The 72089-nt window shown below is 40.7% G+C and overlaps 1 protein-coding gene across 1 annotated transcript; it reads right to left on the bottom strand.

The window, feature by feature from the left end:
• Positions 1–39384: 39384 nt before the first annotated feature.
• On the bottom strand, positions 39385–46788 carry LOC125379203 (trichohyalin-like). Its single transcript, XM_048395429.1, has 4 exons — positions 46688–46788; positions 46377–46511; positions 45555–46047; positions 39385–40530 (listed from the first exon to the last, which is right to left on the bottom strand). The coding sequence occupies exons 1-4, from the start codon at positions 46786–46788 to the stop codon at positions 39385–39387; spliced, it is 1875 nt and encodes a 624-aa protein (XP_048251386.1).
• Between the last annotated feature and the right edge of the window lie 25301 nt (positions 46789–72089).

Below are 72089 nucleotides of genomic sequence, written 5' to 3'. Positions count from 1 at the left end.
TGCTTGTATTCATTAGAAGTGCCACCCATGTATCATTTTATCTACCCTGGGTCCATACAGGGGACTAGTCATATGATACTAGTACACTGGGGACGTTATATACTAACATGATACTCGTGACACTGGTCATTTGGTACTCCCTACACAGGTTATTTGATACTCCCGACACTGGTCAATTGATCCTCCTTACACTGGTCATTTGATACTCCCTACATTGGTCATTTGATACTCACGACACTGGTCAATTGATACTCCCAACACTGGTCATGTGATACTCCCTACACTGGTCATTTGATAATCCCTACATTGGTCATTTGATACTCACGACACTGGTTATTTGATAATCCCTACATTGGTCATGTGATACTCCCTACACTGGTTATTTGATACTCCCGACACTGGTCAATTGATCCTCCTTACACTGGTCATTTGATACTCCCTACATTGGTCATTTGATACTCACGACACTGGTCAATTGAAACTCCCAACACTGGTCATGTGATACTCCCTACACTGGTCATTTGATTATCCCTACATTGGTCATTTGATACTCACGACACTGGTCAATTGATACTCCCAACACTGGTCATGTGATACTTCCTACACCTGTCATTTGATAATCCCTACACTGGTCATTTGATAATCACAACACTAATCATTTGATACTCCCAACACTTGTCATTTTATTCTCCCAACACTGGTCATTTGATACTCCCAACACTGGTCCTTTAATAATCACAACACTCATCATTTGATACTCCTGGTCATTTGATACTCCCAACACTGGTCATTTGATACTCCCGACACTGGTCATTTTATACTCCCGACACTGGTCATTTGATACTCCCTAAACTGGTCATTTGATACTCCCGATACTGATCACATGATACTCCCTGCATACGACATGAGTTTTCGTGGAAGTAGTCACCTGAACGCCGAAGAGTTGTTCAAAAACTTAAACACATTACATTTCTCTTTGGCAAACACTCAACTTGTCCATCTATTCTTGGCGCAGTTCTTTCTCACAAATCAATTTAATGACATTAGCTTTGACATGAAAACGGTTCAAGTGTATATGGCTTCACAGAAATAACTCTCTTGTTTTTTTTAATGACATGGAAATTCCAGCTGTTGTTACACAACAGAACTTTTCTTGTCCTTTTCGCGAACACCTGGTGCCAACACTGATTTTCGGTGATCCATTCATACAGTTTCCCCGCTATTTTGCCGTTAAGGCCAGGGAATCTGATTCGGCGGATAATCAGACATCCTCTGGCTTTGATGTTACAAATCTAGAAGTCCATCCAGATCTGAATCACTCATTCTAGTGATAGTTTAAAAGCCCAAATCTGCACTAGGTTTATGTGAACCAACTGATTCATTGCCAACCGTTTAAGTGCTAAGTGTATAGTACAAACCTTGCATAATCATGCTGGATTCGAATTGATAAATCCCACCAATGTGCCTGTCATAATGTGAGCAAGGCAGCTAGTGGCCAGGTTTGACCCATCAAGTCCCACCATGTCTCGTGGCCCTTACAGGACAATCAAGGTGACAACAATGTGGCAGACACAAGACAATCCAACAGGATTTCTTCTCGTGAAAGCATTGACATTGCTTCAAGAAATTGACATCAGGTCACAATATACAGCCCCTTAAATTCCTACATTGGAATAGAGGTTTTTGCAACACATTTGATTGAGTTAAGGCTCAAACTTTAAACTTACCATCTATACCAGTGACTCCAAGTCATTTGGGGCGGTCAGGTAGCCTAGTGGTTAAAGCGTTCACTCATAACGCTGAAGACCTGGGTTCAATTCCCGACATGGGTACAACATGTGAAGCAAATTTTCGGTGTCCTCCGCCCCCATATTGCTGGAATATTGCTAACACCATACTCACTCACTCATCAAATCATTTCAAGGTGAGATGAAATTTAACGTCGCGTCCCCAAGTATTGCACCTTTATAGCGACGTGCATGCACGTGTATGTATGTGCGGCTGCTTGTACTAGTCGGGACTTTTGCCGATTTATATTGCTAGCTAACTGAGATACCATGCCGCAGTTTAACATAAATACCCCACTCAGACAGAGTATACTGACTCCGAGCCGACCAGTCCTTGTTTTAGCCCCTTTGTGCCGGGCGCCGGAAACGGTAACAAAAAGTACCATCTTTAAACGTCTTTTGAGATAACGAGGCCAGGGATCGAATTCTTGACCTTCCGCTCTTCGTGCGGACGCTCCACCACTAGACCACGGAGGCGGTCATTTCGTCAAGGCATGCGTCATTTGGATGAAGAATCTACAAAATGTCTGTTTGAGCTTTTTTACCAGAATTTCAGAAGACGTCACTCGTGTAACATTGAGAAACAAGTTTTAAATGTTCTAACGTGACAATGTTGGGAGGGCGATATAGACGAGATACTCATATTCAGTAACATGCTTTTTGATCTTTTGATCCAAACACTAAGAAAGGCCAATCAAACTCAAACTTTCACAGCCTAAATTTGCATCACATATGACATCAGTTGACAGGATGGAAGAAACATTTTACTTTACTCCAAAATAAAAATCAATAGCTATGATTACGTTCATATTATAGGAAATCCATTAAATATTTCGCCCATGTCCAGGCACCTATAACTGTATATTTCATCTAGGGAGTGTGACAACTGCTTTAATTTACTAAATTTCCTCATCCCATTCCAAGGTATCCTAAAAAATCTTTCATTTTGTCTTCTGGTGCCAGTGGCCTGGAAACAGATTCCATTGGGTGTAAATGGGAAATAAGCGGAGAAAGTTTTATACGAATGGACCACTGAAACCCAGTGATGAAAACTAAGTGTTTATGAAAAATGTAAACCTTTCCTGTCCAATCAGAACACGTCACTCAATATTTCAATAAAAAAGTAAGTGGTTAGTGCCTGACGTTGCACAGCAGTGTATCATGCTTGAAGATGTAAACTATATCACCTCAATTCAGCGACAATTCATTCATTCTCATTATAATTCACAGTGGTCTCAATTAATTTTTTTCAACAAACCACCAGTGATGCATAGACACACTCGGGACACTATAAAAATACTATACAAATACTACAGTATTTTATACAGTGCTCATTATTTTCATAAATAATTATTTTACATTTAAAGCAAACGAATGCTGGGTGTACGGTTGTGTTGCATAAACAAACACAGTGGGGATTATCCAGGACCAGCTGTTGGAAGTCACCGATTATGGAACACAAACAGGATGTTAGTCATAAAACGTTCGTTACAGACATCAATATTTATATTATTCACAATGTAAAGATCAAAGACCGTTTCAAACATTCAGCAATGTATGCACTGTTATTTTTGTAAGATTAATAAAAATAGCACCACTTTTAGATTGACCGCTTCCTGGTGTAAGCGTATTGTTACCATTCATCACAAGTCAGCCAACTTATCAGTCATTGACACCATTTGCCACGCATCATTGTGCTGGTACCTTTAGGCCACCACCCCTAAATAGTTTTGTTTTGGAATCCAATTACGGAGCATTTCTACGAATATCATCCATTTTTGTCTCTCGGAAATTGACTTAAGATAACTTTGCAATTCTTATTTGCAACAAAATCGCAATCATTTTGTTTCTTTACTTGCCCTTTAAATATATCTGGACAACGTATATGTATATTATTCAGTTTCCTTTGGTAATTAATAACCGAAAATATTGCCTTGGTTGCTTGGGATAGAAGACAATTCTGTGGTTTTCACCAGATGAATAAAGAAGGGAATTCAAGTTTTTGTTTGTTTGTTTATTTGTCCAGACCACTGGACTAGCTGGAATAAGTGTGGCGCATAACCACAAACAAACCTTAAAGTACTACCAATTTCTGAACACAATTGTGAAGTTCTTTAGATTTACTTGTTTTACAAAAACTTATTAGTACCCTCGTCTTCCTTTGCATTTGTTAACATGTGTCAGTCATTGGTGAGACATCATCAGCCATCATAAATCTTCAATAGAAGATGGAACAGGAATACCTTCCATTATGGCACATAGCTCGTATATAATTGTCACACGTACTTGTGAAATTTACCAACATCCTTGATTGATCCCGGTGCTTCAGGTAAGACACTCGTATGTACCTTTAGAGGTTCTAACACAAGCAGATAATGATTATATATTGTTTTGATCATATAAAACCATCTTAACACAGTGAATGCAGAAGAACATCATGAAAAAGACGTCTCTTTCCATACCAGTTTATTTATGTACTATTGTCTGTAATGAAAATATTCTTAATAGAGAAATAATAAGCCCTAGAACTGGCTTGTTGTTCATTAGTAAAATCATTCATCTTCCCGAGTCAAGAGCGTTAACTGTCTTTCAAAGTCCAGTTCCCACCCTTGCCCAACTAGGCTTGAATTCCTTGGCTCGATCGAAGCGCCACCAGCGGTTATTACGAGTTATGTCCTTTCTAAACCCCTCCTGTGGACCAATCAGATTCCAATTCTCGTATCACTTGCATTTGATTCAAACAAAATGGCGGCGCCGAGACAAGACGTTCTGATCGATAATCAAGATTTATATTGTGATAAAACTGGTCATACATCGCAAAGTGCATCAAATCTCGTGAGTACCTTGAATAAAATCATCAAGAGATTTGGAAAATATCTGTTGACGAGTTGACAGTGCACACATCACTCATGGTATCCATCGCTTCTGTGATCCATCACCGATCTGCTTGAAGAAGTAAGTGTTGCCGAAAGACGCCTAATTTGAAACAAACACACCGAAGAAAGAATTTTCTGATGAAATTAAAACATCCCAACTGTTAATTGCAATCTGGTGATATAATGGTTCTATGGGAGGAAAACACAAGTGAGAACATAGAATCTTTTTTCAGGGATTTATTTTGCTGAATATTTAATGTCTCATTCGCAAAGATTGCAGTATGTGTAAGTTAAACACATTCCCTGGAATATTGCTGAGATCAGCGTTAAACAACGAACAAACAAATAGAAAGTGTGGATATGATGGTGATTAAAGAATATAAAGAACTTGATTGCATCATGCCCCAACGGCTTGGGACGTTGCTCATAAATGGATTGAACATTCAGAGTGCAATGATACAACTGGCATAGTTCTGACTGAAGGAGTTTCCGAAATCCACAATGTTACAAATAATACGAATCGAGTTCCATTTTCTTCTTCACTGCAACTGTTGCCTACTGGCTTGGAGCTACTGGCTTGAAAGGAATATGGCTCTGGGAGGACCAACAAGCCACCATTAACTACATCATCTGGAGCAACTCGATAATGAAGCTGTGATGGAACACTGTCTACAAAAGAAATATAGATGCAAAAACTATCTGAGGAATGATGCACCCTCTCCTAACTAACTTTATTTGTGAGAAGGAAGTCTGAATGCAGGTTTTATCTTCCCGGCCAACGAAGTACAATGTTGAAAATAAAATAATGTTTACTCTTTACAGATTTTAATTTTCATTTGTCTTTACATTCTTTTGATTATCCACGTTTCATAATCATCCTCATCTTCTTTGGGTAAAATCACCAAATCACAACAGTCTCCCTATATTTCCAAGGCGATAGAAACAACCATGTTGGCAAATGTATGCTTGTGGAATCCGAGATATCAGGCACGGTAGACTCTCACTAATTGATAAATGTCAATATACCTAACCATTACCAGCTTTGAAGTAGATCCTTCTACATTACACAGCTCAATCAATACTATACAGCAGCGTCAAACAATTCGCATCAAAGAGCAAAGCATCATCGGATCAAACTGTGAACATGGCAGGACGTGTATGTTTTGCAATTAGTCTGAATATTATTTCATTAATGTCCGTAGTATCAGAGTCCAGGATAAAGTTATGTGAGAGTGTTTGTTTAAATACTTCAATGTGCGCCCCATCCGAACATGAAGTGTTTGCCTTTACATGCCGCATGAAAAGTAATTACACAATGGGACGTCACAGGGACATCGACAGTCTGGTAAGTACAATGTCAAAGCCAATGTTTTGAGATACAATGTATGCCCTGAAAGAGATAAGTATACACATTCTAAAGTTTGATATTTGAGGCTGAGGGGTGTGGGTGGAGTTGGGTGTTTGCTTTTTGGTAGAGTCATTTTTCTTTCCATTTTAGAGACAGATTTTTGTATGTCACATTTCAAATTTTACATATTGTTTAAAATGTGAAAAATGTATCACAGTTCACTTAAACAGAAACGTGATTTTAAAACAGAACAAAGAAAATAGCAGTATAATAGAGAACTTTTATATCAAACAAGGGAACGTGTAGCAAAAAGCCCATCAGGCCAGTGTGCAGTTTTTCCTCAAATTGACAGAAAACTTGTCAATTTGACATGCTTGACATAGTGGACATAAATAGCAGAACATTTGATGTAAACTGACGAAAAAGCGTCATTGTCGGCATGGTACTGATAAATCATTTTGACAAAAGACGTATCTACCTGGACATTGGCACTGTTTCAGGAACAATTAATGTTGGTTGGTAACGGCGTTTCTTTGTTTGTCAGTTTGGGTTATTGCAAAAACTGTTTATGTGTATGGTGATATCTGCTGGGGTAAGGCGATTAGATCTAATGGGTTTTAATGGTTGGTGTGATGTGATGTCGGGGGTCAGGGGTTAAAGAGGTCGGATGTCAAATTCGAAATCTGCCTTTTGCTGCTTCTGATAAGTCGACAAATGTCAGCTTGACTCACGTCGTTCCACTCATCAGTGAGAACAACACCGAGTTTATTTTGAGTGATGGGAGGATTTTCCCAATGTCATCCCAGACGGGTTGGGGGAAGGGTCAGGATTGAAAGCTAGTCATGGCAGGGCATGGATTGGAGGAATTAGGTGCAAACTCGTGCAAATGGCACCACGAGCAGTGCAATGATCATGCCCCGATAGGATCGACTCTGTCATCGAAAATATGGAGTGCATTAAGATGTCTCCTAACTCGTTTCCTTTGGGCATGGAAGTCAAGAGTGAACCTCGATTCGTCGGAAAACATGACATTAGCCCAACATCGATTTCCCCAGTGCTGAAGTTGCCAATACCACTGATGCTTCTGATTCAAATGACGTGCATTAAGTTGTGAGATGACACGAGGGCCATCTGAGTAGTTTATTTTGTGGAGCTTCAGCGCTTTCCGTTGAAGGCACTCTAGGAATTTTCATGAGCCTAGTGTTATGCTAAAAGACATGCATGGCGTCACAATGAGAACGGAATCACTATGCATGCATGTTAAGAATATGAAAAATGTGACCTTTGTTAAAATGTCTTAGCCAAGGAATTCTTTAGGAATTCCATGGAAGCTATTTGGAATGCAGATATATACTAGAATGATGATCATCAAATGGAATGTCGCCTCAAATGTGGAATTTCTAAGAATGCCATTGAAGCTATTGGAGTGAATGAGTGAGTAAGTTGGGGTTAATGCCGCTTTTAACAGTATTCCAGTTATATTTCGGTGTGTCAGCTTAATGTTGAAGAAAAGACCGAAGTGAAGCAGGTCTCAAACGTTTACCACTTCGGAGAAACCCACAGGCCTGGTATGGTGCTGACAAACCTGGAAACATAATCGGGGCGAACCAGGATTCGAACCCACAATCTTAGGTTACTGGCGAGCCCCAGGTACGCAACTCTGGACAGCGAATCATGGCGCCTTGGACGACTGGGCCCCCTGTTCCCTCGAATCTATTGGAGAGCAGTCTTGGTAGATACCTTTGGTCAAAGATACATACTTGGATGATCATCTTCAACTGGAATGTCACCCTTTCGTAAAAGAATGCAACAGTCCTCGATCCCTTGATACAGCTACTCAGTGAATATGTTGAATGTCGTCATCGAGAAAAAGAGGAGAATGTTCTCATTCACCATCGATCGTCACAGCCAACCACAAGGAAATATATATTTTGTTTCTGCTTACAAAATGCAGGCGAACCTTTCATTTTGGATAGAAATAGTCATATTCAACCAATACCATCAACCTTTTTCACGTGAATAAATAAATAAATAAAAGTAGTGTAGTCTCTACTTTATTCACACTGTGATATATTTCGTGACTTGATTTCCAACTCTGAACAACCTGCTTCGCATATTTCGTACCCCAAATTTCCTATCTAAACCCTGAATCTGACCACCATACACGTCCTTTTTTAATTATATATAATTCACACGATATATAATTCATCCCAAATATACTGAACAACAAAAGTTCCTGTGACATTGAAAAAGATTTAATGCAAAGTAATGTCTTTTACCATATCTGAAACCATTTCGGTTTGCAACAGATAAAAGACTCCTGTAAGTGTTCAAATGATTTTATTTGCCATACTGACTTAAGCAAATGCGTGATTTAATAAAAAAAGACATGAACATGCCAAAATGTCAATTTACAAATCAATAGCGTGTGTGTCCACCTCTGGTTGCGAAGCAAGCAACAAATCCTCGTCTCATGGCATGGACCAGGCGTCGCACAAAGTCCTGTGGGATATCTGTCTCTATCTGCTGCTCGATTGGTGAGAGATCAGAGGAGCGAGCCAGCCAGGGGATGACATTCACGTTGTTTTGTTGAAGAGATTCCTGAACAAGTCGAGCAATATGAGGCTGGGCGTTGTCATGTTGAAAGGTAATGCCTGGGCCATGACGACGCAAAAACGGTAGAACAACAGGGCAGATGATCTCGTCATGGTAGCGCTGTCCATTGAGATTTTCCTCTACCACTACCAAACGGGTCCTCTGTCTTGTAATCCCACTCCATACCATAACGCTGCTGCCCCCGAACCGATCTTCTTCCATGACACAATGATTGACGTAACGATCACCTCAACATCGGTACACTTGAATCCGTCCATCGCTGTGGCTGAGGTGAAAACGAGACTCGTCAGTGAATAGAAAATGTCCCCACTGCACTGTCTGCACCACTGCAGATGTGCTTGACGGTGGTTTCCTGTCAAAATGGGACGTCTGGTGACAATCCCTGCACATCTGAGGCGGCGACGCACGGTTTGTTAAGACATTCGTCGAAGGCCAGAGATGCTTCTTGCAGCCACTGTAGCTGGCTGGAATCGATTTTGTAGGTGCGTTGTTCGAATCCAAGTGTCTTGTCGATTATTGGTTACGCGTGGCCTGCCACTCCGAGGATTGTCTCTGACTGCATTCGTCTGTTGCCAACGTTGCCATAAACACCAAATGGTGTTTCTGTGGACGTTAAATTGTCTTGAAACATCACGTTGACTCGATCCTGCTTCAAGCATACCAATGGCTCGCAGACGCTCATTTTCGGACAGGCGTGGCATTTCCTAATCATGAATTATTGCGTAATTTTGGGGTTTTTTTCTGAGTGGTTGTTGTCAGCACGATGCTAAACAATGCATATGGAATCCCGTTAACGCGCACGTTTTGATACCCATTCTTGGGTAGTGAAATGCATGGCCCTTGCATAAAAGTCAACTTTTGCATGGAATGCATGCTTTTCTGTAGCAGTTGAGTTTTTGTGACTTGATTCCATACATGTACTACAATATTCACAAACAAATTTTACATGTTTGAAAAATACACTAAAATATTGGTGTCACGGGAAGTTTTGTTGTCGAGTATATGATGAAAGAATGTATTTATGTTGTAAAAGCTAATTTGAAATGAAACATCCCAAGTTATTTTGAACAGTTCCAGAATATTTTGTCATACTCTTCATGAACGTTTATCATTATAGTCTGTTTTCAATGAGAACACAAGTTGCTCCAAATCCAGTTATGATTCACAAAACACATATCTTCTGTAAAGCATGTATCCCTTATTCCACACGACTTTAGGACTTGTCTGACTCGTTAAGAGTATGTTTAAGTTTATTGTCTTCATTTACTTGCCTTTACAGTACCCTGTACTGTGATGAATCGTAAAATGTCTTCTAGAAATAACCGTCCCCCTTACGGTAACTTTTGTTAAAGTTAGTTAGTATCTACTCTGAAAAGTAATGTGGGCCCCATCCATAATCTTTTGTCAACACAAGACTGGCTGTGTGAATGGACGGGACAACAGCTGTAACTTATTGCCTAGCGCTGCAAATTTGACCTGGATTGGACAATACCTCAGGCAATCCTAAACACAGGTTGCTGCTGTGTTAAAAATATGTTTTATCATTTTGTAAATATTCCTTTATAAATATCCCTGCGTGATACTATTCCACACATTTAAAATCTCTATTTTTTTAAATAACAAGCAAATGGGAAGATATTCATAACAAACGAAGAAATGTGTTTTCCATGATAAAAGTAAGTAAATTCAAAGCACATGGTTTTAAACTAATATGATTTATAGTTGTCACAAAAGATTGTGAGAACAGTATCTCAGTCACACCGAATAAAGAATAACAATGTCCAACAATTAAAGAAATGTTTTCTCCTTTTGGAAGTCTTTGTCACTCGTTTCAACATCAGCATTATCAGATTCCTTCTATGTGTCGACTGGAATTTGAATAGAGTCACATAATGAGAGTTCAGAGCAATGTAACGTGATTCTTTACCTTTTCCAAGAGCAGAACTTTTATCACATTTTTGTGATGTGATGTACGTGTAAACGGTTGAGATATGCGTTTATCATCTTTTGTTTCGGACATCAAGGCATCTAAAACAATCATGTAGTTCTTCTTGGCATAAAAAATTGTTCAACCTGTAGATTGTAACGAATGCCTTTGATAAAAGTCACATATGGTATAGTTTTACTAATGGTATCATAAAGAGGTTGCCACTCAGTGTAACACCATATGATGTTGTTAGGTATTGGTTTGATGAGTCCTCTTTGCAGTATCTGACAAACAAACACAGTCTTTCCACAACCACTTGGCCCAACCAAGACCATATTAGAAGGAATAGAAAAATTGAATGGTATGGCAGTATTATGTATCCGTTGTAGAGAGGGGGAAGGGAGGAAGAGGAGGGGCATGAAGGGCCTGATGCATCTGTCTTCTGTGTCTCATCATATTATCATATCTTGAAAAGAGTTTCCTATATTCTGGACATAGAGATTAGTACACGAGTGTCTGTCAGAAACCATTTATCTTACATAAGGTAAATGGTATCTGACAGGCACGAGTTCAGTGATCTGTTTCTTACACACCCTAAAATCGCACCTTTTTAGCATCGAAGCAGTGTATTTTGTCTATTCTTATGATCGCAGTGGCGCATTAATACATAACACCATGGTCATGCATGACGTCATCCGATGCACTGCTTACTAGTCATAAATAATTTGACCCTACACAAAATAAGTAATTACTAAATATGTACAACTATGTTTACTTCCGTATGACATCACTACCGGTGACTGACTTTTACAAAATGGTGTGTTCACTGACAGTATTACCCATATGGGCTCAAATATGCAGTGTAATAACTTTTTGATATTTGCACAGTGTGCAATTAGTGATTCTCGAAGCTGATTGGTCAGTGGAACAAAGATCAATTTTCATTGGACAACGGAACTATTTTTTTCTCATCCCATTCATTCACAAATCCCTTCAGATGTTTTACGTGCTACAATCTCACTAATTCGAGATTTTAAAGACAAGACACATAGTTTCATATTAACAACATGATTTCACATTATCATTTTTTCCTTTATTTCACATGATTTTCATTTTACAGTAAAAACCAAAACTACGTCCTCATTTGTAAACAAACATGGCTGGCCATTTGAGACCTGTCAAAGTAAATGACCTCGTTAAAGCAGACGGAGATCTGACTGACATGAAAAGTTATTCGTATAATTCAACCTCTGAACACATTTAATGTCTCTGTTGTCAAAACTGCACATGGCCAGATTGAAGTTCCAAGATCCAAATTGTGATGTTGCCAGAAACTGTTTCTAGGGCCCCAAGATCATCACCACCAAGTCCTTGTTTGCGTTTGTGTTAGAGGGCTTGCTGTTTGTTGAATTCTTCGACCACCCGAATCCAAAAACCGGACTTTGTGAACGATGATGACATCAATAACTGCAAATGAAAATGAAAACACACATAAAAAAGACTCAACTTGATATGTTGACATGAACTTAGTTCACAAATGTATACAGGGGCCGTATACAGGTAAGAAAAACACAAAAATATGACTACTCATACTTTCAACGATGGCATGAGAATAAAAACAAATTCATTTTGCAACAACATTTAGACTTTCCGAAAGACAACATAAAGAAGCTTCTATTTCGTACGATTTCGTAACGTTGTGTGAAGAAATAACGTGACACTTTTTTTGTCTGCAAAGTACGGCGATGTGCGGTATCCAGGCTGACTGATGTCCGGGGACCATATGACTATGGGGGTGAATGACACAGGAAAGGTGCAACTAAACATTATCATTTGCAAATTTATCATTTCGGCATGCACATCAGACAGTTCAGAATTCGAACTGTCTTCTTTGAAGGACTTCAAGGATAGCATAGAGAGTTACCTTAGCGACATGATTACCAGCATCTGGTTGCGAAATCGATGCACTTTGCTGAACTCGGAGAGGTTTTGAAATCAAAACAAAAATAATTAAAAATACAAGGAAAAGAAAACTTACCCCAGCGAGCTGATCCCGTGTCCGATATGGAACTAAATAACTCCGTAAATGCGGACAGTTTAGCACCAAGTCTCCAGATACCGTGTTTGTCTATCAACAGGTATTCGACCATTATGAATCACATCAAAATATCAACAAACTCCCGTCATCTGACTGTCCACTCCGCGTTTGACAAATCCTCCTGAAATCCCACATGCACGTTTCCCATCAGTGACACTTGTCTCAAAGCACACACGATGTTCATTAAACTTGTTGTCCGGATTAAACTGTAACGCCGGTTCTCTTGTCATTCCTGGTTTCGGCTGTCTCATATCTGGGTCAAGTCGGGTCATTCATTCCGACACTGTGACAGCAATCGTACTTTTCAAAGTTTACCTTCTTTTCGTAACTTTTCTCTAACAAACAAGACTTCTGTACATTCTGTCTATGTTGTTGTTATAGATTTTGGCATTTTTTTCAAATGACACATAAAAAAATTGACAGGTTTTCCGTGTTTCCTCTTCTCAATGTGAAATGCATGTATCTGCCGATGCACGACGGGGCTGTCTGTCAGTGACGAGATCTTGTCAAAACAAGCTTTGATTAAAAAACCTGTGAACCTTTTTGGAAACCTGTCTTCCTCATCAATGCTAGATAATGTACGCTGTGTAAATCGGACAGAAATATAATTGCAATAATGTGATCTTTACAGTTTTTTAACAGAACTATTTTTTTTCAGACGTAACAAGACGTTAATTGAGTAATACGGTTGGATTGAGTGGACGGTGTTTCTTTTCACTCGCGGATTGATACAAAACAGCTGATTCTTGATCGGCGACAGTTGATTGTTTTTTTATTGAAACATGTCTTTACTATGAATATGGGTAATAAAAAGAATAACCCACTCGGTAAAAATTGAAGCTAAAGCTCGGAACTTAAAACATTAATTTCACTCGTGACATATTTTCCGTAATCACTCGTACCTCGTGGGTTATTCTATAAATAGTACCCGGGGTTTTTAGAGGAGGATTTTCGTTGACTGAGCGATCGGACATAAATGCGTCACGTGAGTCATCAGAAACAATCAGACAATCTGCTTACTATTATTTGTTTTATTTTTTTCCAATGCAACTGAGAGAATTAGTCAGAAATACAGATAACTGCCATTATCTTTACATGTGTCACACAGAAAGGACCGCCATGATATTGCTGGAATACTGCTAAAAGCGGCCTAAAACCACACTCACTCACTCACACGGGACGGAAACTTTCACGAGTTCGGCTGAATTTACCTGATCATTGTAATGTATATATTTGGAATTCCACAATTTCTAGTATTTCTATTCTGTCTACATTTTTCATTTGCTTGTCTTTTTAGTTTTGGGCGTGCAAAAGTCGCAAATAAACTGACGTCCAAAAGAAACTTTACCAACTGAAAATATAAATTTCAGACAAAATATACATTTTTTTTCGATGAAGTTTATTTAAAACACATAACCTAACTACAACAATAGTGTATGCAGACCATGTTAATCGTCTGTTACATGTTTCCGAGATAAAACGCGGAAAAGTGAAAAACATGTGCAACACGGACAACTGCAAATGCACGTGCGGCTAAGGGTATAAAACGATTGCAACGGCAAGTCAGACATTTTAAGTGATAAAAAAAACACAAAAGAAATGCCACGACAGTCGAACAACCTGAACGAGCCTTGGGTATGGTACAGATGGAAGCCACCAACGCCCACCTTGCACGAACCCTGTGTTGCCATTACCAACTTGATGCAACGTTACAGACAGACAGGGCTGACTGCTGACAGACAGGCAGACCCAGGGTGACCAAGCCCAATGATAACTCGTCCTACTTTCCTAGTCTTGACAAATCTCGTCTCCAGCATTATCAGCCATAGCTCTTTCCTGTGCAGCCTCGTTTCTTTTCACTATATTTCGATTGTGTGATGTCCGAGTACTATCTCCCTGAAGAAGAATTCCTAGCTATAGACTAAGACATTTTAACAAAGGGCGCATTCTTCATCTTCTTAACATCCATGCATAGTGACTCCGTTCTCACTGTGACGTCATGGATGTCTTTTAGCATAACACAAGGCTCATGAATATTCCTAGAGCGCCTTCAACGTAAGGCGCTGAAGTTCCACAAAATATACTACTCATCTTTGCAGACGATTTCACAACGCCTAGGCATGTCCTTTTACACCAATTACCTGTTGCAACCGCTCCCTTATCTGAGTGGCAGTTTGCAACCGGTCCCGTATCTGAGTGGCAGTTTGCAACCGGTCCCATATCTGACTGGCAGTTTGCAAATGGTCCCGTATCTGAGTGTCAGTTTGCAACCGGTCCCTTATCTGAGTGGCAGCATGCAAATGGTCCCGTATCTGAGTGTCACTTTGCAACCAGTCCCTCATCTGAGTGGCAGTTTGCAACCGGTCCCATATCTGTGTGGCAGTTTGCAACTGGTCCCTTATCTGAGTGTCAGTTTGCATCTGGTCCCATATCTGAGTGGCAGTTTGCAAATGGTCCCTTATCTGAGCAGCAGCATGCAAATGGTCCCTTATCTGAGTGTCAGTTTGCAAATGGTCCCTTATCTGAGTGGCAGCATGCAAATGGTCCCTTATCTGAGTGTCAGTTTGCAACCGGTCCCTTTTCTGAGTGGCGGCATGCAAATGGTCCCTTATCTGAGTGTCAGTTTGCAAATGGTCCCTTACCTGAGTGTCAGTTTGGAACCAGTCCTTCATCTGAGTGGCAGTTTGCAAATGGTCCCTTATCTGAGTGTCAGTTTGCAACCGGTCCCTTATCTGAGTGTCAGTTTGCAAATGGTCCCTTATCTGAGTGGCAGTTTGCAAATGGTCCCGTATCGGAGTGTCAGTTTGCAACCGGTCCCTTATCTGAGTGGCAGCATGCAAATGGTCCCTTATCTGAGTGTCAGTTTGCAAATGGTCCCTTATCTGAGTGGCAGTTTGCAACAGGTCCCTTATCTGAGTGTCAGTTTGCAAATGGTCCCTTATCTGAGTGGCAGTTTGCAAATGGTCCCTTATCTGAGTGGCAGTTTGCAACAGGTCCCTTATCTGAGTGTCAGTTTGCAAATGGTCCCTTATCTGAGTGGCAGCATGCAAATTGTCCCTTAGCTGAGTGTCAGTTTGCAACCAGTCCCTTATCTGAGTGGCAGTTTGCAAATGGTCCCTTATCTGAGTGTCAGTTTGCAAATGGTCCCTTATCTGAGTGTCAGTTTGCAAATGGTCCCTTATCTGAGTGGCAGTTTGCAAATGGTCCCTTATCTGAGTGTCAGTTTGCAAATGGTCACTTATCTGAGTGGCAGTTTGCAACAGGTCCCTTATCTGAGTGTCAGTTTGCAAATGGTCCCTTATCTGAGTGGCAGCATGCAAATTGTCCCTTAGCTGAGTGTCAGTTTGCAACCAGTCCCTTATCTGAGTGGCAGTTTAGAAATGGTCCCTTATCTGAGTGGCAGTTTGCAAATGGTCCCTTATCTGAGTGTCAGTTTGCAAATGGTCCCTTATCTGAGTGGCAGTTTGCAAATGGTCCCTTATCTGAGTGTCAGTTTGCAAATGGTCCCTTATCTGAGTGGCAGCATGCAAATGGTCCCTTATCTGAGTGTCAGTTTGCAGCCAGTCCCTTATCTGAGTGGCAGTTTGCAAATGGTCCCGTATCTGAGTGTCAGTTTGCAGCCAGTCCCTTATCTGAGTTGCAGCATGCAAATTGTCCCTTAGCTGAGTGTCAGTTTGCAACCAGTCCCTTATCTGAGTGTCAGTTTGCAACAGGTCCCTTATCTGAGTGGCAGTTTGCATCTTTTTCCTTATCTGATGGGTGGTAAGCAACCGGTCCCTTATCTAAGTGGCAGTTGGCAACCGAGTTGCTGCAGTTTTCCCCCTTATGCTTTCAGACGTCGTGAATCATCGACGTTATGTGTTCGATGACATCAGGCCCACAATCTGCTGCTGACAGATTGAGAAAATGTGCAGCGTTTGGGCAAAAATATTCAGAGGTGTGCCCACCTGCAGAATGCCTGTGGCACATAAACGTTCAGCACGTTGCAACCGTCGCACAATCAACAATGTGGCTTCTTCAATGATTAAATGTGTTAATAAAGTGTCCTTGAGAGTTTGATTCCAGGAAAACAAAAGGCTTCTGCTCACAACAGTCTGAGTGACAAGGGTAAATCTGGTACCCTACCCATTACACGTGCTTCATGAGTGAAACATTGTTGTCTTTGGGAGTGTGATTTCTTCGGAAATGTTCTTGCCACATAAATCACTTATTTTCATTGCCAGACAGTTTCAAAGTATCCCAAACTTTTACATAGAATGTATGTGTATGTGTTAATGTTAGTAAGTAAGGGTAATGATGCTTAATGGGCATTTCACATCACAATCAACAACTGTTTCAGTCATATCACAGTGGGACAAGTCAATACCGTGTCCAGGGATACAACACAGTGACTTCATGATGCAGTCTCTGGAAATGGAAGATTTGAAATGATTATTAACAAATAAGCGTTGCAGGCATACTGTCATCCCCATGTCTCCATGTCAATACTACTGACTTGGATCACGTGATATTCTTTGTTGATGAGGATGACCATATTATTCAGGATGAGTTTCTTTTACGGCAGAAGGGGCTGAGTTTTTACCCTGCACCCCTAGAATTCAAATGGTCCACCCCTTAACAGCAAGTTATATACTCAATTGCAACGCGCAAGCATGTGTTTTCATTGATGTATATGATCTAATTAACAAAACATGCAGCCAAACCTCGTCACAGTTTTTAACAATACTAATTAATTTAATTGGTTGGCCAGGGTTAGGGTTAGGGTTAGGGTTAGGGTCTAATTGAGGTTAGTTTCGTGCGATTTAAATATTCACGGTTCAATACACATGTTACATCTTCAATCGGATGTTGTGTGCAAAAAACTCCTGGACTTTCTTTCCTCTATATAATTAGATAAAATACCTCAATATGTCCATGTCATCTCGCAATCAGTTTTCACGTTCAATATTTTACAATAAACACTTCAAGATATAAATTGTGTTCCTTGGGAAGAAGGAGGAAGAAGACATCAATATGTCCATGTCATCTCGCAATCAGTTTTCACGTTCAATATTTTACAATAAACTCTTCAAGATATAAATTGTGTTCCTTGGGAAGAAGGAGCCACACAGTTGAACACTATTTTAATGTAAAACCGGAGGACAGTTTTTCCAAGATTAACGGGAATATTTAGTTTGTTCTTAAAATAACTCTTCCCCTCTCTCAAAATATCATAATTTGAAATCCATACTGGATTTTTGAATCCTGGGAAGCTTATGTGATGTTTTGGACATTTGAACTCTCCCTTTGATTTGAGGCATGGTGTCAGCAACAGAAGCTGTGTATTCATTACATGACTACTTGCAGTCATCTGTGATGAGAGATGTCGTGGATGTTTTTTTTAATAATTCACTTCATCAAGCAGATTTACGGAATGACTATAATGAGTTATGTATTATTGCTTCTGGAAAACTGTATTCTATATATTGCTGTTAGTTTGGTTTACAATTGTACAACACCTTTTTGCGAGCAGCATCACAGTGGGGGACATCCTCAAACACTGTACAGAGGTGGTGAATCGAACTTGGACCATTGACGTGACGAGGGAACGCTTGAACCAATTGGCCATCCGACCATCATCTATGGATTAAGAATTATAGGGTTTAAAAATTCACATTAACACCCTACACCCTGGGGGCATTGATGTGTAATTGCATGTATAAATGAAACTAATATGTCTATATTTGTTCTTCGATACTTGACACTTGATAATTTTGTACTTGACTGACTTCTTGTTCTTGTTCTTCTTCTTGTTCGTTTTGTTATTGTTTTTCTTCTTCTTCTTCTTTAAATGCTTATGAGATGTGGAATTTCCTGATTTGACAGTTTCATATATGGTGTTCTACGAAATATTAATAATCATCGCATCATATAACTGATATTTTGTTTTTGTTATTTTATCATTTTTGTGATATGACAGATCCCATCTGCAGAATACCAAGCCACGGTAATGGAACTTAAGTGTGTGACAATGGAAAGACAACCGATCCATTGGTGCAGTTTTGGTAAGTGATATATTAAATATGTTGCATGATACAAACAAATATGAAGTTTTCAGTAAATACTATACAACATATGATAACATAAGCCATTCAAATGCACCCTCATAGCATACATCGGCACAAGTCTACAGCCGAATATAATATTCGTCGTAGGCTACAGGTAAATTCGTTTTCTTTAAAGCAATATTGACGAGCTCAGTAATCATGACATATTTGGATGCACCCAGACCGTAGTCACTTACAACGTATAAGGCACCACTGTTGTGGACAACAATCAGGAAAATGAAATCAGATAAAGGATCTACTTTTTCAATCGAAATCAACCATGTCTTCACTGACAAATCCTCGATTGTCCAGTGCATCTTCGTTCCTTAATGCTGGATGCACTGGTTCCATTCGCCACAAAGCTTCCTTGAGAAAGTTGCGTCACCAAATCCATATATGTTATCACTAACTTATTTGCTCACGCTCTAAAGGAACATTTGACGATACAACGCACTGGACAATAGAGGATTTCACTGATACGAAAGTCCGTTTTTCACTGCAACAACAACAACAAGAACACAGTTAGCAATGAACAAGCTACAAAGCGCCCTTGCTTGTTCTGAAACACAAATGTACCACAAATGATAAGCTTTTCATAATAACATAACAGCATCCCCTGAAATCAATGGCCCTTCGGTTTCAGAGCGGTGTATTCTTACGGCGACACAGGAGAACGTGTCGTTCACACTTTGGGAGGTTAAACATGCTTCTGGCTTCACTTACAACTGCACTCACAGCAAAATCAAGTCTGCACATAAGGACGTGGTGGAGCAGAAAAGGCGCACAATTGCAGACGAGGGTAAAGCGCTGAATAGTGAATCAGGTGGAGAAAATGGGCAAGACTCAGACACAGACATTGAAATCACTGCGAAACAGAAACGTAAGTCTTCTTACTGAAGCCGGTGAGTGTGGTGTGTGGGTGTGGAAGTGGTATGTGGGTGTGAGTGTGAGTGTGAGTGTGGGTGTGGGTGTGGGTGTGGGTGTGGTTGTGGGTGAGGGTGAGGGTGTGGGTGAGGGTGTGGATTAGGATGTGGGTGAGGGTGTGCGTGAGCGTGTGGGTGAGGGTGTTGGTGAGGGTGCGGGTGTTGGTTTGGGTGTGGTCGAGGGTGAGGGTGGAGGTGGCGTGAGATTCAGCATATCCTGTAAACATTTAATTTAATTTCGTTAAAGCTGATGCAAAATTGTTTCCCATAACTATTACCGACCCCTACACTCTCTGTGAAATAAGGGTTATTTTAGGGGACATTTTGTAGCATTGCAATAGTATAGCAAACTTTTAGAGCAACATTATGAATTCTAATCTCAATTGTATTACAAGTAATGTGTGTTTCTCAAAGTAGTATGTGATTTTTATTTCAACATATAATAGATGTTACTTTCTTCAGGTCAACCCAGTGGATACAAGAGAGTTAAGGCTGGTGAAGAAACTATCCATATCAAGAAATACAAGATGCTGAAGACATGGTACGGTGCATTGAACTACTGCCAGGAAGAAGGGGCAAGACTTGTTCAGATCACCACTATGGAACGAAACACAGCTGTATTTGGCATACTTAAATTTGGAAGAGGTTTGTGAAGTCAGGCAATGCAATAAATGCAAGGAATCGTTTAGTATTTAAGGCGCAGAAACACAATATGAGAAATGCTCATAATGTCAACCACTGGTTTGTCTAGTCCACAGGGCGCCTTAGAGTAAGTTTGAATATTGCTGGCTGTGACTGTGACGCGATGGAGAGAAGGCGCCAAGACCACTTGATATTGCTCACGTACGCCTTGAGAAAACATGTAGATGATTATGTTTGTTTGTTTTTTAACGCTGCACTATTCCAGCTCAATGACGGCGGAATGTAAATAATCAAGTTTGGACCTGATACTCCAGTGATTGACATCATAAGCACCGATCTACGCAATTGGGATACGATGACATGCATCGACCATGTCAGCGAGCCTGATCACCCAATCCCGTTAGTCGCCTCTTACGACAGAGATAATTTAGAGTCAGAGTATAACCTATATATTGGCTTTGTAACGTTGTTATTGTTTTGTTTTCATGACTGACAAAGTTAAGTTAACCAATGTTAAAACAGCCTTGGTTTTTTTTTGTTATTCTTTGCATCATTGTATGCATGTGCTTTGGTAGCTGGTCGTTCAAAGAAACGAAGAAAGAGAAAGGAAATTACTTATATCATAATCAGGGATATGTTTGCTCATAATATGCCCATCAACTTGCCATAAGGTAGGTAGTAGGTGATTGATACATGTGCTCAGTTTTGTTGAAACCTTGACAAGGAACACGCATTTCATAACCCAATTAGCCAAAGAGTCAGGTGCCCGAGCATAAGGTTCCGGAAAGGACCGACACACAATGTGTTCCCACAGTTGGGCACAACGTTCTTGAGGAGCTAGGGTTCTTTGAATGAATATGAGCTATGGTTTAAACAATTTAGACCACACCAATTTCGATGTTAAAAAAATGAAATTGCCAGTTAAACCCCCCAGCGCTCCGAGCCTTGCGGTTTAACTTAAATTATTACTGCAAATCATTATATATTATCTTTCATCTTATATGCAACACATGCTCGGGGCTAACAAGTTCGGTATATCGGTCTGTTCGATAAAAGCGTGTTCTTTATAACCGTAGTTTACTGTATATGTCATTTGTTGTTTATTTGTTTTGTGCCAATTGTATTAAGCAGCCGTCAATGGGGATCGCAGAATGACCAGAATACTCGAACAAGAGTTTATTTAAGTGAAGTAAAACTTTCTACATGCTTAGTAAATCAAATATTGCAACTTCGATAAGAAGATTATCAAATATCACATATTAAATAAGTGTAATTTACTACATAAAACCAGTAGTTCTTTGAAAGGTGGATAGTAATCTCTTCTAACTGATTAGTAAATCTACGATAGCCTCTCGATGATTCATCAGCAACATCCCGTCGTGGAGGTCTAAGACATGCAGCAAAGAGGGTTTAAGTGATCCTGGCTCAGTCAGGCTGATTAGGCCCATCATCAAATCAGGGCCCTTGTCCCCTCTACACGCAGCCCAGACAGCGAATATTACTTCTCCCAGGATGCGCTGCCTTTGTCAAACCGACACAAAACCTTTCGGAGGATGTGAAGACTCCCCAACACTGCAGCTCTCTGTATTACCCAGATTGTCAGAAGGGCTGTATTCTTGGTAGCAAACCCGAGTACTCTACCCGTTGTCAGCATTGGGGAGTCAGAGAACTTGGTACTTGGGATGCAAGCATGACATTTCGAAACCGAGGTCTACATTATTGCAATGATTTTCCTGAATCTTGTCAAAGGCACAGAAAATTCAATGATATTAATGATTTCATTGGATTTATGAAAAAGGACAATTTTTCATATTTGTTGGCCTGGATACGTCTGAGGCTGTATGTGGGCCTATTCCAAAGGATTTTGTATTTGTCATTTTCCATGACACCCTCCACAAATTCCGGGTCGTACCATGGATGGACCTCTGTGTCAAAATCACAAGCATGGCGAAGACGGTAATAAAATGATCGAGCCACCCCATCATGTCGCTTAAGGTACTGTCTGTGCCAAATCTGGGCATTTCATATTCATATTCCATATTCACATTTTGGTGCAAAAACACGGTTTCGAATTGACTGGTCCTGAGCAGCAAACAGAAAGTCTTCTGTTTCACATTTCAGGCCAGTCGACTTCATCCAAGTGAAGGACTCTGCAGGATTGCTGATCTTCTCATCACACTGCACATAAACTCGTTCAAAAAGCCTCGCCTTGAAGTCACGGCCCATTTGAAATGGCACTTCGCTTGGTTGACATTCATTTCTGTACCGTCCAACAGTACAGAAGCATCAACAAAATCAACACCAAAATTGGGATTATATCCCACATCCTTGGCTCGTTTTAGAAAACTGTGGAATGCCTTGTTTTCATCATGAGTCTTGACATGCTTCACAAGAGGATCATTAGACAAATAAATGTGTGCAAAAGTGCACAAAACAATTCTATCATGAACAGCCTCCACATTAATCAAACCTATTATTATTATTATTATTATTATTATTATTATTATTATCTGACAAGCCATAATTGCAACCATAATTAAAACAGCCTTAAATACGACGTTTAACCTGAATTCACACACTTATGTTGAAATTTCAGAAGCAGTGTGGGTGGGACTACGAGATGTTCATGGCAACAATACATTCTTCTGGTGTGATGGAAGTCCTCTGACATACACCAACTGGCACTCAGGGGAACCAACATATTATCATGCGGAGGAAGATGAGGATTGTGTGATGGCCGATAAATATTATATCTCATTTACTTGGTTTGACGCCTTTTGCAACAGATGGAAACATCCGTTTGTTTGTGAAATTGCAGAAATGACGGTGTAGCAGTATTCGCTTCTATTTAATTCGATGCCATACCATGTCAAATTATATTTGTGATTCACATGGAAGTTGGAAATAAAGTGTACCGACAGTCAACGGTGTTTTTAACTCAACGTGCACCACCTGAACACTTCACTAACGTGGAGTGGGACATTACTAGGGGTGGTACTCTTACCAAATATGTCTGTGTTACAATTGATATGAATGCTAGACCGAAGTATCTTCCCAATAACATTATAATAGATGACTTTATTCAGGAAATTGCTGATATCGATTAAGATATCCTTCAATCAAGCGTGCAAATCCTCACAGGTAACGGTTAAAGTGTCGACATGATAACAATTCGCATGGACATGACCTGTTAGATATATATAAAACTACTGGTTTATATATAGATAATGGACGCGTAGGGGAAGAGGTAAGGTCCCTCATGGTGTTGTCGACTAGCCACTTCAGAGCTGTTTCCGTGTTTTCTGATATTCATCTGGTGTACAGTTCACATTGATGTGTCAAGAATAATACCGTTTGTTTGTTGTTGCAATATTCCAGCTATATGACGGCGTTCTGTAAGTAATCAAGACTGGACAAGACAATCAAGTTTTTGACATCATGAGCATCGATCTACGCAATTGGTTTGCCAACCAAGTCAGCGAGCTTGACCACCCGATCCCGTTACTTGCCTCTTTCGAGCATAGTCGTCTTTTACGGCAAGCATGGGTTACCGAAGATCTTATCTACCCCGGATCTTCCCGGGTCCAACTATATATAATACTGACAGTATTGGACACGATGTGTTTAGAAAAAGCAAATAAACTACTGGGACCCTACGAAAAGTGGTTTCTTTATCCAGTGGACATAAGGAAAAGAGTCATCACAGATTGTATTGCTGTGAGTATGCTATGTTTCCGAACAGGTCGTTCTGTTTCGTTCCTGTGTGTGAAAACAGTTCGCGCACACACTGCTTTACTTCGTGGAAACATATCTAAAAGCATGAAAAAAGTATCCATGTGCGCCACGTGTCGACCACCCTGTGTCGTTGTAATTCAGTTTGGGCTTTTGAATTAGGACAGGCAACATCGTTCGACACAGTAGTCATTTAGTGATCGTGATAATAAGAGAAATTTAGGAATAAAAAAAACTTTGTAAATGTGAATTTAAGTACAATAGTAATTGTTGTCTGTAATTGTTGCTTGAAACTAAAATAAAACTATCGTAAATAAATTAGTGTTCTTTGCCTGTCTATTGCACTTGTAGTAATTCTGCTGACTATCCAGCATATAGACATGTGTTTGTTTGAAGATCTATGCACACAAATCAATAACATTGAGACAGCATCGAACGTGTTACGAATATAATCTGCGATAAGTTAACTTCCCAAGCTTAAAGTCCGTTTGGCCTTAAAGTTGTCACTCAAACATCTCACAAGAATTCCAAACCGTGGTTTGACGCAAACTGTAAATTAACTCGCAAACAGTATCATTAAAGCAAACGGAAGTTTGGAAAAAAAGGAAAGTGATCATAATCGGCACATATTTTCATCTGCAAACAAAAGTTACAGCAAAAATCTAAAGAAGGCAAAGAGGTCATATAAACGTAAATGTACTGAAAAGCTGCGTGAAAAATGTAAAAATCCGAAGGATTTCTGGAATATTTTAAAATCGTTTAATAGTATTAGGTGTGTTAATAATAAGAAACAGACGTTTTGGATTTTAGATATAGATATGTGTTTGGTTGAAGATCTATGTAAACAAATTAATAACACTGAGACTGATGCTGCACAGCGTCGAACGTGTTACGAATATAATCTGTGATAAGTTAATTTCCCAAGCTTAAAGTACGTTTTGCCTTAAATTTGTCACCCCAACACCTCACAAGAATTAAAAACCGTGGTTTGACGCAAACTGTATATCAACTCGCAAACAGTATCATTAAAGCAAACGGAAGTTTGGAAAAAAGGAAAGTGATCATAATCGGCAAGCAAAAGTTACAGCAAAAATCTAAAGAAATCAAACAGGTCATATGAACGTAAATGTCCTGGAAAGCTATTTGAAACAAAATGTAAAAATCCGAAGGAATTCTGGAATATTTTAAAATCTTTTAATAATATTAAGTGTGCTAATAATAAGAAACAGACGTTTTGGATTTTGGAACACCCATTTCACATATACTGAACCGCAAAAGAAACGTCACCTAAAGTAACATTGCATAAAAACTTGTCATATGAATATTTGGGTAAATTTTGGCACAGCTTTTAAAATGTAACATTACCTTGGCCGGAAAAATGAAATTTGATGATGAAAAAAACAAAGAAGATGACAATAAAACCGATCGCCCAAACGCATCACGGCAACGGCCATGGTAACCCGATGCACGTTCCGTGCAAATTGAAATGCACATGCATTCCCCAATTTCTTGCCCTATAGAAATCCAGCCAGATCAGATAACATTCATTCGTTATTGAATTGTTACCACATGCCAAGATTGACAAGAAATCAGCAAACCCTTGGCGATTGCAAGCTGGACAAACCGCCGGGCAAGCAGCCAATGCATTTCAGGTCCACGTAAGGACCATATACAGGCTCCAGCAACGGTACCAGACCAACACTACAGATGACCGACCACATAGTGGAAGACCAAGGGTCACCACCCGACGTCAGCATCGTCAGATTGTGCGACAGCGTCTTCAAGATCGCTTTGTTACTGCTGCTAAAACTGCTCGACAGACCATGGGGACACACCAGCGACACATTAGTGCGGACACCATGTGTCGACGATTGACGAGCAGACACCTCCACTCTCACAGGCCACAACGAGGACCCATTCTGACACCACGTCATCGCCGGGACCGTCTTCAGCATTGGTGTCACCAGCAGTGGAGAAGAGTCCTCTACTCAGACGAGAACCATTACTGTAATTCAACAGCAGATGGCAGAGAAAGTCTGGCGACGCCGCGGGGAACGTTATTCGGATGCTTGTGTTGTTGATATAGACTGAGATTCAAAGACGGCTGAATGACGTCCGACCAAGGCGGACAGCTGCAGTGCCTATAGCCTTCATCAACCGCCTCATTCATTCCATGTATCGACGTTGCACGGCAGTCATCAATGCAAATGGCGGACACAAGAGATACTGACTTGTGATGGCATTTCCTCAGGGACAAGTGTTGTGCTTTACTTTAAGAACTTTTGACACTTTAATTTCAACCTTGATTATCAGTTTTGCCAAGTTTCATCTTTTTAATATGTCTGAAAGTATGTTTACAGTGTTTGGACAAACTTGGTTCCTCATATATCTATCAATGGTGACGTTTCTTTTGCAGTTCAGTATATTTCACATGAAAATGCTGGATATTCGACACTGTTTTGTGTGGTAATATCATTATTTGGATGTGCAAAAACATTTTGAATAAAAGGAACCACGTTCCTTTCTTAATTAATAAAAATAAAAGAAAAAGTTGACAACGGAGGTCACTGATATACAAATAGCAACGTCATAGAACAAAATCATAGGGTGACGTAACAAACAAGAAACGTGACGCCAGTGACGTCACATAGCAATAGAATAGATAGCATCTGGTCGTTTGGCAAAAACGGACTGCTATCAAGTTACAGTGTCCTGCAGGTTTCTGATAACATTAACTTTATCCATTTTGGCTGTAACACTTGTTTTAACGTTCACTTCTATTACATAATATATTCCATTGTGAACGTTACGCCTTGCAGAAATAGAGGATAAATCACTGTGTTCTAATCGGCAGATAAATCACGAGTGTGTAGATTTTTCGGTAACAACCGAACACAGTGGTTAATCCTTTTTCTCCCATAACAATACGCCATAAAAAATCGAGCTCGTAGTTGAAGATTTCCCGTGTTTAGAAACCACTCGGGATTCCCTCCAGACTCGTTTTCGTTTTTCGTTTTCGAATATGCTCAGTAAGACAACTGCACCATAACCAGGTAAAAAGGATCTAGCGAAGACAACCCACATGAATTTTCCCGTGACAGACAAACCACTTGTTAGCATTCAATATATTTTTTGTTAACTTTTAAAAGCAGATGGAATTAACGTTCTGAGAATAAGTAATGTGAATTGATATTTGTTAATGGTTTTGGCCCATAACTTTATTTGCATTCGTCTCGCGGTGACTATCATTATCAATGCGCAACCCTTAATAGGCCCACCTTTTTGTGTATGTAAATACGTTATTCGTTTATTTGTCCGCTAGAAACAAATGTTATAAACCCAATTAAGAGGGAATTAAATATTGTCTCAAATATTGTGAAATATTGTTAACGAAAAACAAGGGCCCAAAGAACTGTCAGCAGGATCGATCAGGCAGGATTCTATAAATACCAACTCATGCAACTGATCAGCTGATTACTGCTTGGTAAATCTTCTCAAATCCATCAATGGATTGTAATATTTCCCCTTAAGAAAATTCCCCTTAAAAACTAATTTTACAGTGAATAATTTAATATGTAAAATGATGATTATTATATAACATCTTTTTATGTTTTTGTTTTGTTCCTGAACATGGTGAGCATATGTGTTTTTATTATATATAAAAAAAAACTTATTCAGTGGACAATTTTCTTTTGAACATTATATTTAACATCATGACACCAAAAATGTTACTAAATGAGTTATATCTAATTTCCCCATATTTGTGAATGACAAGAAACAATGTGAATTTGACAAGCACAATTCTTTATTGTGTGTGAAACATAAATACGTAGGATATATGTAAACAATAAATTATCATTTCAATAGTTCTACAAATATTTGCATTTTAATAGCCTTGTAATGTTACATTGTTCTTTTACGGCAACAGTTACCTCCAAACTTTTTATTTCTTATTTTGTCAGATTAGAAGTTAAGACTTACTGATAATAGGTAATTTAACATTAACGTTTTCTTCTTTTAATCAAAAAGCAAGACCCATAATAATTTTGTATTTTAGTGACCTGTTCATATATGATTTTTTTGTAAAAAGTATTTAAATTAGAATAAGACATTGGTAATGTAAAGAAATGAGGTTTATGCATACTGGGGCTCTTTATGTGTTTTGATGATATAACAATTGCATTATTAAAGAAGTGGGTTTTTTTCAGTTAACATGGTAAAAAAATAAATCTTTGGTTTAAAGAATATACTTGAGACAAACATAATTCTACATGTCTTTAATACTCTGTATTGTCTGTGAATCCTTAAAATATGTAACTGTGATATTGAGTTTCTACCTAAAACTAATCATGTGAAATTAATTTTAAGATTATTTCATCCTATCTGAAATACAAAATATTCTTTAAGATGCATAAATGTAAATCATTGTTGAAAGAAAAGAATAGTGTTTTTGAAACAAAATACCTTATAAGGTTGATTGGTGCCCATCATGTTTATCGTCATCATTTGCCTGCACACTATAAGAAATCAAAATAGTAAAGAAAAAATATAAATACATATATTACTTTTTTGAGTTTACATAGATTTAGGTATGACATAATACATTCAAGTTTAAACGTGGTGATGTTTGTTTTTTTTATAATGAGTTTCTTAATTGTCCTGAGATAGTAAGTTTAAATAATTGAAGTCTTCATGTTTAAAAAAAAGGAAATAACTATAGGCACAAAATAAATTAATTTTATTGATCTGGATAAACTCTTCCTGTTGATAGGGGAAACAACTGTTGTGGTTGCTAAACACCTTGGTCGTGAGATGTACAGTCCGTCCGGCAAACATTGATCGTTTCCTGCATTAACATTGTTTGTTTGTTTGTTTGTTTGTTGTTTAACGTCGCACTCAGCAATATTCCAGCTATATGACGGCGGTCTGTAAAATAAACTGAATCTCATACATTGGGAAGCCAAAATTCTCTGATATATCTCCACACATCACATCCCCTCTTCACCGACAAATTTTCTCTCGGTCACCAACTTTCGGAGACATCGTCACTACGGTAATGTTTTGCCAGCTGGGGATTTCCTGTACCAGACGACCTTCGGGTATCCCCGATCCGAAAATAGTGCCGTCAATTCTCAGCTTCCCCCTTCCTGATCTCCCCGAACCTGTCTGATCTCAGCTTCCCCTTCCTGACCTCCTGTACCTGCCTGATCTCACTTACCTCTTTACTAATCTCTCCCACCTGTCAGATCGCACCTTCCCCCTTCCTGATCTTCTGCACCTGTCTGATCTCACCTACCTCCTTCCCTATCTCTCCCACCTCTATGATCTCACATACCTCCTTCCTGATATCACCCCCTCTATCTGAACTCACCCACCTCATTCCTTAACTCTCAGCTCCCTCCTACATGATTTCCTCCACCTGTCTGATCTCAGCTTCCATCTTCCTGACCTCCTGCACCACCCTGATCTCACTTCCCTCCTTCCTGATCTCTCCCACCTGTCTGATCTCACCATCCCCTTCTTGATCACTCCAACCTGTCAGATGTCACCTTCCCCCATCATGATCTCCCCTCCTGTCTGATCTCACCACCCCCTTCTTGATCACTCCAACCTGTCTGATCACACCTTCCCCCATCCTGATCTCCCCTCCTGTCTGATCTCACCACCCCCTTCTTGATCACTCCAACCTGTCAGATGTCACCTTCCCCCATCATGATCTCTTCCTCCTGTCTGATCTCACCTTCCCCCTTCTTGATCTCTCCAACCTGTCTGATCTCACCCCACTCCTTCCTAATCTCCCCTCCTGTCTGATCTCACCTCACTCCTTCCTCATCTCCCCTCCTGTCTGATCTCACCTCACCCTTCCTGATCTCTCCAGTTCAACTAACTCCTTCCTGATTCCTCCTATATGTCTGATCTCAAATAACTCCTTCCTGATCTCCCTCACCTGTCTGATCTCAGCTTCCCCTTCCTGACCTCCTGCAGCTGTCTGATCTCACTTACCTCTTTACTAATCTCTCCCACCTGTCAGATCGTACCTTCCCCCTTCCTGATCTTCTGCACCTGTCTGATCTCACCTACCTCCTTCCCTATCTCCCCCACCTCTATGATCTCACATACCTCCTTCCTGATATCACCCCCTCTATCTGAACTCACCCACCTCATTCCTTAACTCTCAGCTCCCTCCTACATGATCTCCCCCACCTGTCTGATCTCAGCTTCCACCTTCCTGACCTCCTGCACCACCCTGATCTCACTTCCCTCCTTCCTGATCTCTCCCACCTGTCTGATCTCACCACCCCCTTCTTGATCACTCCAACCTGTCAGATGTCACCTTCCCCCATCATGATCTCCCCTCCTGTCTGATCTCACCACCCCCTTCTTGATCACTCTAACCTGTCAGATGTCACCTTATTCCAACATGATCTCTTCCTCCTGTCTGATCTCACCTTCCCCCATCCTGATCTCCCCCACCTGTCTGATCTCAGCTTCCACCTTCCTGACCTCCTGCACCACCCTGATCTCACTTCCCTCCTTCCTAATCTCTCCCACCTGTCTGATCTCACCACCCCCTTCTTGATCACTCCAACCTGTCAGATGTCACCTTCCCCCATCATGATCTCTCCCACCTGTCTGATCACACCTTCCCCCATCCTGATCTCCCCTCCTGTCTGATCTCACCACCCCCTTCTTGATCACTCCAACCTGTCAGATGTCACCTTCCCCCATCCTGATCTCTTCCACCTGTCTGATCACACCTTCCCCCATCCTGATCTCCCCTCCTGTCTGATCTCACCACCCCCTTCTTGATCACTCCAACCTGTCAGATGTCACCTTCCCCCATCATGATCTCCCCTCCTGTCTGATCTCACCACCCCCTTCTTGATCACTCCAACCTGTCAGATGTCACCTTCCTCCATCATGATCTCTTCCTCCTGTCTGATCTCACCTTCCCCCTTCTTGATCTCTCCAACCTGTCTGATCTCACCTCACTCCTTCCTGATCTCTCCAGCCTGTCTGATCTCACCCCACTCCTTCATCTCCCCTCCTGTCTGATCTCACCTCACTCCTTCCCCAGCAAACAATTCTACGTTGTGACAACGTTGTGACAACGTTGACATTTTGTTGCTACAACGTTGTGATGTAACGTTGTCACAACGTAAATCTGTAGACTCCCAGATTGGTTGCTACAACGTTGTGCGTAAACCAAAATACAACCAAATCAAGACGTTGTCACAACATCCATTTTTTACGTTGCTACAACGTTTATCCAAAACGTCGCGACAACGTAGGTATCGCATACATATGGCGACACTACAGCCATTGCAGCACGTTGTTGCAATGTCCATGTAGATTAACGCCCGTCTTATTCCTCATTACCTCCCAGGCAGCCAGTTTGTACCAATCTAGTTAAGACATCAGGTACCAATCTAGTTAAGACATCAGGTACCAAGCAATACATTCTGCAAACTGAATTCACTTTAACCCTATCCGTGAAACAGCAAGTCAATGAAATGCACTCTCTTTTGGCAGAGTTTGAAATACGGCCAAGATAAAAATCTAAATGTTTTAAATTACATGTACAATTTGGTTATATAATATTTATTTTCCAAAACAATTTTCAAGGCTATGTGCAAATTGTTCACAAATGTTTCAACACAATTAAAAGATATTTGATTTTCCCACGAATTTGCAAATTAAAAACCATCAAACAATAAGCCCTGCACAAATTGAAACATTTATAAATTTTCTTGGCCTTACCCCATACATTCAGCATTGAGAGCAACACTGTGACAAACAGAATAGTCTATGCATCTGATGTCCTAAGATCCATTTCCCAGCAACGAAATGACAATAGAATTCTGGTTGAGGTGACCTTTTTTTATTTATTAAATGACTAGTCAGAACTTGGGCTGAGTGGCTGAGGAGCCTTTTCAGTCCTCAAATGAAAAGTCACAGGGATGATCTTCAACTGTATCCATAGTCTCTCCTTAAGCCTTGGTAACTGAATAAAAAATGACACAAATGTTATAAAATGGCAAGGCAAGGGACATATTTCTGACATAACAAAATAATGGTTGCATTCCCCAAAATAATATTTTGATGTCTGATGTCAGTCTTTAAACAGTTAAAAACTGCTGAAAGTGCGAAGACAGTAATACCATGATGCTCTTGGATCATACATAGGCTGAAAAGCTTTTAGCACTGAATCATTGGTGTAACTTTATACCCCCGCCCTTTTAGATTGTGGGTATAATTAAATAAGAATCATCTAAATTTTAATTCTTGAAGATGTTTGTATATATTATTGCATCATACATACCTTTCTGTCAGTGATGTACTTTAAACAAATATGCTCCCACAATACTGTTTTCTCCACCTGAAAGAAAAACAGAAACCACAAAGTATCACATTTTTAAATAAACCAGTACTGTATAGATAAATCACATTTACTTAGAGTATGATGTAACTGGTGGTAGTATTGGCAAATAGTTTTATCAGTCAATAGATCAACTGTAGTTATTCCAAAGCAGTAACTTTACCTTTCTGCTGTACATCACAAACTAGTGATTCAAGTGGATATGTTGGCCAAGTTTCTAAAACCTTATTTGAAAAATATATACATAAATGAAAAATATATATTGCCAAATAAAATAAATAGTTCCCATATTTGAAGCATGAATGTTGAATATGAATTATGAATAGAAGTGTTAACACTTTGGGGTATTTATCCTAATTAAAATTGTGATTATTTGTTTTAATACTAACATTAATATGCCAGGATATTTATATAGAATCTATGTTCTAATATTTACAAAGATAGAAACATGGGAAAATTAACAAAATGCAATAGCTTATACAATACCAGACGAAGTTGAAACAGCTCTGTAAATAATTATTGAAATTTATTTGTTACTACGTTTATTAACATAATACAGTTCAATATCGTTAAATATAATTCTGTAGACCTAGTATGGTAGCCTACGTGGCAACATATGGAGATCGAAAACCGAACGAATAGGGTTGCTATCAATTCCATTGTATGTTTCATTGGTGCACATTGGCTACACCTATCTCACCTTAATAATCCACAAACAATGACCAACTCACTGACAATATATGGTGATATTTATCTTTTGACTATCGACTAGCTTATCATCACCGATATGAAAATACCGCAAACACCCCGTTATAGCGCGCGACGAGAGACTCGTTTTACTTTGCTCGTTTTCATTAGAAGGGAGTCGGACATAGATCTAGTTATCGGAAAATGATGAATTGATTCTTTTTTGGAAATAATAAAAATACACCATGATAAGAGCCTTGCTAAAATAAAATGTATAGACAGCACCAACAACCTGATGGTCCACATTTAGGCTACTTCAGTCAGTGCTTATTAGGCCTTTTCGGAAACAGCAAGTATGTTTCTATCTCTTCCCGAAAATACAATTTTTCATAACATCATTGAGCGCATTAAGACTAAGGCTATAACTAGTAGCCTACAGAGAGTCGATCTGAAAATACTTCCATTGTTTTGATTCCCTCTCTTCGCTGTATAAGAGAAATCTACTAAACCTTTCCCATGGCCTGAATGAGCCACATTGTTTCACAAAAATCAAAGTCCGAAGATTAGTACAAGTAAACTTTGAATGGTAATGATTTCCGAAATAACACGGAAATGGCGATAACTGTCGGTGGTCAGTAGGCGATGCATAAGTTAGGCCTATTTAGGCCTATTTAGGCCTACAGACCTACACGTTTACGATCGAAACCCGAACATAATATGACGGCCACAAAACGCCGCCAGACTGAATTCTGGTCAAACATATAGGCTACTGCTTGCCCTTGGTAATTACCCTTGGTATCCATAAAATAATAACATGGAAAAAAGTCTTGGGCCTCCTTCACCTCTATATATACATTATGTTCTGTGTATCAAATATTAATATCAACACTGACGCTCAGTGAAAGTGACCGGCAAACTGCATTCTAAACCCTGCCACTGCTGAATAATACGATACATTTAAATCATTTGACGATCTGCATGTACAGAAATATATCAACAAGCGGAGGCTGCTTCTGAAAAATTAACTTACCTCATCCGAATTAACAGATCATCTGTCCAGTTCCAGTTGCTGCACAATCTCTTGGTTGTAGACTTCTAATATGTCTAGAGCGAGCTTGAACTAAGATGGCTGGTGACAACAAATCTTCCGCGACAATGTGACGTCATTCTGACGTCACTTCACGAGGCAACAGGCTAAACTTTTCTGCAGTCGCTCTCACGCCGCTAAAAATGGGCGCAATTGTTTTTAACTGTACTATTACCTGTGACAACATTTAGTAGACAGATAACATCGTTATAGATATATATGTTTAAAAAAAATAAAACTAAGAGATAGTAGATCTACGAATGGTTTCGAAAACATCATTTGCAAAAAGTGTTGTAATGTCCAAAGCACAACGTTATCACAATGTTAATTTGCAACGTTGTTGTTACGTTGTGGAATAACGTTGTCATAGAGATACGCAATTACGTTCTGGAAATTTTAGTATTAAGAGATGAAAATTTAAATGCCGAATATATAGAAAGGTAATGCATTACTGCCTTGGTATTCTGACAAATTCATGTTGATTTTGATAAAGCAGTTCTATTCCTTTATGACTATCGAGAAGGAAACTCTATAACGTTTCACCGACGTTTCAGAAACGTAGCTACAAAACGTTGTGTGATGTCCAATGCACAACGTTTTCACAACGTGAATGTGCAACGTTGTTATAACGTTGTGAAATAACGTTGCACGTTGACGTTATAACAACGTTGTGACAACGTAATATCACGACGTTACCAATCCACAACCTTTCCACAACGTTGTGACAACGTCGTGTGTTAGCTGGGTCCTGATCTCCCCTCCTGTCTGATCTCACCTCACTCCTTCCTCATCTCCCCTCCTGTCTGATCTCACCTCACTCCGTCCTGATCTCTCCAGTTCAACTAACTCCTTCCTGATTCCTCCTATCTGTCTGATCTCAAATAACTCCTTCCTGATCTCCCCCACCTGTCTGATCTCAGCTTCCACCTTCCTGACCTCCTGCACCACCCTGATCTCACCTACCTCCTTCCCTATCTCTCCCACATCTATGATCTCACATACCTCCTTCCTGATATCACCCCCTCTATCTGAACTCACCCACCTCATTCCTTAACTCTCAGCTCCCTCCTACATGATCTCCCCACCTGTCTGATCTCAGCTTCCACCTTCCTGACATCCTGCACCACCCTGATCTCACTTCCCTCCTTCCTGATCTCTCCCACCTGTCTGATCTCACCACCCCCTCCTTGATCACTCCAACCTGTCAGATGTCACCTTCCCCCCATCATGATCTCCCCTCCTGTCTGATCTCACCACCCCCTTCTTGATCACTCCAACCTGTCAGATGTCACCTTCCTCCATCATGATCTCTTCCTCCTGTCTGATCTCACCTTCCCCCTTCTTGATCTCTCCAACCTGTCTGATCTCACCTCACTCCTTCCTGATCTCTCCAGCCTGTCTGATCTCACCCCACTCCTTCCTGATCACCCCTCCTGTCTGATCTCACCTCACTCCTTCCTGATCTCCCCTCCTGTCTGATCTCACCTCACTCCTTCCTGATCTCCCCTCCTGTCTGATCTCACCTCACTCTGTCCTGATCTCTCCAGTTCAACTAACTCCTTCCTGATTCCTCCTATCTGTCTGATCTCAAATAACTCCTTCCTGATCTCACCCACCTGTCTGATCACACCTTCCCCCATCCTGATCTCCTCTCCTGTCTGATCTCACCACCCCCTTCTTGATCTCTCCAACCTGTCAGATGTCACCTTCCCCCATCATGATCTCTCCAACCTGTCTGATCTCACCTCACTCCTTCCTGATCTCCCCTCCTGTCTGATCTCACCTCACTCCTTCCTGATTCCTCCTATATGTCTGATCTCAAATAACTCCTTCCTGATCTCCCCCACCTGTCTGATCTCAGCTTTCACCTACCTGATCTCCCCAACCTGTCTGATCTCACTTCCCTCCTTCCTGATCTCCTGCACCTGTCTGATCTCAGTTTCTCCCTTCCTGACCTCTCCAACCTGTCTGATCTCACTTCCATCCTTCCTGATCTCCTGCACCTGTCTGATCTGACCTCCCTCCTACCTGCTCTCTCCTACCTGTCTGATCTCAACTTCCCCCTTCCTGGTCTCTCCCACCTGTCTGATCTCACTTCACTCCTTCCTGATCTCCTGCACCTGTCTGATCTCAGTTTCTCCCTTCCTGACCTCTCCACCTGTCTTATATCACTGCCGTCCTTCCTCATCTCTCCCACCTGTCAGATCGTACCTTCCCCCTTCCTGATCTTCTGCACCTGTCTGATCTCACCTACCTCCTTCCCTATCTCTCCCACCTCTATGATCTCACATACCTCCTTCCTGATATCACCCCCTCTATCTGAACTCACCCACCTCATTCCTTAACTCTCAGCTCCCTCCTACATGATCTCCCCCACCTGTCTGATCTCAGCTTCCACCTTCCTGACCTCCTGCACCACCCTGATCTCACTTCCCTCCTTCCTGATCTCTCCCACCTGTCTGATCTCACCATCCCCTTCTTGATCACTCCAACCTGTCACATGTCACCTTCCCCCATCATGATCTCCCCTCCTGTCTGATCTCACCACCCCCTTCTTGATCTCTCCAACCTGTCTGATCTCACCTCACTCCTTCCTGATCTCTCCAGCCTGTCTGATCTCATCCCACTCCTTCCTGATCTCCCCTCCTGTCTGATCTCACCTCACTCCTTCCTCATCTCCCCTCCTGTCTGATCTCACCTCACTCCTTCCTCATCTCCCCTCCTGTCTGATCTCACCTCACTCCGTCCTGATCTCTCCAGTTCAACTAACTCCTTCCTGATTCCTCCTATCTGTCTGATCTCAAATAACTCCTTCCTGATCTCCCCCACCTGTCTGATCTCAGCTTCCACCTTCCTGACCTCCTGCACCACCCTGATCTCACCCCCTCCTTCCTGATCTCACCCACCTGTCTGATCACACCTTCCCCCATCCTGATCTCCCCTCCTGTCTGATCTCACCACCCCCTTCTTGATCTCTCCAACCTGTCAGATGTCACCTTCCCCCATCATGATCTCTCCAACCTGTCTGATCTCACCTCACTCCCTCCTGATCTCCCCTCCTGTCTGATCTCACCTCACTCCTTCCTGATTCCTCCTATATGTCTGATCTCAAATAACTCCTTCCTGATCTCCCCCACCTGTCTGATCTCAGCTTTCACCTACCTGATCTCCCCAACCTGTCTGATCTCACTTCCCTCCTTCCTGATCTCCTGCACCTGTCTGATCTCAGTTTCTCCCTTCCTGACCTCTCCAACCTGTCTGATCTCACTTTCATCCTTCCTGATCTCCTGCACCTGTCTGATCTGACCTCCCTCCTACCTGCTCTCTCCTACCTGTCTGATCGTACCTTCCCCCTTTCTGATCTTCTGCACCTGTCTGATCTCACCTACCTCCTTCCCTATCTCTCCCACCTCTATGATCTCACATACCTCCTTCCTGATATCACCCCCTCTATCTGAACTCACCCACCTCATTCCTTAACTCTCAGCTCCCTCCTACATGATCTCCCCCACCTGTCTGATCTCAGCTTCCACCTTCCTGACATCCTGCACCACCCTGATCTCACTTCCCTCCTTCCTGATCTCTCCCACCTGTCTGATCTCACCATCCCCTTCTTGATCACTCCAACCTGTCAGATGTCACCTTCCCCCCATCATGATCTCCCCTCCTGTCTAATCTCACCACCCCCTTCTTGATCTCTCCAACCTGTCTGATCTCACCTCACTCCTTCCTGATCTCTCCAGCCTGTCTGATCTCATCCCACTCCTTCCTGATCTCCCCTCCTGTCTGATCTCACCTCACTCCTTCCTGATCTCCCCTCCTGTCTGATCTCACCTCACTCCTTCCTCATCTCCCCTCCTGTCTGATCTCACCTCACTCCGTCCTGATCTCTCCAGTTCAACTAACTCCTTCCTGATTCCTCCTATCTGTCTGATCTCAAATAACTCCTTCCTGATCTCCCCCACCTGTCTGATCTCAGCTTCCACCTTCCTGACCTCCTGCACCACCCTGATCTCACTTCCCTCCTTCCTGATCTCACCCACCTGTCTGATCACACCTTCCCCCATCCTGATCTCCCCTCCTGTCTGATCTCACCACCCCCTTCTTGATCTCTCCAACCTGTCAGATGTCACCTTCCCCCATCATGATCTCTCCAACCTGTCTGATCTCACCTCACTCCCTCCTGATCTCCCCTCCTGTCTGATCTCACCTCACTCCTTCCTGATTCCTCCTATATGTCTGATCTCAAATAACTCCTTCCTGACCTCCCCCACCTGTCTGATCTCAGCTTTCACCTACCTGATCTCCCCAACCTGTCTGATCTCACTTCCCTCCTTCCTGATCTCCTGCACCTGTCTGATCTCAGTTTCTCCCTTCCTGACCTCTCCAACCTGTCTGATCTCACTTCCATCCTTCCTGATCTCCTGCACCTGTCTGATCTGACCTCCCTCCTACCTGCTCTCTCCTACCTGTCTGATCTCAACTTCCCCCTTCCTGGTCTCTCCCACCTGTCTGATCTCACTTCACTCCTTCCTCATCTCCTGCACCTGTCTGATCTCAGTTTCTCCCTCCCTGACCTCTCCCACCTGTCTTATATCACTGCCGTCCTTCCTCATCTCCTCCAACTGTCTGATCTCACCTAACTCCTGCCTGATCACCTACGCATGTCTAACCTCACCTTCCCCCTTCCAGATCCCTCCCACTTGTCTGATCTCAGCTTCCCCCTTCTTGATCTTTACCACCTGTTTGATCTCACCTATTTCCTTCTTGATCTGTCCCACCTGTCTGATCTCAACTAACGCCTTCCTGATCTCTCCCACCTGTCTGATCTCAGCGTTCACCTTCCTGATCTACCCCACCTATCTAATCTCATCTAACTCCTTCCTGATCTCACCCGACTGTCTGATCTCACCTTCCCCCTTCCTGGTCCCTCCACATGTCTGATCTGACCTACCTCCTTCCCTCTCTTTCCAACCTGTCTGAAGTCACCTTCCCCCATCCTGATCTCTCCCTCCTGTCTGATCTCACCTTCTCCCTTCTTCATCTCTCCGAACCTTCTGATCTCAACTAACTCCTTTCTGATGCCTCCCATCTGTCTGATCTCAACTAACTCCTTCCTGATTCCTCCCATCTGTCTGATCCCAGCTAACTCCTTCCTGATCTCTCCCACCTGTCTGAGGTCAGCTTTGACCCTTCTAGATCTCTCCCACCTGCCTGATCTCACCTTCCCCCTTCCTGAACTCCTGCACCTGTTTGAACTCACATACCTCCTTACTGATCTCTCCCACCTGCCTGATCTCACCTTCCCCCTTCCTGAACTCCTGCACCTGTTTGAACTCACATACCTCCTTACTGATCTCTCCCACCTGCCTGATCTCACCTTCCCCCTTCCTGAACTCCTGCACCTGTTTGAACTCACATACCTCCTTACTGATCTCTCCCACCTGCCTGATCTCACCTTCCCCCTTCCTGAACTCCTGCACCTGTTTGAACTCACATACCTCCTTACTGATCTCTCCCACCTGCCTGATCTCACCTTCCCCCTTCCTGAACTCCTGCACCTGTTTGAACTCACATACCTCCTTACTGATCTCTCCCACCTGCCTGATCTCACCTTCCCCCTTCCTGAACTCCTGCACCTGTTTGAACTCACATACCTCCTTACTGATCTCTCCCACCTGTTTGAACTCACATATCTCCTTCCTGAACTCCTGCACCTGTCTGAACTCACATACCTCCTTACTGATCTCTCCCACCTGTTTGAACTCACATACCTCCTTCCTGAACTCCTGCACCTGTCTAAACTCACATACCTCCTTCATGAACTCCTGCACCTGTTTGAACTCACATACCTCCTTACTGATCTCTCCCACCTGCCTGATCTCACCTTCCCCCTTCCTGAACTCCTGCACCTGTTTGAACTCACATACCTCCTTACTGATCTCTCCCACCTGCCTGATCTCACCTTCCCCCTTCCTGAACTCCTGCACCTGTTTGAACTCACATACCTCCTTACTGATCTCTCCCACCTGTTTGAACTCATATACCTCCTTCCTGAACTCCTGCACCTGTCTGAACTCACATACCTCCTTACTGATCTCTCCCACCTGTTTGAACTCACATACCTCCTTCCTGAACTCCTGCACCTGTCTAAACTCACATACCTCCTTCCTGAACTCCTGCACCTGTCTGAACTCACATACCTCCTTACTGATCTCTCCCACCTGTTTGAACTCACATACCTCCTTACTGATCTCTCCCACCTGCCTGATCTCACCTTCCCCCTTCCTGAACTCCTGCACCTGTTTGAACTCACATACCTCCTTACTGATCTCTCCCACCTGTTTGAACTCACATACCTCCTTACTGATCTCTCCCACCTGTTTGATCTCACTTTCCTCCTACCTGCTCTCTCCAATCTGTCTGATCTCAACTAACACATTCCTGATTCCTCCAACCTGTCTGATCACACCTTCTCGAATCCTGATCTCCTTCACCTGATCTCACCTTCCCACTTCTTGATTCCTCCCACCTGTCTGATCTCACCTAATTCCTTTCTGATCTCCTGCACCTGTCTCATCTCACCTAACTCCTTTCTGATCTCCTGCACCAGTCTGATCTCACCCTCCCCCTTCCCGATCCCTCCGATCTGTCTGACCTGACCTACCTACTATTTGCTCTCTCCTACCCGGCACTCATGAAGAGCAACCTCCTCGTGGTGAGTGCTGGGTAACGCTTATAGCTCTTCCCCGTGTGGAACCGGGGCACAATATCACACAGCACCCCAATGCTGGTCGTAAAGGGCGACCAAAGTGGGCAGCCCGTTTGCCATGGGTTGCGTCCCTGTGTCGGCGGAGGACGGCAGTCTGATGGTTGGGGGAACTGGTTCCATAGCGTTCCTTTGCTCAATACACCACTTCGACCCTTACTTCGCCTAGACGGGTGGTAGGATGGGACCGGTCCTATCAATCGACTGGTCATGCCAAGCTGATCACTGATCACGATACCGAAATTCGACCGTCCAAACACGTTGACTGGCCACGTTTCCTGGTTATTGAGACTCCCGACAAGACGCCTCTTGAACCCGTTTGCAATATCTAGGGGTATTCAAGGAATCGCAGGAGAGGTAAAAAACATCAAAAGATTGCGATCAGGTGCTATCCTCATAGAATGTAACAAAGAATCACAATCTTCAAACCTCTTGTCAATAGATACGTTTGTTGGAGTCCCTGTTTTGATCTCACATGACACTGAACACCAGCAAAGCTATCGAGAGACAGGGATCGATAATTCAGTGACATGGATGTAACTGATATTGTTTCCGAAATGGGGGATCAAGGAGTCATCTATGTTAAAAGGTTCACGACCCGCAAGAATAACGAAACTCAACCAACCAAAACTTACCTCTTTTTGTTTTTCTTCTCCGACAGCTCCAAAATCTATAAAGGCAGGTTACTGCAACATAAACGTTGATACTTACATCCTAAACCCTTTGCGATGTTTCAAATGCCAAAAATATGGCCATGGCGTTAACACCTGTACCTCTTCTGTTGCATGTGCTCACTGCAGTGAGAATAATACAGATGTAACAGAAGACTGTGACAGCAGCTTCAAAAAATGTACAAACTGTTCAGGAAACCAATCTTCATTCTCAAAAGACTGTCCAATCTGGAAGCAACAGATGGAGATAGACAAAATTAAATTCACCCGAAACCTGAGTTTTGCTGAAGTAAAAAAACGTATGCCTCCGCAACCAGAACACCAGCCGAATCAAACAGACAAATATCTACTTTATCAGTAACCAAACAATCAGTGCCAAACAGACCTAACATGGGTTAACTCAGATCATCCTGAAGTCTTCTCGACTGAACAGTCCACTCAGACTGTAGAACTATCTCAAGGTGACTCACAATTATCTTGTATCTCTCCGGACCAATCATAATCCTCAGTCAGCTCCACAACCTCAAACCAAAGTGAAACAAGTTGCTACAAGCAAAGTCAAACATACAACGGGATCATCAAGAAAATATCAAAGTGGCAGACCCTCAAAAGGATCGAAGAACCAGATCCAAATATGTAACAAATTTGAATCCCCTGAAGACAAAGACGTGTCCGAAAGCATCCAACATAGGGCACACAGCTTGTCGCCCTCAAAGAAAGTACGGGGGAGATCTCCCGTCAACCCACCGAAGAGATAGTGTCTTCAAATAACATATTACAGTGGAATTGTAGAGGACTGAAGACCAATTTTAATGAATTACATCTGTTGATCCAGGATTTTAAATCATCAGCGATCTGCTTACAAGAAACATTTCTGAAGCAGACGGATAACTTCAACTCACCCCAGTTCAATGCATATCATAGTTTTTCCCCTCCAGGTGATATGGCAAGTGGAGGCTCTTCAATCATCGTTAGCTATAGGTGTCATCCATAGCCCTGTTATACTCGGAACTAATCTACAAACAGTTGCAGTTGGACTTACTTTGAACGTTGCTTTTACTCTGTGTTCACTATATATTCCGCCTTCATCAGCTCTCCAGCAGTCTCATCTTCCAGCTCTATATGATAAACTCCCTAAACCCTGTGTAATCATGGGTGATCTAAATGGCCACAACCCACTCTGGGGTGGTACATACTCTAACAATAAAGGTAAAATAAACGAAGAGTTCCTCACTAATAATAACCTGTGCATATTTAATGATGATTCCAACACTTACCTACATCCTGCAACTGGCACCTACTCTGCTCTAGATTTATCTATAACTCAGGCCAATCTACTCAACGAATTTGAATGGTCATCTTTGTGGAAGTGACCATTTCCCAACTATCATTAAAGCAATCAATAGATGGAATTTTACAAAGGCTAACTGGACTATTTAAATCATTATCCACACATAAGCTTATTCCTGAGTGTTTCAGTGATGTTGCTGATCCTATTCAGGTTTCTTCCGACGATTTAAAAGAAATTGCTGATGAATGTATACCAAAGTCCTCTACAAATCCACATATACGTAAACCATGGTTTAACACCGATTGTAAACAAGCTAGGAAAGCTAGAAAAAAAAGGCAGAGAAATATTTCCGCCATCACCCAACTGTCCAAAATCTAAATAAATTTAAAATTTTAAATGCAAAAGTTCGTCGCACTTTCAAACAAAATAAACGCCAATCTTGGCGCAATTATGTATCTAAAATATATTCCCTAACACCGATGTCTAAAGTTTGGAATATGATACAAAGGATTAAAGGTAAAGGCTAAAAATCTAGTGTTCACCATCTTAAAGAAGGTGACACATAAGTACTTGATAAATGTGATATAGCCAATAAATTAGGAGAAACATTAGCTAAACATTCATCCCCATCAAATTATACCCCCAAATTTCAGAAATTTAAAGATCAACAAGAAAAAAAGGAAATTAATTTTAACAGTGATAATGGTGAGGATTATAATGAAATATTTTCCATTCATGAGCTGCATACCGCCTTAGGACAAGCTCATGATACTGCTACTGGTGCAGATAATATCCATTATCAGTTACTAAAACATTTACCTGATTCATGTTTAGAGACATTGTTGACTATATTTGATCATATCTGGACAACGGGTGATTTCCCTTCATCGTGGCGAAATGCTGTCATAATTCCAATACCAAAACCATGGCCGTGATCACACTGATCCAACAAATTATAGGCCAAAATCACTTACTACCTGTGTTTGCAGGACAATGGAACGTATGGTCAACAACAGACTTACATGGTCCTTGGAAACAAATAACATTATAACAAATATTCAATGCGGTTGTAGGAAAAACAGAAGTACCATTGGCCATTTGGTTAGATTAGAGACATATGTGAAAAATGCTCTAATAAATAAACAACAATTTGTAAATCCACAGGTGGATCTTACATTATCTAAACTAAAGAAATCTGACACGAACCACAATATACAATACAATACATCTACAATATCAACAGGAATATAATCAGTTTAGAGGCGAATATAACACTTACGAATCAATATTTACAGATGGATCCAAGGATGGAGGTGCTGTTGCCAGCGCAACCATCACTGGATCCAGAAGTATATCAACCAGATTACCAGATGACTCCTCAATTTTTACAGCAGAATCAAATGCCATATTAACTGCTCTAAACTATATCAATAGCCAGTCTAAACATAAAGAATTTATCATTTTTTCAGACTCATTGTCCTGTCTTCAAGCAATAAAAAATATGTCGTGTCAGCATCCAGTTTTACTTGAAATAATTGAATTACACAATAATCTTGCAACTGACCAATACGACATCGTCTTTTGTTGGTTACCCAGCCATGTTGGGATCGTTGGTAACACTTTGGCTGCTGCTGCTACTAAGGCAGCACTCAACAAATCTGTGACACCACTTCTCATACCCTACAATGATTACAAACCTGTCATTAGATGTTACATCGGAGATCTAATGCAGCAGAAGTGGGACAACAAGTGGGTATAAATAAATTACATGCAATATAAGCAAATATGTTATACCTACTTGGTTTGTCAGTCCAGATTTGAAGAGGTCGTATTAAGACGATGTCGTATTGGCCATTGTCGATATGCTCCTGAATATTTACTAAAAGGTGAGGCTTCCTCCATTCTGCATCCCTTGTGATGAAAGAATCACGGTCAAGCATGTCCTGCTTGACTGTGTTGATTTTTCCATCCCAAGCGTTAAATATTTCAAGGTTAAATCTATTAAGGATCTTTTTAACACTATTAGTTTTCATTTAATTCTTGACTTTTTAAAACAAATTGAATAAAATCATAAATTTTGATTGAAATGTTTTGTAAATAAATAGATTCATTTTAAAATTGGCTGAATAAATCAATAACTGAGATTGTTAGTGGCTATATCCTTGTAGGGGGTTAAAGTAGTGTAAAATGATTGTCCCCCTGAGAGGGTATGTAAGACCACGTCTTTCAAAGTATATTTATTTGTACCACACTTTTAATCGTAGCATATGTGTTTTTTTAATGTTAGCTAACTTTATCAATAATCGCCAATAGCTGAAGGGATGATGTCAATCCGGCTTGGGTCCATGCTGGTAGCATACGTACTGTAAGTCCCCATGGACCCTATCATTGTGATCTCTCTTCAGTGGCTGGCGATCAATAGCTCATTTTTATATTATATTGTTTCGTATGATGTTATATTTTTATTGCTATCTACTAGTTTTAGATAAAATCTGTGATAAATCGAGTTATTTGACTGTCCATCGTTGACAGGGTTTTATTCAGTCTAAAGATAGGTATTATAAATGTACTGATATGGCTGAAATACGGCCGATGTGACGTTAAATATTAACTCACTCACTCACTCTCTACTACCTGTCTGATCTCAGCTTCCCCCTTCTTGATCTGCCCCACCTGTCTGATCTCAACTAACGCCTTCCTGATCTCTCCCACCTGTCTGATGTCCCCCTTCTTGATCTCTCCCACCTGTCTGATCTCAGCTTCCCCCTTCGTAATCTCCTGCACCTGTCTGATCTCACTTACCCCCTTCTTGATCTCTCCCACCTGTCTGATCTCAGCTTCCCCTTTCTTGATCTGTCCCACCTGTCTGATGTCCCCCTTCTTGATCTCTCCCACCTGTCTGATCTCAGCTTCCCCCTTCTTGATCTGTCCCACCTGTCTGATCTCAACTAACGCCTTCCTGATCTGTCCCACCTGTCTGATGTCCCCCTTCTTGATCTCTCCCATCTGTCTAATCTCAGCTTCCCCCTTCGTAATCTCCTGCACCTGTCTGATCTCACCTTCCCCCTTCCTGGTCCCTCCCACCTGTCTGATCTGACCTACCTCCTTCGCTCTCTTTCCAACCTGTCTGATGTCACACCTTCCCCAATCCTAATCTCCCCCACCTGTCTCACATTCCCACTTCTTGATTCCTCCCACCTGTCTGATGATAGCTTCCCCTTCGAGATCTCCCCCACCTGACTCATCGCACCTTCCCCCTATCGGATCTCCCCCACCTGTCTGATCTCACCTAACTCCTTCAACATCTCCTGCACCTGTCTGATCTCACCTAACTCCTTCCTGATCTCCCCCACATGACTGATCTCACCTAACTCCTATCTGCTCTCTCCAACCTGTCTGATTTCACCTTCCCCCTTCCCGATCCCTCCGATCTGTCTGGCCTGACCTACCTCCTACCTGATCTCTCCCACCTGTCTGATCTCACTTACCTCCTTCCTGATCTCCTCCACGTGTCTGATCTCACCTAACTCCTTCCTGATCTCCCCCACATGACTGATCTCACTTAACTCCTTCCTGATCACCCTCCCGTGTCTGATCTCACAATCCTCGATCCTGATCTCTCCGGCCTATCTGTCTCAGCTTCCCCCTTCCTCATCTCCTACACCTGTCTGATCTCACTTCCCTCCTTCCTGATCTCCCCCACCTGTCTGATCAAACCTACTACCGTCCTGATCTCCCCTACCTGTCTAATCTCACCTAACTCCTACCTGCTCTCTCCAACCTGTCTGATCTTTGCTTCTCCCTTCTTGATCTCTCCCACCTGTCTGACCTCAGCTTCCCCCTTCCTGATCTCCCCCACCTGTCTCATCGCAACCTTCCTCCTTACTTCCTTCCTGATCTCCTCCACGTGTCTGATCTAACCTAACTCCTTCCTGATCTCTCCCACTTGTCTGATCTCAGCTTCCTCCTTCCTGATCTCCTACACCTGTCTCATCTCACTTGCCTCCTTCCTGATCCCTCCAAACAATACGATCTCACTAACCTCCTTCCTGATCTATCCCACCTGTCTGATCTCACCTAACTCCTTCCTGATCTCCCCCACCTGTCTCATCTCACCTTCCCGCTTCCTGATCCCTTGCACCTGTCTGATCTCCCCTACCTCCTTCCAGATTTCCCTTCGTCCTCTATTTGAACTCTTTTACCTCATTCCTTAAACTCTCAGCTCCCTCCTTCCTGATCACCCTCACCTGTCTGATCTCACTTCCCTCCATCCTGATCTCTCCCGCCTGTCTGATCAGTTATGACCTGCCTCCTTCCTGATCTCCCCCACCTGTCTGATCTCCCCATCTCCTTCCTGATCTCCCTCCCCCCTCTATCTGAACTCACCTACCCCCTTCCTACTGCAAAAGACAAACCCTTGTCCAGAATCGTTCCTTGTGTATGACACACGTCTCACTGGAATTATATTATATCATGTTACAATGGAATGGAGAACGACACGTGCATCCATGCATAATAGGTCTTCGTGCTAACTAACGGGATCGGGTGGTCAGGCTCGCTGACTTGGTTGGTGCATGCAATCTTATCCCATTTGCGTAGATTGATGGTCATAATGTCAATCACTGGATTGTCTGTTCACGATTATTTACACACAACCGTAAAACTGGAAAATTACGGCGTTGAACAACCAACAAACACACAGCACGTTCATACATGACAACAGAACATCATGTTTAGCATGTACACAAGAATAGTTTGTACTCGCTGTTCGACCCATGGTACATTATCTGATACAATGTACAACTTCTTTACTCTAGAATTCTATAAAGGTTGAATTACTTGAACTTATACACATTCAGTTGTTTTTTCCTCTCAATTCTCTATTCTAATCGCTAACATGGCACTAATTTCATATGGTGATACATCGCATGATAACAACAACCAATAATTGTGCAGAACACCACAAATCTTTGGAATCCTGGAAGGGCGTCTGGTTGTGCTGGACCCCATGACCACATTGAATTCTTCTGTGGTAGCTGATACAACGGTGCTAGTACAGCTGATAAATTATTCAAACACCTGCCATAGTAGTTGAGCATTCCGAGATAACTCTTTAATTCCGTCACTGAAGTTGGTTATGGAGCCTCCTTGATAGCTTGATCTGCTACTGGATGTGTGCCTTCTTTGTCTATTCTATATCCCATCTAAACAACCTCTTTCACTTGGAATATAATTTCTTCCTCTTCAGACAAAGACCTGAGTAGCGAGCCTCTGTAACAGTTCACAAAGTTTCTCAATGTTCTTTGCGAGAACATTCAGTTACAAGGGTATCGGCAATTCACACCAACACTCTTGGAAGACCTTGAAGTAAATTCTCAATTCTTCGTTGGGATATTCCTTGAGCAGACGAAACGCTATACTGTAACCTGTTATACGTATACATATGTCTTCGGTAAGTGTTGATGATGTGATACTTCTATTCTATTCTATTCTACTAACTTGATCTGTTGATAGACTTGATTCAAGTCCAACTTTTTGAATTCTTCACCCCCACCTTGTACGGCGTAAAGATCAATTGTACCTTCTGCTAGAAGTGTGTCTAATTCTTCTCATTTTTTCTCCTTGAGAGCATAAGGCGCTGGACGAGACTACTTCCTAGCTCATCGTCGCCAATTTGTAGTATCTCAACTCTTCATAATGAACAGAAACATGTCTTGTTTAAACATAGTTTATTCTCTCAGAATTCTCGAGTCAGTGTTTAATCACGTTAAACATGGTCGCCTGAGAGACGCGATCACCATCTTCCCGAGGCAAGAGAGTTATAACTGACTATAAAAGTCCAGTTTCCACCCTTGCCGAACTAGGCTGGTATTGTGGAGTTACTTGGCTGGACTAACGAGTCTATGCATAGTCCAATCAAAATCGCGCAACGAAATCGAAATCCGGTTCGTAAACTGTCGTGCAGATTTCGGTTGATTGCAGGATTTCCAAAGCATGTGCACTGCCAACTCGATGTCAACAGATATTTTCCAAATCTTTTCATGTTTTTAATCAAGGTGCTCACGTGATTTCATGTATTTCGCGATGTAAGACCCGTTTTATCACAATATAGACCTTGATTATCGATCAGATCGTCTTGACTGGGAGCCACTGTTTTGTTTGAAGAAAATGTAAGCGATATGAGAGGTGGAATCTGATTGGTCTATAGGAGAGGCTTAGAAAGGACATAACTCGTAATAGCCACTGGTGGCGCTACGATAGAACCAGGAATTCCAGCCTAGTTCAGCAAGGGTGGAAACTGGACTTTTATAGTCAGTTAACTCTCTTGCCTCGGGAAGATGCGCGATCACTGACTGACTGAGCTTTGGGGATTTTACGTGCGCTTTCCGACTGTAAGCGTATGTATACATGTCGCACACGCGATCAGGCATGCGTCTTTTTATATAGTGCAGAGAAAGCTATACTTTCACACCCATGAGTCCGAACGAGATAGTCTCGAACAAATAGCTCTTATACGATACATTATAGCTGGTCACATGATACTCCAAAATAAATCCCCGAAAACAACAATGTTGTTCCTACATGTTTCTTTCACTTCTAAAGGATTATATCACCGGCTTGCAGTTAACAGTTGGGATGTTCATCACAAAATACTTTCTTCAGGGGGTGGTCGGGTAGCACCATACCCGTGCTCGTGGGTTTCACTGAAGTGGTAAACGTCTGAGATCTGCATCATTTCGGGCTTTCCTCCCACATTAAGCTGACACGCCGCGGTATAACTGTAATAATGTTAAAAGCGGCGTTAAACCCAGCTCACTCATTCATTCTTCTATCAACCATTTGTTCACGTTTCGAAAATTTAAAAGAAAGATAAGGATACTCACTCTCCTACACAGAGTTCCATGCGGCCGGCAGCCAGCCAGCATAGTACCTCTGCCACAGGGCAGCGCCATGTGACGATTCGTCACATCTTTCACAGTCCATTCAAGATATTGCATATGCTTTTCATCCGTTTCATGTTTGACAAGTCTACACATTTTCATAAACAAATGTCAAAGAATGGTTACGGTTCATTACGAAAGTATCCTAATACGTGAAAATCTACTTCTTTTTTGCGTAGTTAGCCTTTGTTTACATTGGTTGTACGGCTCCACGTGCTGTCATCGAAGCCCAACGGAGAGCTAGCGATACGGACACTCTGATGTATAAATGCATCTCACTGTCGCAGTTATAGTAGCACATCTATATAATTATGCAAAACAATATGTAAAGCGCCCCCAAATACTTGCATTAGTCCGTTCTATACTGATTTCTGAAAAAGCACGTTTGTTTACAAACAAGAGGAAAGTCCGGTCACGTGATATGCAATTTATCCTGTGACAGTGGTGTTATGCGGAGTCACCACTATATGAACTCACCTACTCCCTTCCTACTGCAAAAGACAAACCCTTGTCCAGAATCGTTCCTTGTGTATGAGAAACGTCTCACTGGAATTATATTATATCATGTTACAATGGAATGGAGAACGACACGTGCATCCATGCATAATAGGTCTTCGTGCTAACTAACGGGATCGGGTGGTCAGGCTCACTGACTTGGTTGGTGCATGCAATCTTATCCCATTTGCGTAGATTGATGGTCATAATGTCAATCACTGGATTGTCTGTTCACGATTATTTACACACAACCGTAAAACTGGAAAATTACGGCGTTGAACAACCAACAAACACACAGCACGTTCATACATGACAACAGAACATCATGTTTAGCATGTACACAAGAATAGTTTGTACTCGCTGTTCGACCCATGGTACATTATCTGATACAATGTACAACTTCTTTACTCTAGAATTCTATAAAGGTTGAATTACTTGAACTTATACACATTCAGTTGTTTTTTCCTCTCAATTCTCCATTCTAATCGCTAACATGGCACTAATTTCATATGGTGATACATCGCATGATAACAACAACCAATAATTGTGCAGAACACCACAAATCTTTGGAATCCTGGAAGGGCGTCTGGTTGTGCTGGACCCCATGACCACATTGAATTCTTCTGTGGTAGCTGATACAACGGTGCTAGTACAGCTGATAAATTATTCAAACACCTGCCATAGTAGTTGAGCATTCCGAGATAACTCTTTAATTCCTTCAATGAAGTTGGTTATGGAGCCTCCTTGATAGCTTGATCTGCTACTGGATGTGTGCCTTCTTTGTCTATTCTATATCCCATCTAAACAACCTCTTTCACTTGGAATATAATTTCTTCCTCTTCAGACAAAGACCTGAGTAGCGAGCCTCTGTAACAGTTCACAAAGTTTCTCAATGTTCTTTGCGAGAACATTCAGTTACAAGGGTATCGGCAATTCACACCAACACTCTTGGAAGACCTTGAAGTAAATTCTCCATTCTTCATTGGGATATTCCTTGAGCAGACGAAACGCTATACTGTAACCTGTTATACGTATACATATGTCTTCGGTAAGTGTTGATGATGTGATACTTCTATTCTATTCTATTCTACTAACTTGATCTGTTGATAGACTTGATTCAAGTCCAACTTTTTGAATTCTTCACCCCCACCTTGTACGGCGTAAAGATCAATTGTACCTTCTGCTAGAAGTGTGTCTAATTCTTCTCATTTTTTCTCCTTGAGAGCATAAGGCGCTGGACGAGACTACTTCCTAGCTCATCGTCGCCAATTTGTAGTATCTCAACTCTTCATAATGAACAGAAACATGTCTTGAATAAACATAGTTTATTCTCTCAGAATTCTCGAGTCAGTGTTTAAACACGTTAAACATGGTCGCCTGAGAGACGCGATCACCATCTTCCCGAGGCAAGAGAGTTAACTGACTATAAAAGTCCAGTTTCCACCCTTGCCGAACTAGGCTGGTATTGTGGAGTTACATTTTGGCTGGACTAACGAGTCTATGCATAGTCCAATCAAAATCGCGCAACGAAATCGAAATCCGGTTCGTTAACGGTCGTGCAGATTCCGGTCGATTGCAGGATTTGCAAAGCATGTGCACTGCCAACTCGATGTCAACAGATATTTTCCAAATCTTTTCATGTTTTTAATCAAGGTGCTCACGTGATTTCATGCATTTCGCGATGTAAGACCCGTTTTATCACAATATATACCTTGATTATCGATCAGATAGTCTTTTGTTTGAAGCAAATGCAAGCGATACGAGAGGTGGAATCTGATTGGACTATAGGAGAGGCTTAGAAACGAAATAACTCGTAATAGCCACTGGTGGCGCTACGATAGAACCCAGGAATTCCAGCCTAGTTCAGCAAGGGTGGAAACTGGACTTTTATAGTCAGTTAACTCTCTTGCCTCGGGAAGATGCGCGATCACTGAATAACTGAGGTTTGGGGATTGTACGTGCGCTTTCCGACTGTAAGCATATACATGTCGCACACACGATCAGGCATGCGTCTTTTTATATAGTGCAGAGAGAGCTATACTTTCACACCCATGAGTCCGAACGAGATAGTCTCGAACAAATAGCTCTAATACGATACATTATAGCTGGTCACATGATACTCCAAAATAAATCCCCGAAAACAACAATGTTGTTCCTACATGTTTCTTCCACTTCTAACGCGATTATATCACCGGCTTGCAGTTAACAGTTGGGATGTTCATCACAAAATACTTTCTTCAGAGGGTGGTCGGGTAGCACCATACCCGTGCTCGTGGGTTTCACTGAAGTGGTAAACGTCTGAGATCTGCATCACTTCGGGCTTTCCTCCCACATTAAGCTGACACGCCGCGATATAACTGTAATAATGTTAAAAGCGGCGTTAAACCCAACTCACTCACTCACTCTTCTATCAACCATTTGTTCACGTTTCGAAAATTTAAAAGAAAGATAAGGATACTCACTCTCCTACCCAGAGTTCCATGCGGCCGGCAGCCAGCCAGCATAGTACCTCTGCCACAGGGCAGCGCCATGTGACGATTCGTCACATCTTTCACAGTCCATTCAAGATATTGCATATGTTTTTCATCCGTCATCCGTTTCATGTTTGACAAGTCTACACATTTTCATAAACAAATGTCAAAGAATGGTTACGGTTCATTACGAAAGTATCCTAATACATGAAAATCTACTTCTTTTTGCGTAGTTAGCCTTTGTTTACATTGGTTGTACGGCTCCACGTGCTGTCATCGAAGCCCAACGGAGAGCTAGCGATACGGACACTTTGATGTATAAATGCATCTCACTGTCGCAGTTATAGTAGCACATCTATATAATTGTGCAAAACAATATGTAAAGTGCCCCAAAATACTTGCCTTAGTCCGTTCTATACTGATTTCTGAAAAAGCACGTTTGTTTACAAACAAGAGAAAAGTCCGATCACGTGATATGCAATTTATCCTGTGACAGTGGTGTTATGCGGAGTCACCACTGCGCCGGAGTGCGAAGGATACTAACAAGTGTTTGTGAATTTAAATTACTATAACATTGTTGTGCTCCGAAATGGTAGTCCCCTATGGTCACATCAACAAGTGTTTTATGGTGGTACCTAGTATATATATTGCTCACCCCAAAGTATATCTGGAGCAGAGCTCAGGCCAGTTTCGTATCACCAGCAAACACGGCAATATTTTCTGTTATTGATTACCAAAGAAAACTTACTCGTAATATACGTCGTCCAGATATATTTAAAGAGCAAGTACATAGAAAAAATGATTGCGATTTTGTTGCGAATATCAATGTCCCAGATGTATTAAGTTAGTTCCAAAAAAAAAAAAATAATACTCTCAGAAAGTATTTAAATGTCCAAGTGAAAGTGTTGAAATCACACGCTCCGTAATCGGATTCAAAACCAAATCTATTTTTGGGCGTGGCCTAAAAGTTCCAGCACATCGGTGCAGCAATGCGTTGTATTTTCATTGGCTGATACGTTGCTTGACTTGCGATGCTAGGTAGCGATACGGATACGTAAGGAAGCGGTCAGTGTGACGGTAGCCAGTATCAGTGTATAAATAGGATATTTTAGTAGCGCTATATTGTTTCTCCTCCGTTAGTGGCAAATATGTATTAGCTCCCTTGGAGTCGGTGGCGAGTACCATGCTTTCCGGTCAGAAATGTTTTTCCTTATTCCACATTCGGTCAAGGTTTTTTTAAGGATTTCAATGGATTGCAATGGATAACTGTAAGTTTCTTTGACTTTACGTACGAAATGCTGTATACTAAACATCTTGAATATGATGAACTCAGTTTCTCCCTTCAGAGGTTTAGAAAACATGACAGTCAGTTTGAATTGAAAGTGTTGTTTTTTCTGTTAATCCACAAAAATAACATTGCTAAGTTATTAAGAAACAACCCTTGTCCTTGGCATTGTTAATAAATAAATTTCAGTTAAATTCTATAACGAGCTTCGTACAACTAACATCGTGTTTGGGTTCCATAAACGATGACTTTCTACTTGTCCAGCAGCTTGCCAACCTGAAGGAATAATCCCCATCGTGTTAATGCAATATACATCCGTACATTCAGCATTCGTTTACTTTAAAACGCTAAATAATTATTGATAAAAATAATAGGCACTGTATAAAACATGGTCTTTTTTATCCAAATTCGCGTTCAACATTTCCATTTACATAATTAACAGTACATTTTGATGTGAAACGGCATCCTGACAATCTATCACTGGTTTCTAGTTGGCACGAAGATGTCTCTTCTACATCCCTAGGGCACAGACAAGGTTTCGATACTTCTTCTTGGGCGGCATCAAACTACCTTGAGTGTGTGATCGCAGTATTATCCTGCTCAACCTGCAGTATCTCAATAAATATGTACACATTTGGGTGCCACCCCTCGAGATGATTTGTGAAACTGGGCTTCGTGACAAAGTCATCGGTGGTGTTTATGATGGTTGGGCACCTCTTTGGGAACAGTTGCAATGAATGGAAGTTTGACGTTTGGTCTTAATCGCGAACTTGTATCTGGCTAACACCAAGTGTCGATCCATCCCTCTTAGGGATTGCCCATTTAATATTCTGGGGTGTCTAGGTTTTTGTATCAAAATTGGATATGTTTCCAGTTACCTTTTTTTAAAACCATAAGCCTGAATTGTTTTTGTTTTTTTTAAGAACAATACCTGTCAACGAATTGTTTGATAGGTAATACTTAGAAATTGACGGATGACAAAATGGAGACATTTTACAGTAAAAAAAGAAGTTGTTATCCATAAATTGGCTCTACTTTATTTTAGACCTTTCAACAATGAAAGTATTATGGCAGGCAATGTGTTTTTTTCAGCAGGGTGGCGCATTATTATTTGTTGCAAGTATTTTCGGGGGACAATATATTTTTTTGAAATTCTGAAAAATTGCTATGTCGAGTTTACTTGCCCTTCAGTATATATGATTGTATAATAACAACTATTCCATGTTATGGCTTTGAATTATGGGGCAACAAGTACTATTAGTTATGGTGTCTTTAGTTGTCGTCTACAATGTCATAGTAAGTTAGAACAAAACTATTCTCCCATAACAGCGTTTGATCTTCAATCGCCAGCAGTGGTTTATTTTTATTCACCCAATCTGATTGGCTGGCTGAGAGTGGAGAGCTGTTTCATCGCGTTTTGATTGGCTGGCTTAAAATAATTGACGGCACTATTTTCGGATTGGGGATACCCGGAGGTCGTCTGGTCCAGGAAATCCCAAGCTGGCAAAACATTATCGTAGAGACGATGTTTCCACCTCCCAAAGATGGTGACCGAGAGAAAATTTGTGGGGGAAGAAGGGGTGTGATATGTGGAGATATATCAGAGAATTTCGGCTTCCCAATGTACCAGATTCAGTTGCAGAATGGGGAGACGGTAACCGAAGCGAGATACCGCATCGATATTACGGGACCAGGTGAGCCACTCCGGTACATTCTTTACTTGGCGTTTTCAAGGCTTATAAGAAAGCTAATGAAACAGTTAAATAATTCATGTAAAAATACTGATGACATAGTGAAACAAACCCTATTGTTTTGGGTATTTTTAAAAAAAAATAACTATCAACCACATAATAAATGTCACGTTATAACGAAGTGTTGACCTAGAGCTGATCGATCAAAAACATATTTCATAGTTATATTAAAATAATCGAGACTTAAATTTCATATTTTAAGAAAATAAACACTCAAATAATTTGGATCTAAAGCAATACTCAATGTTAATGCAGGAAACGATCAATCGGATGGACTGTACATCTCACGACCAAGATGTTTTGCAACCACAGCAGTTGTTTCCCCTTTCAACAGGTGGAGTTTATCCAGATCAATATAATTAATTTATTTTGGCCTATCATTATTTGGTTGTTTTTTTAAACATGAAGACTTCAATTATTTAAACATACTATCTCAGGACAATTAAGAAATTCATTATAAAAAACAACATTACCACGTTTAAATTGAATGTATTAAGTCATACCTAAATCTATGTAAACTCAAAAAAGTAATAATATTTATTTATATTTTTACTTTACTACTTTGATTTCTTATAGGGAGCAGACAAAATGATGAAGATAAACATGGTAGGCACCAATCAACCTTATAGGGCATTTTTACAAAAACACTTCTTTTTTTTCAACAATGATTTACATCTATGCATCTTAAAATATATTTTGTATTTAAGATAGGATGAAATAATCTGAAAATTAATTTCACATAATTAGTTTTAGGTAGAAACTCAATATCACAGTTATTTATTTTCAGAATTAACAGACAATACAAAGTATTAAAGACATGTAGAATTATGTTTGTCTGAAGTATATTCTTTGAACCAAAGATTTATTATTTACCATGTTTACTGAAAAAAACAACAAACTTCTTTGCATTTGTTATATTATCATATCAGATAAAGAGCCCCAATATGCATAGCTAGCTTAATTTTAATGATAATTATTTAGCATTTCTTGGGATGATAAACTGGACATATGACAAAATAAGAAATTAATTCTTATTTATTATTCTCCAATTATAAGGGTTACAGTTGGCTGCCTGAGAGTGGAAAGCTTTGTCGCTGTTTTAATTAGAGACGTATGGCGTGTGGTCTCAAGACATGATCAATGTACCGAGCTGCTTTGACAACATTGCCTCTCCCTGGACCGATGTTCTGGAAGACCACAGGGCCGACCCTCTGTGCAAGACCAATTATACCCCACTCCATGATGCTCAGACCACCCCACGAGTATCTCTCAACAACACAAGCATCCAAATAACGTTCCCCACGGCGTCGCCAGACTCGCTCTGCCATCTGCTGTTGAGATACAGTAACGGCTCTCGTCTGAGAAGAGGACTCTTCCCCACTGCTGGTGGCACCAATGCTGGTACTGTGTTGCCCACTGACGACGGTCCCGGCGATGACGTGGTGTCAGAATGGGTCCTCGATGTGGCCTGTGACAGTGGAGGTGTCTGCTCCACAATCGTCGACGCACGATGTCCGCACTAATGTGCCGCTGGTGTGTCCCCATGGTCTGTCGAGCAGTTTCCGCAGCAGTAACAAAGCAATCTTGAAGATGTTGTCGCACAATCTGACGATCCTGACGTCGGGTGGTGACCCTTAGTCTTCCACTGCGTGGTGGGTCATCTGTAGTGTTGGTCTGGTACCGTTGGTGGAGCCTGTATATGGTCCTTACGTGGACTTGAAATGCATTGGCTACTTGCCGAGCGGTTTGTCCAGCTTGCAATCGCCCAAGGGCTTGGTGTCGCTAATTTCTTGCCAATCTTGGCACGTGGTAGCAATTCAATAACGAATGAATGTTATCCGATCTGTGTGGATTTTCATAGGGCAAGAATGAGCGAATGCATGTGCATTTCAATTTTCAGCGTGCATCGGGTTACCATGGCCGTTGCTGTGATGCGTTTGGGCGATAGGTTTTATTGTCATCTTCTTTGTTTTTTTATCATCAAATTTCATTTTCCCGGACAAGGTTATGATAAATTTTGCCAAAAAACTTTGCCAAAAATTACCCAAATGTTTATAACTTTTCATGCAATGTTACAGTTATTTCAGTATATGTGAAATGGGTGTTCGAAAATCCTAAACGTCTGTTTCTTATTATTAGCACACCTACACTACTGCCTAAAAGTTCATTCCCCTAACACGCGTTGAGAACGCGTGTAACACGCATGTGACACGGGTGCTCAACGGGTTGCACACGGGGTGCACACCCGTGTGCAACGGGTGTGCATCGCGTGTGCAACCCGTTGCACACGCGTGTGCCACGCGTGTAACACGGGACCGGGTTCCAGTTGAAGTTGACAAAATTATCAAATGAATAGTGAGATAAAACAAAACAGTGAGATGTGAAATTTGAGTTAATGAGCGGCCATTGAGCTGTGTTCACCAGACCGTAAATACAAGGTCGGCCCGTCTTAATTAGTGTTCGGTTGTTAGACTTTTATGGCATGAACCATTCCACTAGGGTCCCGTCTAGCCGTTGTGGCTAGCCGACAGTAGAACAGTAGTGAATTTAGATGCAAGTTTATTGCTAGGGGAACCCCCGTGTTGACACGATTGTCGCGGGTTGGTAAATGTTCGCCATTAATAAAATGATTGTTTGTGGATTTGCGAACATATTCATTTGCCCACACGAGTCATTCCATTTGATTGCAAATATAACGTTTTTCGTTCGCCAAATTTATACTTTAGACAGTACAATTATGATATAGCCGTCACCACTACTAATGTCTCATTATTTCACGTAGGAATATGTCCCATTTCCCCACACCCCACTTTCTGTTTTGTATTTTGAAAGAATAAATAAAAGACGGTTTTGTGTGGGACACTTTTATACTAATTATAAGAGGATGTTGTAAATGAATATGAACAGCCATGCTGTCTGACTGTTGATAGAATTTGAGATCTTCACAATCACCGGGTGTGACCATGTAGACAGAATCTCGTTAGGGTTTGTGATTTTTACATTTGCCCAATGACCATAGTTAGTATTGCTGGGGATACCAAACGTAACAGTTTATTATTAGAGGTTGTGAGTACCTATACCACGTAGATAGGATATATTTAGGATTTTAATCCTTCTTTGGGAGGCATTTAGAAGTTGGAGTACTACGTTAGGATAAGATTTATGGGTGACTTTAATCCTTTCTTTCTTTGTGGGTAATCCTTTCACGTTGATTGGAGGAAGTCACTCAACCAGGTCATGACAGGTCGTGAGTTTACTCACTAACTACTGTGAGCGTTTTTGGCATAACATCTTTTCTTGTATAAACATAGAAACGATGCTCACTCACTGTTAATCTTCTGCAGTTTGCTGGCAAAGTGGGGATAAACCTCAGTGTCAAAGACGATCAAACTTAGTTCGAATCCTTGTTTATATGTGACATCTCCCAAATGGGGACATGTTCATAAACTTGGCAAGTGATGATGAATTTTAATATTAATATTATTATAGTTTATGAAATTGTTAATAAAACTTTAATAAAATTGTGCTTCACTCTCACGAAAAATATATTGTCTGTGTGTAAATTTATATGTCACGTTTCATCGGCATTTTTCAGTGATATTGGGACTACATGAAACATGGCTGGTTTTACATTTCTGATACAGGTGCTTGACTGACTGAGTAGTTCATGATCAATTAGATATGTTTAAATCAGTCAAGTTTGCAACAATAGATGAATAAGTTGATACATTTGGACCGCAGTTACCGATTAACAACTTAATTCATAGAGACAGGGAGGAGATATATAACCAAACCTATGGTCCTGTTGAGACAGTTGACAGTTAGAACGTTGGATTAAATGACAGTAACTGATTTGAACATTCCCCAGTAATATCATAAAATACATCATAACTCATAACAGTCCGAGAAACAGCTTCCAGCCATATACTAGAATTGAAGTGACAATCGCTTTTGACAGTTAAAAAATAAACTCACCTTAAGGTGCTTGGCAAGTCAAAACTGACCTCCCTGAATATGTTTTTTAGGTTTGACAGGTTAGACATGATTTGTTAGCTAGATGTTATTACAATAAGCGAAAATGTCTTAAAAGTCCACAGTTTGTTTAATAGTACAAAAAGTGTGTTATAGATCTATCAACGTTTTCTTTTATTGAACATAATATTTGCACTATATTGCTGTTAGCTGTAAATAATCTAGCCTCCCCATGTACGTAACTTACATATATTTATGTATGACCAAAACAGCAAATAAAGTTCTGGTAGATAGGTACCTCGGAGATTTAACATGCGCTTTCCGACTTAAGCCTATCTCGCACACGGGGAAGCACTTATACTATTAGGGTAAAAAAGCGTAATGATTAAATAAAGAAGTGCACCACCCCCCCTCTTTTATCCCTGTCGACGTTATCCTAATGTTCAATTTCAGTCTGCCTCACCAAGCGTAAGAAAGCATTGTACATGTTCTGATAAACCATACTGATGCAATTTAGCAAATGAATATTTGCTGTGGGCAAATATCTATTTTCTATATATATATTTGTGGATATGAAGCATTCTAGTTAATTGTGGATACACTGGGCAGACAGAATTGTGTTTATTTCCAGGCCATCCTGATCGTCGTTTACTACTATAAGGTGTATGTTTTGAGGCAAGATCAAAGGCGCCGCACAGCATTTATTAGATAACAGACGGGTCGTCCGTTTCGCTTTAAACAACCACCCCACCCTGTCTGTAGGAGTTATATAATCGGTGCGCAAATAACTGTGTCAAGTCCACTGCCGGGCTGATGCGGTGTCAGTGTCAGCGATGAACATGAATGCTCAAATTATAGACCTGTAGCACTCACAAGTTGCTCAGCCAAAATATTTGAAAAGTGTATATTCAATTCTCTGATAACAGCAAATATAACCTTAGAAATAGATTCAACATACAAACAATCAAATGTAGAACACAGACCTATGCTTAATAATAATTTCTTCTGGATATGATCAACCTGCGGAACCCTCTATCCGATGAAGTAACTAATGCTCGCTCATTAAAAGAAATCAAATCATTAATTAATCGTTCTGATGCAATTACTAATAATTTTGACTTCAAATATTTTCATAGATCATGCCAAATTGTCCACTGTCGCCTTAGGCTCGGCTGCAGTGACTTAAACGCTGATAAGTTTAGACGACATGTATCAGACATACCAGACTGCACTTGTGGATATCACCTTGAAGATGCAATTCACTTTTTCTATAACTGTCAAAAAATACGATAATATCAGAAACACTGTGTATTTCTACACACATGGGTATGGTCTAAAAATGATATTACGTGGCAGTAGTTAAGCAGTTCTACAAACATGACTCTTCTTAAATCAGTTCACGACATCATTGTCAAAAGCAAAAGGTTTGAGTAGCTTAATTTTATGCATGTAGTAAAGGAAAACTGCATTACCTTATTTCACAGACACCACTTGCTTCAGTGTATTGGCTTCGTGTATTTCATTTGTGCATTTTGTATGTTTATGTTCATCACTCTCTTATATATATCCAGCTGTTGTTAAGTTGTTACCTGGAGTGGTATTACATTTACCGATCCAGATTTCTTTTGAAATAAAAATACGTTTAAGCCAACACAGCTAACCCTAAAACACATGATTGTAAACTATTCACAAAGGGGCACTAATCTCTGGCTTCTTCTCGGGTGTCGGACTCAAACTCAAACTCATTTACTCTTAGAATAACATGACATACAATTATCTACAATTTATATTATGTACAATTTAACAAAAATAATAAAAATAGGATACGTGGATACTAATACAATTTACCAATTGGATTGTACACATTGTTAAGGAATTTAGATAGGCCTTTTAGATTTCTTACACTGTTAATGGTCATAACTTTCTTAAATGTTTGGAAACTTAAGATATTGCTTATTTAAGAGTTCATATCGCCGTTGGTGAAAAGCTTCACATTGGAATAAATAATGCAATTCATCTCCCATAGCCATAGATTCACAAAGTGGACACTGGCTGTCTTCCCTGGGAATGTTCAGCCATCGACCTGTTTCAACTGGTAATCCTTGGTTAGAAAGTTCTGACTTTAAGTTTGAGAGCAGTAGATATTTCGCAAATGAAGGTTGATTCTTCAGGTAATACGACCTTTGGATTTCCGCTTGGGCTTTCTAGCTGCCGTGAGTCAATTTGCTCGTTAACGCAACCGAGCGTGACAAGACTGGGCTACCAGTCTGCAAGGACAGCTAAATAAGCTTACGCATTTTTGAAAACTGATTGGTTACCCTTGATCTATGAAGATTTCAACAAAGGGCGCATGGTAATTAATTTCTTCAGCCTAAACAAACAGACAAATAACGGCGAAAGCTCATCGGATGTCGTTATTTGGAAATACCCCTGATGGTTACAGTTTAATAATAAAAAAGTATCCCTGAGTGAAAGCATTTGCGGATTTCGGATTGCGTGGATGATACAATTACTACTCCCTTGTTGTCATCCACATTTTCTGGTATAACCCTACACTTGTGTATTTGTCGTAATTCACTTGCTGCTCAGTTAATGAATTTATAACATGTATACTTAGTTGTAGCACCCCTCAGATTATAAAGGTTCAAATTTGGTCTTTCTAGTACCTGGGGTAATTATTCAATCTAAATCCAGGTTTGAAGTGAGGTGGAATGTGAGTTATGTGATACGCACGTGGCAGCCCAGCAAGAGATGTATGGTCAGTTGCTTTACTTTTTTTGTAAATCAACTGATCATTCCCAGACATCAAAGGATCAACAGGAAATACGTTGATTGATTAATAACTGTTATCTTGCACAGTGGATATGTCAAAAGTAAGTGTTTACATGTGAAGGTAGGTTTACTAAACCTAGGCAATACACTCATATCATGGCGTGAAGTACAGATGTAAAAACAACGTACTTTGTTCAAAGGGTAACCGATAATACACTGACTGGTTGTTCATTGTTATCTAACTCAATGTATGTTTTTAAGAACCGAGGACATTATAAAAATAGTTGTCACGTGGGCTTTCTCAGCTAACTTGGCAGCTATGTGAAACAATTGAAACAAACTAAGTGATCAGCTAAGAAACAAACACGGGTTATAATATTCGATACATTTAAATAACGTTTAAAACGATATATTTAAATATTTTAATATATTTCATATATATTCCAAATATTGTTTCCAAATAATTATTATTAAAGTATTTGATTCTCACATAGACATTTGACATCGAATAAGTATTTTTGTACAGGTGCAGACGCAATGGATATTGTTCCTTTATGTTGATATTCCCAGATACATTATAACTTTGGTAGGTTGTAATAATTATATTTGCATTTTGTTTTCATTCATTCGCTGCAGCTTTGAACAGAATCATTCTTGTTCCTTTCCGTTTGTTTGGGAAGTTTTTCGATGCGCGATAGACGTTGTTTTCACAAGTATTTTCTTTTGTAAGCGTGTATATGTTACAGTCAATGTGTAAAATATGATTTACTCAGGCAATTTATTAAATATCTAAATATTTCAGTCATTTTACAAACTGACTGAATAATCCCTTCATTTATGTAACCGACAGGCTAAAAATGATAAAGACGATCAAAAGAGCTTAAACACATCACAATATATTAATTATGCTAAGAAAAGAAGCCCAACAATACAGAACTGTACTTGGTGATGATATTAAACATAAACAAATATTTGGAATTCATTATCATATTAATAAAGATGGACAAATTTACAGTAAATTTGTAAAATAAACTGAATATTTAGGCGTTTAATAAATTTCCATAGTGAAATATGTTTACATTTTGAATGTAAACATATACACACGGTAAAATAAGCAATGTTCAGATGAAATATTTACTTTGTGTTGCAAGTCAAAATAGTGTACACAAAGATCGCACAATTACCAAGCAAGTGACTTACCAAAACTGCATCACCATTACCGATGCTCCCCACAAATATACCTACATTGCCAAAACTGTATTTCATTTTTGTTGATCAATGTGACCATACGTCCTTCTACGTTCAATAAAAATGCGCTTACGAATGGCGAGCACAGGTCGCGTACAAGTCTAGATTTCTGCTATATCATCCGGGTACTCACTGGGAAAATACAGTAATGCACAGGTAACAACTACTCCCGCGGAATTGCTTTAGATCAGTGCTCCTTTGTACGTTGAATTACTATATATTGTGAATGCCAAAATGATGTATCAAGGATCAAGTAGAAGATACATTGACCGTAGCGCTGGGAGTTTATTCAACAGACCCGTGAAAATAACACTGCTGTTTCTTACTATTTATTTTAGATGACGCAGTCAAAGCTCACTTCTCCTGGCGGCCATTATCGAACGGCCAGCTAAAACAACCCCGCGCTTACGTCTACAGGTCTCTTCCTGTAGTACGGTAATTAGTATTCTCTCCCTCAAGTGTATCCTCAATGATATAACCCATCCTCATTAATTACATGCTGCTCTTTCCCAGCCTCACTGCTATGGAGCTGAGATAAAGAGTCCAAGTCATCATAAAGTAATTAGGGTCCAATAAAAACAATGCGCCGCCAAACCTCATACATATTATCACTGAAAGTCGTACTACAGACGGTTAATGTCAAATCACAATAAAAGCATTTCAATTGCAATAACATGTTCCAGGACCATGTATTCTCTTAACACCATCGGATTTAGAAGCAATGGTCGTATAAAACAAGACAGATCTATTTAAACACAACAGTATTCATGTTATTCCCACAAAATCACATAAAGAAAGGAGACATTAGCAAATACATGTGTATTATAATTTTTCGTCAGGATAACAAAATTTTCTCTCCTTGTTACCACCTCCAGGTTCAGCTTAAGACGGGTCCTCCTTTGGTCAAAAGTTTGTTCCCCCTCTAATGAGTGTGTCACGCGTTGCACACGAGTGGCGGACGGGGTGCACACCCGTGTGCAACGCGTTGCACACGGGTATCACACGCGTGACCAATTCGATGCACACTGGTTGCGTAACGCGTTGCCCATGCGTGTAAGGGGAATGAACTTCTAGGCAGTAGTGTAATATTATTAAAAGATTTTAAAATATTCCAGAATTCCTGCGGATTTTTACATTTTGTTCCACATAGCTTTCCAGGACATTTACGTTCATATGACCTGTTTGATTTCTTTAGATTTGTGCTGTAACTTTTGCTTGCAGATAAAGATATGTGCCGATTATGATCACTTTCCTTTTTTCCAAACTTCCGTTTGCTTTTATGATACTGTTTGCGAGTTGATATACAGTTTGCGTCAAACCACGGTTTTGAATTCTGGTGAGATGTTGGAGTGACAAATTTAAGGCAAAACGTACTTTAAGCTTGGGAAATTAACTTATCACAGATTATATTCGTAACAAGTTCGACGCTGTGCAGCATCAGTCTCAATGTTATTAATTTGTTTACATAGATCTTCAACCAAACACATGTCTATATCTATATGCTGGATAAAGAAATCACTTTCTTAGGGTCCAACTTGTTTATTTCCTTTCTTCTAAACACATCGTGTCCAATACTGTCAGTATTATAGTTGGACCCGTGAAGATCTGGGGTAGATAAGGTCTTCAGTAACCCATGCTTGCCGTAAAAGGCGAGTATGCTTGTCGAAAGAGGCAACTAACGGGATCGGGTGGTCAGGCTCGCTGACTTGGTTTACGTAGATCGATACTCATGATGTCAATCACTTGATTGTCTTGTCCAGTCTCGATTACTTACAGCCCGCCGTCATAAAGCTGGAATATTGCTGAGTGCGACATTAAACAACAAACAAACGGTATTATTCTTGACACACATCAATGTGAACTGTACACAAAATGAATATCAGAAAACACGGAAACAGCTCTGAAGTGGCTAAACAGTAGTCTACAACACTTGCATTTTTACACGTGAGGGACCTTAGTCTTCCCCTAAGCGTCCATTATCTATATCTAAACCAGTAGTTTTACAGATATCTAACAGGTCATGTCCATATGAATTGGTATCCTGTCGACACTTTAACCGTTACCTGTGAGGATTGGCACGCTTGATTGAAGGATATCTTCATCGATATCCGCAATTTCCTGAATAAAGTCATCTATTATAATGTTATTGGGAAGATACTTCGGTCTAGCATTCATATCACCTGTAACACAGACATATTTGGTAAGATTACCACCCTTAGTAATGTCCCACTCCAAGTTAGTGAAGTGTTCAGGTGATACACGTTGAGTTAAAACACCATTGACTGTCGGTACACTTTAGTCCCTACTTCCATGTGAATCACAAATAGCATTTGACATGGCATGGCATCGAATTAAATAGAAGCGAATACTGCTACACCGTCATTCCTGCAATTTCACAAACAAACGGATGTTTCCATCTGTTGCAAGAGACGTCATTCCAAAAATGTTTGTAAAAATATTTCGCGACCATTACACAATCCTCCTCCTCCGCCCAATAATATGTTGGTTCCCCTCGGTTCCAGTTGGTGTATGTCAGAGGACTTCCATCACACCAGAAGAAAGTATTGTTGCCATGTACATCTCGTAGTCCCAACCACACTTCTTCTGAAATTTCAACATAAGTGTGTGAATTCAGGTTAAACGTCGTATTTAAGGCTGTTTTAATTATGGTTTCAATAATGGCGTGTCAAATAATAATAATAATAATAATAATAGGTTTGATTAATGTGGAGGCTCTTCATGATAGAATTGTTTTGTGCACTTTTGCACACATTTTTTTGTCTGATGATCCTCTTGTGAAGCATGCCAAGACTCATGATGAAAACAAGGCATTCCACAGTTTTCTAAAATGAGACAAGGATGTGGGACATAATCCCAATGTTGGTGTTGATTTTGTTGATGGTTCTGTACTGCTGGACGGTCCAGAAATGAGTGTCAACCAAGCGAAGTGCCATATCAAATCGGCCCAGACTCAGTGTTTTCAAGGAGAGGCTTTCTAAACGAGTTTATGTGCAGTGTGTTGAGAACATCAGCAATCCTGCAGAGTCCTTCACTTCAATGAAGTCGTCTTGCCTGAAAAGTGAAACAGAAGGCTTTCTGTTTGCTGCTCAGGACCAGTCACTTTCAACTCGAAACCGTGATTTTGCACCACAATGTGAATATGAAATGCCCATCTTGGCACAGACAGTATCTTAAGCAACATGATGGGGTGGCTTGGTCATTTTATTACCGTCTTCGCCATGCTTGTGGTTTTGACACAGAGGTCCATCCATGGTACGACCCGGAATATGTGGATGGCGTCATGGAAAATGATAAATACAAAATCCTTTGGAATAGGCCCATATACAGCCTCAGACGTATCCAGGACAACAAACCTGATCTTGTCCTTTTTCATAAATCCAATGAAATCAATAATATCATTGAATTTTCTGTCCTTTTTGACACTAGTCTGATTGACAAGATTCAGGAAAAACTTTGCAAAAATGTAGACCTCGGTTTCGAAATGTCACGCTTGCATCCCAAGGACCAAGTTTCCCGACTCCCCAATGTTGACATTGGGGAGAGTACTCGGGTTTGCTACCAGCCCTTCTGACAATCTGGGTAATACAGAGAGCTGCAGTGTTGGGGAGTCTTCACATTCTCCGAAAAATTTTGTGTCGGTTTGACTAGATACCGCATCCTGGGAGAAGTCCCATTCGCTGTCTGGGCTGCGTGTAGAGGGGACAAGGGCCCTGTGATGAGCCTAACCAGCCTGACTGAGCCAGGATCACTTAAACCCTCTTTGCTGCATGTCTTAGACCTCCACGACGGGATGTTGCTGATGAATCATCGTGGGGCTATCGTAGATTTACTAATCAGTTAGAGGAGATTACTATCCATCTTTCAAAGAACTACTGGTTTTATGTAGTAAATTACACTAATTAAATAAGTGATATTTAATAATCTTCTTATCGAAGTTGCAATATTTTATTTACTAAGCATGTAGAAAGTTTTACTACACTTAAATAAACTCTCGTTCAAGTATTCTAGTCATTCTACGATTCCCGTTGACGGTTGCTCAATAGAATTGGCACAAAACAAGTAAATAACACATGACATATACAATAAAGATGAAAGATAACTTATAATGATTTGCAGTAATATTTTAAGTTAAACCACAAGGCTCGGAGCGCTGAGGAGTGAAACTGACAATTTCAATGATTAGACATGGTCTGGACCACGGTGTGGTCTAAAATGTTAAAACCATAGCTCACATTCATTCAAAGAACCCTAGCTCCTCAAGAACGCTGTGCCCAACTGGGGGAACACATTGTGTGTGGGTCCTTTCCCGAACCTTATCGGTTCGCCCCGATTATGTTTCTAGGTTTGTCAGCACCATACCCGTGCTCGTGGGTTTCACCGAAGTGATAAACGTCTGAGACCTGCACCACTTCGGGCTTTCCTCCCACTTTAAGCTGACACGCCGTGATGTAGCTGGAATACTGTTAAAAGCGACGTTTAACCAAACCCACTCACTCCCGAAACTTATGCTCGTGCACATGGCTCTTTGGCTAATCGGGTTATGAAATGTGTGTTCCTTGTCAAGGTTTCAACAAAACTGAGCACATGTATCAATCACCTACTGCCTAATTTATGGCAAGTTGATGGGCATATTATGAGCAAACATATCCCTGATTATGATATAAGTAATTTCCTTTCTCTTTCTTCCTTTCTTTGACCGACCGAGAATAATATAAAACAAGGCTTTTTTAACATTGGTAAACTTAACTTTGTCAGTCATGAACAAATAACAATAACAACGTTCTTTGCCAATATATAGGTTATACTCTGATAAATAATCATCTCCGTCGTAAGAGGCGACAAACGGGATCGGGTGATCAGGCTCGCTGACTTGGTCGATGCATGTCATCGTATCTCAATTGCGTAGATCGATGCTCATGATGTCAATCACTGGATTGTCTGGTCCAAACTTGATTATTTACAGTTCGCCGGAATAGTGCAGCGTTAAAAAACAAACATAATCATATACATGTTTTCTCAAGGCGGAAGTGAGCAATATCAAGTGGTCTTAGCGCCTTCTCTCCATCGCTTCAGTCACAGTCAGCAATTTTCAAACTGACATTGAGGCGCCCTGTGGACTAGACAAACCAGTGGTTGACATTATGAGCATTGCTCATATTGTGTGTCTGGGCTTTAAATACTAAACGATTCCTTGCAATTATTGCATTGGCTGACTTCACAAACCTTTTCCAAATCCAAGTAGTCCGTTTACAGCTATGTTTCGTTCCATAGTGGTGATCTTAACAAGTGTTGCCCCTTCTCCCTGGCAGTAGTTCAATGCACCGTACCATGTCTTCACCATCTTGTATTTCTTGATATGGATAGTTTCTGCACCAGCCTCAACTGCCTTGTATCCCCTGGGCTGACCTGAAGAAAGTAGCATCTATTATATGTTGAAATAAAAATCACATACTACTTTGAGAAACACACATTACTTTTAATAAAATTAGATATTGAAATTTATAATGTTGCCCTAAATGTTTGCTATACTATTGCAATGCTACAAAATGCCCCCTATAATCACCCCTATTTCACAGAGAGGGAAGGGAGCGGTAATAGTTCGGGGAAACAATTTTGCCTCAGCTTTTACGAAATTAAATTAAATGTTTACAGGATATGCTGAATCTAACGCCACCCTCACCCTCACCCTCACCCTCACCCTCACCCTCACACCACACCCACACACCACACTCAATGGCTTTAGAAAGACGACTTACGTTTCTGTTTCGCGGTGATTTCAATGTTTGTGTCTGGGTCTTGTCCATTTTTTCCACCTGTTTCACTATTCAGCACGTTACCCACGTCTGCAATTGTGCGCCTTTTCGGCTCCATCACGTCCTTATGTGCAGACTTGATTTTGCTGTGAGTGCAGTTGTAAGTAAAGCCAGAAACATGTTTAACCTCCCATGGTGTGAACCCGAACGTGGACGACACGTTCTCCTGTCTAACCGTCAGAATACACCGCTCTGAAACCGAAGGGCCATTGATTTCAGGGGATGCTGTTATGTTATTATGAAAAGCATATCCCGGTTTCAGCTGGTACATTTGTGTTTCAGAACAGGCAAGGGAGCTTTATAGCTGGTTCATTGCTAACTGTGTTGTTGTTGCAGTGAAAAACGGGCTGTAGTATCAGTGAAATCCTCTGTTGACCAGTGCGTTGTATCGCCACATCTTCCTTTTGAGCGTGAGCAAATAAGTTAGTGATAACAGATATGGATGTGATGATGCAACTTTCTCAAGGAAACTTTGTGGCGAATGGAACCAGTGCATCCAGCATTAAGGAACGAAGATACACTGGACAATCGAGGATTTGCCAGTGAAGACATGGTTGATTTCGGTTGAAAAACTAGATCCTTGTGTATAGTATTTACTGAAAGCTTCATACTTGTTTGTATCATGCAACATATTTAATATATCACTTACCAAAACCGCACCAATGGTACGGTTGTCTTTCCATCGTCACACACTTAAGTTCCATTACCGTGGCTTGGTATTCTGCAGATGGGATCTGTCATATCACAAAAAATGATAAAATAACCAAATCAAAATATTGCTTATATGATGCGATGATTATTAATATTTCGTAGAACACCAAATACGAAACTGTCGAATCAGAAAAATCCACATCTGGTAAGCATTTAAAGAAGAAGAGGAAGAAGAAGAAGAAGAAGAAAAACAACAACAAAACGAACCAGAAGAAGAAGTCAGTCAACAGTATATTTTAAACCAGACGTCCAAAAGTAACAAATAGAAAATTATTAAGTGTCAAGTATCGAAGACCAAATCTAGACATATTAGTTTCATTTATACATGCAATTACACATCAATAAGCCCCCCCCCCCCCCCCCCCCCCCCCCTCCGGGTTAGGGTGTTAATGTGAATTATTAGCCCTATAAATCTTATTCCATAGATGATGGTGGGATGGCCAAGTGGTCCAAGCGTTCCCTCGTCACGTCAATGGTCCTGGTTCGATTCACCACCTCTGTACAGTGTTTGAGGATGTCCCCCACTGTGATTTGGCTCGGATCTACTTGATGAAGTGAATTATAAACAAAATCATCCACGACATCTCTCGTCACAGATGACTGCAAGTAGTCATGTAATGAATACACAGCTTCTGTTGCTGACACCATGCCTCAAATCAAAGGAAAAGTTCGAATGTCGAAAACATCACATAAGCTTCCAAGGATTCAAAAACCAGTATGGATTTCAAATAGGATATTTTGAGAGAGGGGAAGAGTTATTTTAAGAACAAATTAAATATTGCCGTTAATCTTGGAAAAAATGTCCTCCGGTTTTACATTAAAATAGTTTTCAACTGTGTGGCTCCTTCTTCCCAAGGAACACAATTTATATCTTGAAGAGTTTATTGTAAATATTGAACGTGAAAACTGATTGCGAGATGACATGGACATATTGAGGTCTTTTATCTAATTATATAGAGGAAAGAAAGTCCAGGTGTTTTTTGCACACAACATCCGATTGATGATGTGACATGTGTATTGACCCTTGAATATTCAAATCGCACGAGACTCACCTCAATTAGACCCTTACTCTAACCCTGACCCTATCCCTGGCCAACCAATTAAATTAATCAAATATTGTTAAAAACTGTAACGAGGTTTGAGTTCATGTTTTGTTAATTAAATCATATAGATCAATGAAAACACATGCTTTAACATTACAATTGAGTATATAACTTGATGCTAAGGGGTGGACAATTTGATTTCTAGGGGTGTGAGGTAAAAACTCAGCCCCTTCTACTTGAAAAATCTCTCATCCTGAATAATATGGTCATCCTCATCAACAAGGAGTATCACGTGATCCAAGCCATAATCATTGACATCGAGACATGAGGATGACAGTGTGCCTGCAACGCTTATTTGTTAATAATCATTTCAAATCTTCCATTTCCAAAGACTGCATCATGAAGTCACTGTGTGGTATCCCTGGACACGGTTATTGACTTGTTCCACTGTGATATGACTGAAACAGTTGTTGATTAAGCTTGCCCATTAAGCATCATTACCCTTACTTACTAACATTAACACAAAAGTTTGGGATAGTTTGAAACTGTCTGGCAATGAAAGAAATTGATTTATGTGGCAAGAACATTTCCGAAGAAATCAAGCTCCCAAACACAACAATGTTTCAGTCATGAAGCACGTGAACTC

Source organism: Haliotis rufescens, unplaced genomic scaffold (assembly GCF_023055435.1).
Source record: "Haliotis rufescens isolate VD_foot unplaced genomic scaffold, xgHalRufe1.0.p SCAF_14, whole genome shotgun sequence".
NCBI classification, from domain to species: Eukaryota; Metazoa; Mollusca; class Gastropoda; order Lepetellida; family Haliotidae; genus Haliotis; species Haliotis rufescens.
This window is presented reverse-complemented; position numbering and strand designations above follow the sequence as displayed.

Coding starts and splice junctions, on each gene's coding strand:
- LOC125379203 (XM_048395429.1), bottom strand. CDS start 46,788: ATGAGACAGGTGGGGGAGATCAGGAAGGGGGAAGCTGAGGTCAGACAG. Junction 46,512..46,687: donor AGACAGGTTGGAGAGAGCAG/GTAGGAGTTAGG, acceptor TTGTGAGATCAG/ACACGGGAGGGTGATCAGGA. Junction 46,048..46,376: donor AGACAGGTGGGAGAGATCAG/GTAGGAGGTAGG, acceptor GTGTGACATCAG/ACAGGTTGGAAAGAGAGCGA.